The 72089-nt window shown below is 46.1% G+C and overlaps 3 protein-coding genes and 1 pseudogene across 6 annotated transcripts; all 4 read right to left on the reverse strand.

The window, feature by feature from the left end:
* Positions 1 to 13777: 13777 nt before the first annotated feature.
* Positions 13778 to 18364, reverse strand: LOC123161352 (uncharacterized). Of its 4 annotated transcripts, none has more exons than XM_044579192.1 (4): positions 17782 to 18362; positions 17089 to 17203; positions 14426 to 16422; positions 13778 to 14267 (listed from the first exon to the last, which is right to left on the reverse strand). In XM_044579192.1, the coding sequence occupies exons 2-3, from the start codon at positions 17115 to 17117 to the stop codon at positions 14451 to 14453; spliced, it is 2001 nt and encodes a 666-aa protein (XP_044435127.1). In that variant the 5' UTR covers positions 17118 to 17203; positions 17782 to 18362; the 3' UTR covers positions 13778 to 14267; positions 14426 to 14450. The 4 variants fall into 4 exon arrangements, with proteins under 4 accessions (XP_044435127.1, XP_044435129.1, XP_044435128.1 ...); XM_044579194.1 differs by having other exon boundaries at positions 17102 to 17203; positions 17782 to 18361; XM_044579195.1 differs by lacking the exon at positions 13778 to 14267 and having other exon boundaries at positions 15464 to 15749; positions 15829 to 16422; positions 17782 to 18364.
* A 9558-nt stretch (positions 18365 to 27922) lies between these two features.
* Positions 27923 to 32649, reverse strand: LOC123158647 (wall-associated receptor kinase 3-like). Its single transcript, XM_044576557.1, has 4 exons — positions 32490 to 32649; positions 29714 to 30623; positions 29287 to 29306; positions 27923 to 29127 (listed from the first exon to the last, which is right to left on the reverse strand). The coding sequence occupies exons 1-4, from the start codon at positions 32647 to 32649 to the stop codon at positions 27923 to 27925; spliced, it is 2295 nt and encodes a 764-aa protein (XP_044432492.1).
* A 47-nt stretch (positions 32650 to 32696) lies between these two features.
* LOC123160538 (wall-associated receptor kinase 2-like) lies at positions 32697 to 35962 on the reverse strand. The gene is made up of 2 exons (XM_044578346.1): positions 35015 to 35962; positions 32697 to 34751 (listed from the first exon to the last, which is right to left on the reverse strand). The coding sequence occupies exons 1-2, from the start codon at positions 35949 to 35951 to the stop codon at positions 34729 to 34731; spliced, it is 960 nt and encodes a 319-aa protein (XP_044434281.1). The 5' UTR covers positions 35952 to 35962; the 3' UTR covers positions 32697 to 34728.
* Positions 35963 to 52331: 16369 nt separating this feature from the next.
* Positions 52332 to 60838, reverse strand: LOC123158648 (probable disease resistance protein At1g58602; annotated as a pseudogene).
* Positions 60839 to 72089: the final 11251 nt, after the last annotated feature.

The following is a 72089-nucleotide window of genomic DNA, read 5'->3' on the forward strand; positions in this document are numbered from 1 at the left end:
ACCAACGGGAGGAGCTACTGCAGTGTATTGCATTGCACTCCCCCAACCTCGATCAGGACATTGTCTCTTGGCATCTAGAACCAAGTGGCCAATTCTCGACCAAGTCCTTATATCAAGCCATTTTGCCTTCCCACGGCCCGACGGAACTTACTCTACTTTGGGAGATTAAGTTGCCAATGAAGATTAGGATCTTCCTGTGGCAATGGGTGTGTGGTCACGTACCTTCGGGTACTGAGGTGCAAAAATGTAATGGCCCTAGCAATGGGCTTTGCCTGCTATATGGGGTTCCGGAAGACTGCAACCACATTTCCTTCTCGTGCCTGCAGCGATTTTCCTTTGGAGTTGCTTCGAGGAGGTTGTGGGAGGACAGTGGTGTCACGGTAATCCCCTGGACATGTTTCAGGAGATTCTTAGCTTCCCCACTAGGATGCGGCCGTCCATATGGGTCGCTATGGGGACCCTAGCATGGACTCTTTGGAATGTGCGAAACAAATTAGTGATCGAGCATGTGATCCCTAACCGTGCGACTAATGCCATTTATAAAATGTGTCGCTTCTTGCAGCTCTGGAGACCGCTTAGCAAGCGGCCCGATTGGGAGAACAACCACATGATCATCGCAAGTCTTCGCTCCACCGCCAGTTCGCTTGCTCCACCGACCCCATCGCCACCACCGGAGCCTGGTTAGCTTCTAGCCTTTCTTCTTGTTGGGGTTTGTTATGCTGTGTGCCCCCCAGCGGAATTTACTTTAGTTTTCTTTTGACTACTCGTTATCAGATTCTTGAACCTTGAACTTTCTTGTTGTCGGATGTTGTGGGCGGTTGCTTTATTTATAAAGCAAGGGGGAAACCCTTTTTCGTAAATAAGGGTCCAATATATCTACATACTTACATAATTTATAAAAAATTGATTTGTAGAACAAAAAATCAACATGGATAGGGGGCATATGCCCCCCCCCCCCTGTTCCTCTACAAAATATGGTACAACTCCAGCTTGTGCACCAAAGGTTCGGCTGGCACGCTCGCACCATCTGAACTCGGCACTGCTTATCCCATTAGTATGTTGGTACTCACTGCTAGCCGACCTCTTTTGTTGGTTTCCCGCACTCACAGCCGTGCATTGACTTGACATCAATTGCGTCAAACATAGAACTATAGAATCCACATGCACATCAGGAGGCATTTCTCTATGAAAGGTACTTGGCTTTTGTACGACTAAGTCAATCTTTTTATCTTCCGGGAAGAATGCTAATTCACTCTTCTTCTTCCTCGACCTCCAAAATAAAAGTTCACCACTACTGTTGGTGGAGCAACTGTCTTAATACACCATAGATACTCAAAAGTTTGCGAGATGGATAAAAACCACTCATCATCAAATCATTGACTTATTCAGATGAAGCATCATGGGATAACTTGGTTCAACTCCTGGGAATATCATCAAGTGTTAGCATAATATTAACTAAACAAATCAATAAATTCACTTGTAAAACCAACAAAAGGGGGAAAAGCAAAGTACCATACTTTCATTGAGGAGCCATCCACAATCCATTATTCATTTTTCCCCGACAACTCTAATCTAGATGATCTATTCCAGCATTTGCATATAAGAGTAATATTATACACAGTCAATAATGCAGATTTTGTCACTAAAACATGCATGTGCGTTGCAACGGGAGGAAAAAAATCCTTCCATGTCTCTAGCTTATGGCCCCATGTGTTGCAACATTGTAAAAGAAAAAAAAAGCTTGATTATACAGTTCATATATTCTTTGTTTAGTTCTATGAAATATATCATAAGGGATATCGACAAATAGCAAATACAATAATCAATCAGGTTTAATTGGGGTGTTGCTGCATTAGATTCATCAATTTTGAATATGCAACCCAACATGTGTACATATTCCCGTAATGAAAGATAAACGGGAGAGAAAACTCTAAATACACTTTGTCATAATATGTAAGAACCATTGTAGCAATAAGATTAATAAAATAGTAGCATTTTAGAAGGAAATAAAACTACACACAAGTATTCTTTCTTCTTGATGGATATATAACGTAATGCATCTTATTTTCTAATTCATGAACTTTATGCTCGCACTGAATCATATATAAGCTATTAGATATATATTGTTTTATTCCTATATCAATCGTGAATGTCCATAATCTGATCAAAAGACATTGCCCTACCATAATTGCTTTTATTAGACATTACCTCAAACACATGGCGCGCAACTTTAAAAGGTAACAAAACACTGATGTTAAACTCATGGTCTACTCTCAAAACTTGATTCCACGAGGTTTCAAACAGAAGGCAAACAACCCGACGGCCAGCCACACGCACTCGTAGCACCCCGGCAGCCAACATGCACGCACAACCTGTCGGCAGCCGCACGCCACGCACGCCGGTCGGCTGAGCATCCTCTCGCAGCAACACTCAAGCACATCCGGCAGGCGACATCACACACACACGCACAACACCGCAGCCAACATGACGCACCCACAACACGCTGGCCAGCTGTCTGTCTCGCCTAAAACGACGCAGCCCGAGCTGCGCGCGAGCTAGTCCGCTCCGCCCACGTACGTCCTAGCTGGCCTTGCCACGGCACACCCTTGTTGTCGCTGATGCATGCACCGGACCATAGACATCATCTTGAGCCTTAGTCTCACGCTTCCTCTGGTTGGCTGCCGCATGCCTCCTTTGGCCAGGTGCCGCGAGCACTATCTGCTGCATTCGATTTATGTCGGGGTCGATGCCCACCTCCCTCGTTCATTTCATTGTACAGAGAGAAGGAAGGATAAGGTGCAGCGAGAGAGAGGAGAAAAAAAAAATCCTTGCCGCATCGGGACCCAGCCTGCTTCAGCGCACTTAGCCTCACCATCTCCTTGCCACATTGGCGAGGAGTCCTCCGTGCTCGACCTCGCAGGAGTGTATGTCGTACGATGGACGCCGGTGCATCGTTCGGTTTTCCCTTACATGTGTGTAGATCTAATTTTTAATCTCAGCCGTCAATCTTTATCATTAACATGAAACTAACGGATATTTATAGATGACAGATGAAGAACTACGAAAGCCTCCGCCCTTTATTATTAGGTAAAGATTTATAATTGAGTACATTATAATCATTATTTGCATCATCCACGGTAGACCACGAGCGGCAAAAAAATATTATATACCACTTATGTAATTTCAAGCAATTACTTGAATGTTAAATTGTTTTTACAGTTCTTGTTGAACAATTGAACTCATCCATGATGTAAATTACTATAATTCTACTTTATATGTTAAAAAATTACACTGTAATTTTACTATAAATTACACTATAACGCAGTAGTCTACGCTGTAATCCTCATCTTTGCTTACACTATGACTCTACTATAACATGTAGTAATTCACACTGAGATGCACTGTCATACACCTACAGTACTAAACAGTAATTACTTGTATACTTGCTGTAATATACAATTCTTTGTTCAACTGTAATATACAATGTTGTAACTTTTGTAACTTCAGTAATGTGTAACTTACATGGATTTACTCTGTATTTCCAACTATTCTAGCAAAATACATTAAATTGAATATCAGTCTACTTTCAGTCTAAATTAATACACTAACCATGTAACTTACGATACTAGTGCTGAAATTCCCAGTTTAAATTGCAGTGTAATTACACTGTAAATTCACATTGCTATTCTCATTTAGTTTTCGTACTATGTAATTACACTAGAATGTCAGTGTACTTACACTGTAAAATCCTGTGTAATTTCAGTGAATTACATTTGTAATAGTGGTGTTTATATTTGTAATAGTAGTGTTTTTACCATGTAATTATATTGGATTGTCAGAGGGGATTTAATGTGTAAATACACTGTTAATCCACTATTTGATTTTTTACCATGTAATTATATTGGATTGTCAGTGTATTTACACATTAAATCCCTCGGTATTTTCAGTGGATTAAATTTGTAAGGTGTTCATTCAGCCTCTCCTTGCTTCTTCATAATCATTGTTTACCAAGGTTGGTGATACAGACGGGCAGATTGCGGAATGGTTGTGGGCAGGAGCCCCATGATATTTCTCCTTATTACAGTGAAGATTCTTTAGAGAAGTCTTTTGTTCCTGACGATTTTGCTGATTCCTTCAAAATGTCGCAGGTTACTCTTGCTTTTAATAGCTGGTCCTGCTTTTGTTCCTGACGATTGTTCAGAGAAGCCTCATGCTCTTCTGTCTTTTGTTTCTTTTTGGGTTGGAAACAGGGGCGGAAGCATTTAGAGCATCTCTAGAAGACCCGTATAATGCACGAACCCACATATTTCCGGTGAGCATACGGGCTCGGCCCAATTTTCGGTTTAGAACAGAGCCCGTATACTCATCCGGCCCGTAATTTTTTTACCGCGGCCCGCAAACCTTACCCCCGAAGCCGTATAACTATGGGTTTGCGGGGCAGATGCGGGTCGAAACCCTCTCCCCCAGCTGCCACCCGCCGCCGCGTTTCCCCAGAATTCCCCACTCCCTCCGTCCCATTTTTCTCGCCGCCGGTGAGCCCAGTTCCGCCCCCAGCAGCCATGTGAGGCCGTATGTGGGAGCTCCGGCCGCAGCTCCGGCTGGGGCAACGACCCCGAGAGCCAGCGGTGTGTCTGTGCGGGCGGCGCGAGGAAGCATGTAACCAAGAAGTACACCAACCAAGGCCTCTAGCCGCCGGCGTCACTCCTCAGTCGCGAGACGGAGGAGTACGACCGCCGGCACGGGCGGACGCTCTCCTCGGCCGTGGGCTCTTCCTTTGCCGCGGGATCTTCCTCAACCCCGGGCTCTACCTCTGCTGCGTGGCTCACCTCCGGCGCGGGGGGGGGGGGGGCTTACGGCGTGGCGCTTCTCCCCGTGAAGAGGGAGCCGGCGGAGCTCGTCGCCGTCAAGCAGGAGCCGGAGGAGGGCAAGCTTGTCCCCATCAAGCAGGAGCCGGAGGAGATCCCGCGCCGACACGTCATCGGTCCTGAAGATTACGTCGGCGATGATGTCGAGGCGGTCGCGGAGCTTGCGAGAGGAGGAGGAGCACCGCCGCTGCGACGAGGATATTGAAGAGCTCCTTTTCAAGCAGGCGGTCGCGGCCAACTTCGCCACGAAGGACAATGACGATGAGTGGTGGCACGTCCGCGAGGAGCAGAAAAAGAAGTACATCGACCTCGTCAGCTCCGACGAGGAGGACTGACCGACGACTGAGCTCCTCCACCGCGTCGGCCTTGCCGCCGCAAGCTCGTCCATTTTGGTAGCCGCCGCTAGCCCGCAGCCCCCCCCCCCTCTAGTAGTAGAATGTAGTATATATGTAGTATGTATGATCTCTGTAGTATCTTGTGATGAACTATGGATGATCAATGTGGTTGCAATTTCTCTCGCAAAAGTTTTTTTAAAATTATATAGTTTCATATATGGGGTCTATTCTGCAGCGCACGATTTCACCCCGCAAAACAGATCTTCCTTCAAGTGTAAACGCGTTATGCGGATCGACATTATACCGGGTCTGCTAGAGTTACTTTTAATTTCTTTTTAGGGTCCTTTTTTGTTTGCAATTGGGCCTATTAGAAGGACAGAGAGGCACGTGGGACAAGTGCAGCGGCATTCAGAGGACAAGAACAAAACAGGGACATGTGACACTTGTGAAACTGTATGGCTGAAAAATCTGACTGAAAGCGAATTTGATTCCAGTCAAATGTAAAACACAGTCCTTTTATTTATCTGTTCAGCTGTGTCTACGCACTAGAAACAATACATTGATGTTATCGAAATTACTCCCTTTTCCAAAAAATAGTTTTCCTATGCCCTTCGAATAAGCACTAGACTTAACAAGCAAATCAAGCAAACTGAAAAGGTTGTGCAGCTCCAGAGTCTACATGAAAGAAAGAACAAGGATCTAGGCATGCACATGGGCCGTGGAAGGATAAAATTCAACTCTTTGTGGCTTGAACACAACCTAAATTACATGTAGGTATGTACAAAGTCGAGCTATAGAAGGTATGTGTCACCTTCATGAAGTGAACTGGAAAAAAACATCAACATTGAAGGCTAGGGTTGCAGAAACCACACTTCTATAGTTTTGTACCAAAAAAATTTGAGGCTTTTTTTTACAGAAAATGCTGGTTGGCGGCATTGGCCGTTTTGATGACGATTATGACAGGTGGGTTCCGTTGGACAGGGTGATGTGGCAAACATTTTTGCCACATGGGCATTTTGACTGGTCAATCCCCTTCACTCCCCTCCTTCTTCCTCTCTCTCTACAATGGTCGCCGCGTTGGCGCCGAGGCCTCCCAGCGTGAGTTCGATGGAGGCAATGAAGTGGTTGCGGGCAGGCGTGGCCGCCGGTGTGGAAGGGGATAGGAGTGATGTGCCGTCGCGCTGCCTTACCAGTGCCCCCCAACACTGGCTACAATGACGAGCAGCAGCAGCTCGATTCCTGGGCGGATCCCACTGGATAAGGTGCGGTTCGACGCGAGAAGGCTTGTGGGCAGCATGTTTGGGCGCAAAGGGGAATGGATTTGCGGCGCCGGCTCCTGGCTCCAGTCGACGACGGTGGAGGAGGAGCACGGTGGCGGGACTTCGCAGCCGGCGCGGTTACTGCTTGAGCCCGGGTGATGCCGGCGCGGTTGCTGCTTGCTCCGGTGCACGGCCGGCGCCCTTGCTGACCGGGATAGAGAGTAGAGGTAGGAATGGGAGAAGAAGTGGAGCTGTATCCTGAGTGGCGGGGGTGTGAATTTTAGAGAGAGGGGGGGGGGGGGGCGGGAGAGTTGGAGAAGAAAGGAAGACTAGTCAACACGCCTAGGTGGCATTTTTTTGGCCAAACTAGCTCCTGGCGAGTGGGACCCACCTGGCATAATCGGTGTTAAAACGAGCGAACCGGGCGACTAGTGTTTTCTGCAAAAAGAAAAATTAGCCTCAGAATTAGTGTTTTTTGGCACAAAACTTAATAAGTGCTGTTCCTGCAACCGTAACCTTCAATGTCGATGTTCTGTGCAATTCACTCCAACTTCATGTGATGTCTCTATCATGGTAGGTAGTGCCGTTGGAAACCTTCTATAGTATCTCTCTGTTTCATTGAACTGGTGGTTGTAAAATCGAATATTTGCCATTGGAACAAGAGGTAGATTGTTTTACCGCAGAGGATGTTCTTGGGGGGTGCCAATGTATATGGTATACTTGACACTAATTCTGCAATAGCCAAATGCTATTTTTTTTCGAGTATTTGTTGCATACTATATGATGATGTTTAAGTCGATGTTTTGGTATTTGGCACCCCCAGTACTTAGTTCTTAGGCCCGCCACTATTTTACGGGATGTCCATCACTCATCTAGCGAATGTCGGAAATCCTTTGAGGTTGTTCACATTTGCTCATGTATATGATCTAGATTTCTATACGGGATATTTTTATTTTTTATATTTTGCTACATACTTATAATTATTTCTTCAAGATAGATGGATCCAGCAACATGCGCTTCTACAATCTAGTAAGACATGTAAATTCGCTACCGCTGCCGATTTTTCTAGCGAACCAATGCATTTTTTTGCGCAGATCGGACTGAATGCTACAATAATACATCAGTCAACAAATTAAGAAGAATAAAAAGATAACCACAGATGATACTCTGGGAAAAAAGAAGTAAGGTTCAAGAAAAGAAGGAATGTATATGGTATACTTAACACTAATTTTGCAACATCCTAATGCTATTTTTTGACTATTTGTTGCATATATGATGATGTTTAAGCGTATGGTTTGGAATTTGGCACCCGCGTACTTACTTCTTAGGTCCGCCACTATTTTGCCAGATATCCATCACTCATCTGGCCAATGTGGGAAATCCTTTAAGGTTGACAATCTGGGGAAAAAGCAAGAAAAGTTCAAGAAAAGACTCATGAAGTCACGATGCATACTGTCACGAACTCACGGTTGATGGTGACCTTTCCATGTGGCAGATTAGCCCGGGAACAGATAATTTTAATTTGCTATTGCAGTCGGTAGTTGGCCGGATGCGCGCCGTGTCATGCCGTCTCTGCCGAGGACAAGGGCCCGGCAGACGACACAACGGCGGGCAGATCTGGCGGCCGTGCAAGGCGTCGTCGGCTGGTCGGAGGGATGCAGCAGCGGTCGAGATGCAAGACGGTGCGGGAGACGAGACGAGAGGAACTGGCGGAGAGAACGGAAGCGATGGTAATGAAAGGGTTGTCGACGACTGTTGGGCGGGTGCAGAAGGGGAGGACAGACACCTACCACATCAAACTTTTTCAAATTTAGATTATTTGGGGTGCTTGCCAAAATATAGTTGTGACTGCTTACCCATAAGCCAGTGGCGGGCACTAACTAGGTGCCCGCCACTATAGTTTCCATCCAGCGGGCATATTTCGAAAAGCCTAGCTGTGGCAGGTGCTTACTGTCATAGGTTGGAAAAGTAGCAATGGCGGGAGACCTGTCCTACCCACCACTATTTATAGTTCACCTATAGGGCTTTTCCCAGTAGTGGTACCTGCACACACATAAAGCAAATACCCGTACCCAACGAATGCAAGGGGGTTGTCAATTACCTCGTTCTCGTTAACTATAAGCATTAAATAATTTGGTGATAGATAGATAAATTGCAAACAAAATAAAATATAATAAAATTGTTGCAAGGTATTTTTAGGGTTTTAGTAAATATGCAGTGAATTTTGGACACAGGGGCATAGCATGACTAGAGACATCTCTCTCGTAAGCATAATGACATGGTAGGTAAACAAAATACTGTTAGGCAATTGATAGAAAATGCATAGTTATGACATTATTCATGGCATGATCAATTCAATATGACCCTTTTAACGGCCCAGGAGCACAGTAGTTGCCGATAGTAGAAGTAAACAACCAGAGTGCAATTAGTTAACGAGCACTCCTTCGGGAACCTCACAACGGTCAACGCCACTTGGCACGCTCTCAGCCGCCACGTATCGCGCTCTGGGCACTCCCTCCTGATTTTTTTATTTTTTTCATACACATTTTCGGCTTTTTAAACTGTTTTTTTTGTCTTTTTCGACTTTTTTGGTTTTTCACCAGTCTTCCTTACCTTTTGGGCAAAAATACATTAAACAAAAATCCACGAAAAAACGTGTTTTCTGTTTTTTTCGTGAGAGGCACAATTTTGCTTCCGCGAGAGTCACGGTTTTGCTTTCGTGAGAGGCACAGTTTTGCTTTCGCGAGAGGCACGACCGTGCCTCTCAGAAACGAAAATAAATGTTTCCTGTTTTTTTTCTTCCGCGAGAGGCACGGTTGTGCTGTCACGAAGGCAAGACCGTGCCTCTCGAAAACGGGAAAACGCGTTTTCATTTTCTTCCTTCCGCGAGAGGCACGGTTTTGCATCCGCGAGAGGCACGGGTGTGCTTTCGCAAGAGGCATGGCCATGCCTCTCGGAAACAAAAAACGTGTTTTCTATTCTTTTTTCCTTTTGCGAGAGGCACGATTTTGCTTCCAGAAGAGGCATGATTGTGATTTCGCAAGAGGCACGACCGTGCCTCTTTCGGAAATGGAAAAATTTGTGCTCCTAATAGTTTTTTTGTCCGGTTTTTTTTCAACCGGTTTTTTTCGTGATTTTTTTAGTAAAAACCTATCAACCGGGATCTAGTTCAGAAGAACTCGACGCGGAGAATTCAATGGTGAAAACAGTTGGAGATTTGGACGCACGCTTTAAGAGATAAAACGTTTTGAATCAACGGATCTACGAAAAAAGGAAAACTCGTTAGTTGCGACAAGTGGCACAAATACAGTGCGCCACTTGCCAAAATTAGTGGTGTGGGAATGATCTTTGCAAGGAGTACTCATCAGTTAGTGATTTCGAAACAACCGTGACCAGGCTTTACCGAAAGCACATTCTAGGGTTACTTTTTTTTATGAAAAGGATCAGAACCATTATAAAGATTCACCGGAACTAAAAAACACCTCAAACATAATAAAAATTACATCGAGGTCCATGGTCCCTCGAACGACCACTGCCATCCCTAAGAACCAATGCCGTGAGCCACATTCATCACCATTGAAATCCTTGAATCGATCTGAAGAATCTAACAACAAATATCATCGTTGCGTATGCACAATGAGAAACCCTAACCTCGCCGCCCTGAGGAGCTCGCAACACACCAGTGCTCCGTCTAATCCATCCCAATGGACGAACTTGAGGAGGAACAGTGCCTGCAAGACAGAATCGAAAAAGAAGCGCGACCATCTGTCCAAACGTTGCCCCTGTAAGGACTAAAACCCTACCTATCTACTAACCGAATCCAAGGCACCAAAAATCCCCTCCCCGTCACCAGCCGCCAGAGCAGCGGGCGGAGTGGAGGTGAATCCACGGGCTCGCCGGTGAAGAACAAGGGGAGGAAGGCTCTCCCTGATCCCTTGCAAGAGGGGAAAGAAAAGCTCTCATGTTCGCTTGTACATCCAAAGGGTATATCGTGGGAGGGAACTTCCTATTCCACAACAAGCACACCGGGAATCGGGCGTGCGCTGATTGCTTATATCTGCGTTGGTAATTCCACGAAGAGAAGAGGATGGTGCAGCACAGCAATGATAACTATTTTTCTCAGTTATGAAACCAAGGTTATTAATCCAGTAGGAGAACCAAAATAACACTATGTAAATAGCACCTGCACACCAATAATAAATAATTGCAACCCAACGCGTAAGAGGGGTTATCAATCCCTCCTCGGTATTGAGATGGATTAAATTATATGAGATTGATAAATAAATCTAGCAAATACACAAAATAAAAAATAAAGAAAAATTACAGCAAGGTATTTTTGGATTTTAATATGATAGGAAATAGCCCTGGGGCCGTAGATTTCACTAGAGGCTTCTCTCGAGAAAATAGCATACGGTGGGTAAACAAATTACTGTTTGACAATTGACAGAAAAGAAAAATAATTATGTCAATATCCAAGACAATGATTATGTATATAGGCATCACGTTCAAGATTAGTAGATCAACTATTGCCTGTATCTACTACTATTACTCCACACATATCCAACGTGCATCTAGTGTATTAAGTTCATGGAAAAACGGAGTAATGCAATAAGAACGATAACATGATGTAAACAAGATCTATTCATGTAGGAATAGACTCCATCTTTTTATTCTTAATGGCAATAATACATGTGTGTCATGTCTCCTTCTGTCACTGAGATTGAGCACCACAAGATTGAACCCATCACAAAACACATTTTCCCATTACACAAAAAATCAATCTAGTTGGCCAAACCAAACCAAAGTTTCGGAGAAGAAATACGAGGCTATAACAGTCATGCATAAGAGAGTTCAGCAAAGACTCAAATAATATTCATGGATGGATCTGATCATAAACTCACAATTCATCGGATCCTAACAAACACACCGCAAAAAAGTCATTATATCGAATAGATCTCCTAGAACATCGAGGAGAATATTGTATTGGAGATCAAAAATAGAGAAGAAGCCATTCTACTACCTCCGACAAAATTGTGATAAATTGCTCACGCATCATCAGAGGTGCACGAGTGATGATGAAGAACCCGTCCGTGATCGTTGACCCCTCCGACAGAATGCCGGAGAAGGCCTCTAAATTGGATCTCGTGGCTCTGGAACTTGCGGTGGCTAGAACTGTGTTTCGTCGACTCCCCTAGTGTTTTTGGGATTTTAGAGTATTTATAGAGGCACGGTCCGATGGAGGGGGTGCTTGTGGGCTCCACAAGGCCCCTCTGGTGCACTTCTTGGGCCACTTGGGTGTCTTCTATGCAGAAAAAATCTGTAAAAAAATTCATTGCATTTGGACTTCATTTGGTATTGATTTTCCTCGAAGTTAAAAACAAGCAGAAAAAAACAATTGACACTGGGCAATATGTCAATAGGTTAGTCCCGAAAAATGTTATGAAGTTGCTAGTAAATGAATATAAAATATCCAAGGTTGATAATATAACGGCATGGAACAATAAAAAATTATAGATACGTTGGAGACGTATCACGCGCATACCCCCCGATCCCCTGCGTGCCCTTCTGTGCCGGCCAATGTGGTGCGCGAGGTGCCCCCTGATTTTTTTACATTTCAAGAAAAGTTCTGATTTTCAAAGAACATTAAGTGATTCAAAAAATGTTCACTAAATTCAAAAAAGTCGTTGAACTCAAAAAATGTCCACAATTTCAAAAAATGAACACTTTTTTGACTTCAATGAACATTTTCTTATTCTGATGAAAAACATTGTCTGCGTATTTTTTCAATAATGACTAACGTTTTCTTTTATTTGGTCAATAAAATTTATAATTCCATGAACATATATTAAACTTGTTGAAGAAATTTTGAATGCGATGAAAATATTTTGAACCTTCTAAACAAAATTTGTATTCAAAAACATTTTTTGAAAAAATGGATGAACAAGTTTCTAGTTCTATGAATATTTTTCTAGATGATGAACAAGTTTTGAATCTGAAGAATAGATTTTTAATTTGATAAATAAATTTTGAATTTGATGAACATTTTCTAAACCTGATGAACAAAAATTGAATTGATGAATGTTTTTTAAATCCAATGAAAAAATGTTCGTAGATTTGAAAACTAAATTCGCAAAAAATATGAAAAGTTAAAGAAGAAAAATGAGAAAATAGAAAGGAAACCAGCAAAGAAAAAGAAAAAAAGGGAAAAGGATAAAAACAAGGAAAACCGTAAGAAAATAAAATGAAAAACGGCAGCATATCAAACGGCGCCCGTTTCTTCACTTTGCACAAATGGGTGCATACTCCCGTGCCGCGCTGGGCCGGCCCTCCTACTTTTTATTTTGGAAGATATGGTAGGCCATAGACTAGAGGGCTAATCCTAAACGGCGCTCGCTGCGTCCGTCTCTTCACTTTGCGCACACCGGCGCATACCCCATGGCAAGCTGGGCCAGCCCATTTCTTTTTTTCTTGTTTTTAAACTACATCCACAAAAGGTGTGCGCAAGCAAGGGTTCGAACTCCGGATCTCTCGATTGAGAAAGCAGCACACTAACCATAAGATAACGAACCACTTGTACCTTTAAACTTCTTTCCCTTCTTTTATTCTTTTTTACTTTTCCATTTTTCTTTTCTTAAATGTGCGAACTTTTATTCAAATTCGATGAACTTTTTCCAAATTCAATGAACTTTTTTAATTCAATGAACTTTTATTCTAATTCGATGAACTTTTTCAAAATTGATGAACTTTTTTTCAAAACCGGTGAATTTTATTTCAAATTCGGTGAAGGCTTTTCAAATTCAATGATGTTTTATAAAAATAGGTGAACTTTTTCCAAAAATTGATGAACTTCTTTTCAAAATAAATTATCTTTTTGTCAAAATCGATGAACTTTTTGCCAAATCCGATGATTTTTTTCAAATTGAATGATTTTTTTTTCAAAATGGACGAAATGTTTTCAATACGGATGAACTTTAAAATTTCGTGAACTTTTTTTTTTCAAATTTGATCAACTCTTTTCAAGTTTAATATTTTTTAAATCAATGAACTCTTTCAAATTTGATTATCATATTTCAAAATAGATGACCTTTTTTCAAATTACATTTTTTAAGTTTGTGGACTTTCTTTCAATTTTCATGAAGATGTTTTGAATTCTCAATTTTTTGATTTTTTTGGGGGATTTCTTTTCAAAAGTTGACCAGTCAACTAGCCAACTGTTCGATCTGTCAACCAATATCGAGTGAGCGAATGAGACAACAATCCATCTCCATGTTAATGATACTTATAATCGTTTCGCATCCGGCAATTATTGTAAGACATATTGTCAATCAAGCATTTCTCTTTATGTCTTCTTTAATGAGTAAGTCTTGAGCTCCAAGTCAGGTGATCCCTCTACAACAACAGCTTCGCCTCTACAACAACTATGACTACCTCATTTGCAAACTATCACTAGGTACCACATGACCCGACCTATTTTTAGTTATGATTGATGCATGTGTGATGTTGTTGTTCATGGTGTTTAAATAATCTATCATGCCGGAGATACACATGCTAATAATTTGCTTTAATCATGATTTACATTATGGAATTAACCATGAATGGCCTAATTATCCAACAAGTACTTTGAGTAAGTAGCCGTATTAACAACTACGTAGCCATGATTAACTAAGGCATGATTGAATATCATCCAAAATCATCAAGCTTAGTAGCAGCAAGATTGCAGGGAAGTGTGAACATAAGATAATAAATGAAGTTGGGTCATGCGGCACAGGTCGCCCCCGAGCTCTCACTATGTGCCATGAGGAACCGATCTAAGGAAAGAAACAGTAGATAAAATAAATAACATTAGACAAGCAGATATATGTGGTTGATGATAAAAGCAAAATTAATTGGATAATATGCAACATAATACTATAAGTTGATAAATATATGAGAAAGGGTTTTTATATGTAGTTATATGTTTGTTTACCTCAGATGATGGCATCTATATGCTGTCAATTTTGGCGAAAATCAAAGGCGTAACTTCGTACACCACTGTAAGGCCCAAAATTAGGAGGTGGGCTAATAAGTTCGATTGGAAAGGACGTGGAAGACCCAAGATTTTTGTGTGCCATGAGCAGCCAGATGAAGGTAAGGAATTCCCGTCCTCTGGCCAGCTGTTTGGCATGCGTCTCTGGCCGCGACCTGCCAGCGGCATACATGATGATCCTCACCCACATATCTCTCATCTCCTCCAGTGTTTCTTTGCATGGTTCAGGCAAAGACAACTTGGAATCCTCCTTCGATATCAACTCTTTGAGATTTTGTAGAACCACGGGCTTGCTGATGCTGCCAGTCATCATCATCATAAACTTCTTACGAAAGCCTTGTAGTACTGATTTGGCACTGGTTGCAGTGACCTGCAACATAACAGGGTGTGTAGCAAGGAGGTACATCATATAATTGGATAGTTTCCGGCAGACACCAACCAAGGCAACTATTTCCACATCCACACTTGAAACTTCACTGAGGTGTATTATTGTTGATATATGCAAATTGATTATGACTGCAGTAAAATCTCTAGAAAATTCCCTTGCCATGTTATTCACACTGAGATGTTGCCACAGCCTACTCGGTCCTCCTCCGAAAGGGGATTGGAGAATGACTTCAATCTCCCTCAGAAAGCTATCTGTGATATCCGCATCCACCTCCTCGTACTTCGTATCTAATGTCTTGCTTAACCAAAACAACTTGTCCTCTCCAGCACCAACTGCTTTTGTCATCTTCCTGATCCTGCTCATCACTCGTTCCGACGTGGACGGAGTACTTGGCTTTTCCTCGCAGCCCACATAGATCAGAAAATTGTACTGCCCCATGTTGTTTGACCACAACATCTTCTCCTCTGGCCACCCAATAGTATTACTGGAGAAAAGCGTCCAGGATATGCGAGTGAGCCGAACCCACTTCTTAGCCATAAGCCAAGCCCACGTCCAAGGTGATACAATGACCATCATAAACATTGCACAAACTTCCAGAAAAAAGTATCCCATAAATAACATGTACGTGATTGCAATGTCGACTCTATTGTACCTCTGTTTGTTGCCAACTGTGAAGAAGAGCACAAGGGCAAGGAAAGCTGATACTTGAGAGGTGCACCGAAGTACGATGCCGCTCCTTGTCCGAAGCACTGCAGCCTTTGTATAGACATCACAATACATGATTCCTACATCAACCAACTTGGCCAACTTGGCCTGTTGGACTTGATGTGATCGAGCATAGCTTGTCCAAGTTGTTGCATGGAAGCCTTCTGGTATCTGGAAGAGTGTAAATCCAGCAAATAAGTGTCGAACTATCGGAGTTGAATCCAAGGAAAAACTAATAATGCTAGAGTACCTAGCATCCTCCTCCAGTTCTGGATGAGTCAACCTATTTTCTTCTTCATTACTATTGTAGCCACTGATGTTTTGTAGGTTACTGTACATGAGAGCCATCGTTCTCTCCCCGTACTTAATGATGCCAGCAACAAACATAAAGATGCCCGGAACAAGAATCTGCACATTTCGCCAAGCAGTAGACTTCCAGAAGACATACAAGGCTAGGACCACTTGGACTATCAAATTTAACAAATGCCTCAACCACAAACTGTTGTCCTCCAAGGAAAAAGCAGTGATGGTGTCCTGTCCACCAAGATGAAGCAGCAGGAAGGGTGCCCAAAAGAAAGCTAGTGGGTGGTTTGCTGTCAGCTGGGTGGTGTTTTCCGCTTGTTTTGAGAGTAAACCAAGGGTGTAAACTGCTACCATGTCTGCCACTAAATAAGCTATCCAAATGATGCCACTAAGAAACTTAGCGCCGCGTTGTCGAAGGCTACCAGTAAAAAAGAGGAATATTTGTAGCATGAAGCTGAGAAGCACAAGCAGTTGGATCTCCCATTCATTCAATAGTTGCAACAAGCTCCCCATTGTTAATTGGATTTCCAATGCAACAAACCTGCAGCAGGTATATCAATGAAAACGACATTTAGGTGTGATCTTCATCAAATCGAAGAATTTATTTTATTTGGGTGTTGACATTTCTTCATTTATAGTAAGTGCTCAACTAGTTTGCATGCAGATTGAACTCATGGTCCAAAATAAATTGGTGTATGTAAATTTTAAGTTAATGCTAGTTATTAACATAAACATATTGAATTGTGGTGGTAAATGCTTCCTGAACAGCTGCATATAACTACATTAGTCATACATGTGGTGACATGGGCACTATATTGGTGTATGTTCGCTAGACATTGTGGCAATGTCATTACCAAGATGGTGGTGGACCACTGGTAGCTGTTTGTTGAACACTCAGGTAACTAAACAACTAAGATTTTGGTAACTGCTTATCATGTTTGGAACTTAATTATCCTACCACTTAAAGAATCAGATAACTGGTTATTATAGAAAAGAACCACCGTTGTTCCGACCAACGAACAAATAATAATACACAAGAATGTAGCCATCTGCTTTTCAAAAAAAAAAAGAATGTAGCCATCTAGGAAACGAAGCCTAGACTACTAACTGGCATATTTGTCTGTAAGTATCATATATATCACATATCAAATCATGTAACACATATTATGAACAGCACTAAAATCACTGAACCAAATTAGTACTTTACCAATGCCACTCACTTGGGGGAAGCCTCATTTGCACATGCAACTATCAACCAACATGGCAACCACCAATTGGCATGACAACCAAACAAAAGCAACCTTAGCTTCTTTCGATTCACTCTGCCAATGAAGCAAACCAATGAATTGCAAAGCTAGCCTAACTAAAAACTACTCCCCGCATTCCCGTTTATAGGTCTCACACTTATATCTAAGTGGTCTATATTACCAATGTAATACATACTCCCTCCGTCCGAAAATACTTGTCATCAAAATGGATAAAAGAGATGTATCTAGAACTAAAATACGTCTAGATGCATCTCCTTTTATCCATTTTGATGACAAGTATTTCCGGACGGAGGGAGTATTATAAAAACGGAAATGCTAAAAATCTGATGTCAAATTTTTAAGCATGGTAAAATGAACGGGTTTTATGGCAATAACAAAATTTGCCATCTCGGGCATTTAATTTCCATGCTAAAAAATCTCACATTCGATTTAGAACAGTCAATTTTTTAATGATATATTTTTTGTGATATAAAAATCATGTTGAGTTTGTTAATTTGTGGACCTAGGGATTACACGCTGAGCCTTCTAAACGGGAAAAGAGGTGGTAGTCCAAAAGTTGGGCCACACAATCTTCCTAGAGGAGCAGCCATAATGCAATGATCAACGCAGTTAATGCATGGGATAGTAAGTACCTCGTTGTTGTTCATCCGGTTGATATTGGTACCAACACCAAGCTACCACATGATAATGGTTGCTGATTTGACAGTGCAGTTGCAGAGCAAGCTGCTATGACTCCTCCCGGTCGACAAAGGGCATTCTAAGCCTTGACTATGGTGGAGTGGAGCTTGGTTGGAGTGGGACACTAGATGCGTGCCGGGCACTTGGCAAGGAACGGCAACACCCAAACAGCCGACCACTTCCTTCCTGCGCATTGGGGGTTGAGAACATGAGATCAAGGAGGACAGGGATGTTGTCGTCGGAGCTCGGGCGACGGCATCACGGCATGCCTCGCCATGTGGGGTAAGTCAGCGAGGAGGGGTCCGGCGAAGGTGGAGAGCGGGGGAGTGGGGAGGTTGGAGTGAGGCCGGCGCGCCCTACAGTGAGAAACAGGGGTGGCGATGGATCGCGTGGGGTGCAGAAGGCTCGCTGCTGGTGCAAATGGAGATGGTGGCGGATCGCCGTGGTTGAGAAAGAAAGTGGCAGCCGGCAGCCACATCCACGTTGGAGACACGGTGCCAGTGATGGATGAGAAATCAGCTTGAAGAAACGGGGAAGAAGACGTGGCTGTGCTGTGTTGGCGAGAGATAAGGTCGGGAGATCGGGCGGCGCCCCACCACTCGTCCCCTCCGTAGCGTAGAAGCCGACCACCTCCAGCAGGGCTTCCCCGTCGCTGCCCGACTAGAATCCGTTTCCTTTCATTATACGGTTTTTTTCCAACAAAAGAACATTTTATTCAATTGATACTACCACATTGGAAGAATATCCGGCCTCTGCATAGCACGATGCACGCAACCAACAAGGCCAATAAACCTATAAAAAATTATTACAAAATAAATCAGTCCAGCCTAGGTTGAGGCAAATCCTATCTAGAGATTACACCGACATCTATGCCATGTAGATGCCTGCATAAAAATGTCTCTGTCACCCGGCCTCTGTACGATAGGTCAAATACGAAACCATCGCGTACACGCATGAATAACCTGCACAGAAGATGAAATACATTTATTGTTAAAAATCACATCATTTCTGGTAAGCTACAATGCCCAACATAATGCAGCCGCTCTAACAAGTTGATGTGTAGAAAATTATTTATCAATAACCCGCAACCAATTACCGAACATGTTACACGCACTACATGGGGATATATATTAGAATCTAGTTAAACTATGGTCCAGACTGCACGAGCAAAGTTACACTCAAAAAATAAGTGTTTAACAGACTCATCATGTTGGCAAAAGACACACGTTTATGAAGGCAGGTCTGCAAAACACAATCCATATCCGTGGTTGTGTAGACACATTCATGTCAAGCAACACATAAATACTCACCCATCGCCGGTTTCCTACGGAATCGGCTACTGTGTCATGTTATCATCACGGTCCTGCTTTAGGTGGTGAACACATTGCGATTCCATGGGATGGCACAGGGCCTTCATACGTGGTTCTAATGTGAAAACGGTTTTCCTTTGCTAATTTAAATTGCCTTGAAATTGCTGAAATCATGAGTACTAGCGTGTAATGTCAAAAAATGCTCTTATATCATGGGATGGAGGGATTACCTCCCTAACTTAATATAAGACGTTTTCTGAAGTTACTGAGGGAGAGTACATTGAAACGTTTCTTGAGGCAAGATAAATATAAGTGCATAGAGCGCATGAGTCCACTAGAAAGGAGGCAGTGAATTATGGGCCTATACCTGCGGTGTGCTTGAATTACTACATGCACATATGAACGCGGCAGCTGTAAGCTCATCGACCTCTTCATGAATGTGCTTGCTTATTTGAAATGCACTTCTAGACAGTATACGAGTTGTATGGGGAAAACAGACTATCACGCACCATGTCGACATTGTTGAACATGTGTACATGTACGTAGGTCTGAATTTCGTATGCAATACCTGTAGTATCTGGTTTTCTCTGTATGTACGTGTATCTTAAGAGACAAGACACCGGTCGCACCGCTTATACCTATATATATATATATATATATATATATATATATATATATATATATATATATATATATATATATATATATATATATATATATATATATATATGCCTAGTGCACGATCAATCAATTATCGATGCACCTAATCATTCTTCACATGATATCTATCGCAAGTCGATCCCCTACCTTCCGCCTAACCCTTGCCGCCGCTGCCGCCGCGCCGCCTCCGCACCGCCGTCGCCGCCGCCGCTACCTCCTCTTAGCCGCCGCTGTGCATCCCGTGCCGGCCGCCGCTACTCGTCTTCGCCCGCTGCTAGCCGCTTCCCCGCACACCTGTTCGCCGCTTTTCCCGATCCCGCACGCCCGCTAGCCGCCCACCCGCCCTGCGTACGTACCCTGCACTACTTGCCTCGCTACGCATCGCCGCTTGCCTCGCTACGCCTCGCTCGGGCCGCCCGCTACACCGCTTGCCTCGCCAGCCGCCAAGCCGCTCGACCAACCCCGCGCACGCATCGCCCACACGTCGCGCCCGCTGCCAAACAGTTGCTGCCCTCCCGCGCGTCGCCAGCCCCGTCTGCTGCCAAGTCGCTGCCCTGCTCCCGCCGTGCCGCACCGCCGCGCCGCCATGACTTCCTCCGGCTCCTCCTCCTACAACCCCTTCGCCGGACCGGACCCCGCTGACATCCGCGACATCAACATCCACGACCGCGTCCCCGTCGTCCTCGATGCCACTGATGCCACGTACTTCGCGTGGAAGACGTATTTCTCGCTGCTCTTTCACGAGAACAACCTCGTGGATCACGCCGACGGCTCTGTCGACTCCTGCGCCATGGTGGGCGACTCCGAGTGGACCGCGATCGACGCCACGCTCGTCCGGTGGTTCTTCACCACCATCTCAAAGGACCTGTTTCACACGGTTGTGAGCGATGGTGATGACGCCCGCGCCGTGTGGGTCAAGCTCAACGGCCTCTTCACCGACAACAAGCTTCAGCGCCGCTTTTTTTGCAGAAGGAATTTTTTGACTGTCATCAGGATGATCGGTCTATCGATGACTATTGCCGCCGCCTGAAGACGTTGGCAGACGAGCTCCATGATATCGGCACCAAGGTTGATGACGACCTCCTCCTCAGCACGCTCACCGTCAGCCTCAACGAGGACTTCGATAACGCCGCCTCCAACCTCTCCCTCATCACGGAGCCCTCCTTTCCCAAGTTTGTGGCATACTTGCGGTTGGAGGAGGGCCGGATGAAGGGGGTCAAGAAGCGCATGCAGCACCACGAGCTCGCCGTCGGCACCTCGCGTGGTGCCCCACCACCGGCCGCCCCGCCCGCGCCTGCGCCCCGCCACCAGCCGGCACCCCCCGCACCTCTCGGGTTCTACCCCCTCCTGCCCGCAGCCCCCGCTGCCCCCAGCAGCCGCAGCAGGCTGGCGGGTGCCGCGGCAACCGCCGCAAGGGCGGTCGCAAACAGGCGCAAGGGGGGCTCCTCGTCAGCAGCAGCAGCAGTAGGCCACCCCGCCTTGGACTTACGGAACCAACCCTTGGATGGACGTCGTACACGCGTACTCGAAGCCGGTTCCACGGGCTCCCGCTCTGGGCATCCTCGGGCCTCGTCTGGCGAGCCACCAGGCGCTCTTCACCGCGCAGAACACCGCCCCTACGGTGCCCGCGCCTTCCTACGGTGCCGCGCCGGCCTACAGCGCCTACGGCGCCGCTCCCGCACCGGCCTACGAAGGGTCTCTTCCTCCCCAGGTGCCGCCTCCGTGGGATCCGGTCCTCCTCGCTGCTCTACACTTGGCTCCGTCACCAAGTAACTACGGTGGCGGAGGTGACTGGTACATGGACTCGGGCGCCACCGCTCACATGACTGCTCATCCCGGTAACCTCACGTCTTCCACTCCCGTTCATACTCCCACTCGCATCACCGTTGGTAACGGTTCCTCCCTACCCATTACACATGTCGGTTATATGTTATTTCCCTCTATTTCTAATCCTGTCAATATGTCTAATGTTTTTGTGTCTCCGGACTTAGTCACTAATCTCGTTTCTGTTCGTCGCCTTGCTCGTGAGAATCCTATCACTGTTGAATTTCACGATATCGGTTTTTCTATGAAGGATGCCCGTACACGGATGGTACTCCACTGATGTGATAGCCCGGACGACCTTTACCCGGTGCATCCCTCCGGCGCCACCACCACACGTCGTCCCGCCGCCTTTGCCGCTAGTGTCGATCTTTGGCATGCCCGCCTTGGTCATCCCACCGTTATGTGTCAGATTCTTCAAAGTTTTTCTTTCTCATGTAATAAGGTTGACAACCACACTTGTGAGGCTTGCCGCCTTGGCAGGCACGTTCGTCTTCCCTTTAGCGAGTCTACAAACATTTCCACCTTACCGTTTCAGTTATTGCATAGTGATGTTTGGACGTCCCCGGTTACAAGCAACACGGGCTACTTATACTATTTGATGATATTGGATGATTTTTCTCATTATGTGTGGACATTCCCTCTCCGTCGCAAGTCCGACGCTCTCGCCACACTCACAGCTTTTTATTCATATGTCACCACACAGTTCGGTCGTCCTATTCTCGCCTTGCAAACTGACAACGGCAAGGAGTTTGACAACGTCGCCGCAATCTTCTTGCATCCCACGACACCATCTTTCACCTCACCTGTCCCTACATGTCACTGTAGAATGGTCGCGCCGAGCGCGTCATTCGCACTCTTAATGACTGTGTCCGCACGTTGCTTTTCCACTCCTACATGCCTCCCCGGTTCTGGCTGGACGCGCTCGCGACCGCCAGCCTCCTTATTAACATTTGCCCGTGTCGTTCCCACTGGAACTACACTCCTCACCAGCTCCTCTTCGGTGCGGTTCCGTCTTATTATGCTCTTCGCATCTTTGGGTGTCTCTGTTATCCTAGCTCCGCGTCCACTGCTCCTCACAAACTCGCTCCCCGGTCCCTTCCTTGCATCTTCCTTGGTTATCCTCCCAACACCAAAGGTTACCGGTGCTATGATCCATTGTCCCACCACGTTTTCACTTTGTGGCATGTGTACTTTGATGAGATGGTGTTCCGGTTTCAGCAGGTACCGTCACCTTCAGCGACTCCTGTGGCGCGGTTCGCCCCTGCTTCCACCTTGGGTGGACCGCCCAGCCGTGCATTGGGCTCGGCCTTGCCAGCGATCCCTGCGTCGGCGGCCCCTGTCGCTGCGGCCCCCGTCACGGCCCCGGTCCCCATAGCCCGTCGCCGCGGCCCCGGTCCCCGCGGCCCCTACCGTGGCCCCCGTCAGTGCGGCCCCTGCCGCGGCCCCCATCGCCGCAGCCCCCGCCGCGGCCCCTGTCGCTGCGGCCGCACCCCTCACCGGTGCGGTCACTCGGGCTCGGACTGGGACACTTCGTCCCAGCACGCGTTACCCGTCGGACGAGTACGCGTGTGCCACATCCACCTCGGCGCCGTCTCCGCTCCCCACCTCCGCTTGCGTAGTCCTTCGGGATCTGAACTGGCTAGCTGCAATGAGTGAGGAGTTTGACGCCCTGCAGCGCAACCGTACGTGGCAGCTTGTCCCGCGGCCTCCCCGTGCCAATGTCATCACTGGCAAGTGGGTATTCCGCCACAAGATTCGCCCCGACGGCTCTCTCGAGCGCTACAAGGCATGTTGGGTGGTGTGCGGCTTCGGCCAGCGCGCCGGCGTGTACTTCACCGACACCTTCGCCACGGTTGTCAAACCAGGCACGATTCGCGCTGTCCTCCAGCTTGTTGTTTCTCGCGCCTGGCCAGTCCACCAGCTCGATGTGTCTAATGCTTTCTTGCATGGCCATCTCAACGAGCAGGTGTTCTTTCAGTAGCCTACTGGTTTCGTCGACACCGACTATCCGGACCACGTGTGCTTGCTCTCCCCTTCTCTCTACGGGTTGAAGCAGGCACCTCGAGCCTGGTACCAGCGGATCACGGCCTTCCTTCAGCAGCAGGGGTTCCGGTCCACACGGAGATACCTCCCTGTTTGTTTATCATTAGTGCCTCGCCACCGCGTACCTCCTCCTGTATGTCGACAACATCATCCTGACTGCATCCTCGCCAGCGCTTCTTCAGCAGATCACAGCTCGCCTCGGCACCGAGTTCGCCCACAAAGACTTGGGGGCTCTCCACTACTTCCTCGGCATCGAGGTCGTGCGCCAGGCCACTGGCTTCTTCCTGCACCAGCAGAAGTACGCCTACGAGCTTCTGGAGCGAGCGGGCATGCTTAACTGCAAGCCTGCTCCCACGCCTGTCGACACGAAGGCTAAGGTGTCCGCCGTCGAGGGTTCTCTGGCGTCCGATGCTCCCTTCTACCACTCCATAGTCGGTGCGCTTCAGTACCTCACGCTGACACGTCCGGACATTCAGTACGCTGTCTAGCAGGTGTGCCTTCATACGCATGCTCCTCGTGACACCCATTGGGCTCTGGTAAAACGTATTCTTCGATACATACGTGGCACCACAGCCATGGGTCTCACCCTGACGACATCACCTGACACCAGCCTTGTTGCCTACTCCAACGTCGACTGGGCTGGGTGTCCTGACATTCGACGCTCCACTTCCGGCTACTGCATCTACCTTGGGTCCTCTCTGATTTCGTGATTGTCTAAATGACAACCCACAGTCTCGCGGTCGAGCGCCGAGGCTGAGTACCGGGCTGTGGCCAACGCCGTCACGGAGTGCTCTTGGCTACGGCAGCTACTTCAGGAGTTGCTATGTGAGGTTACGAAGGCGACACTTGTCTACTGTGACAACGTTTCCGCGGTGTACCTTGCTGCCAACCCTGTCCATCACCGACGGACGAAGCATATTGAGCTCGACATCCAATTCGTCAGGGACTCGTCGCACTTGGTCGTGTTCGCGTTCTACATGTGCCCACCGATCAGCAGTTCGCAGATGTTATGACGAAGGGACTACCTACCTTGACATTCGAGGGCTTTCGGTCCAGTCTCTGCGTCACCGGCGACGCTTCGACTGCGGGGGCTGTTGAACATGTGTACATGTACGTAGGTTTGGGTTTCGTATGCAGTACATGTAGTGTATGTCTCCCTTTGTATGTACGTCTATCTTAGGAGACAAGACACCGGTCGCACCCCTTGTATCTTATATATATGTGCCTAATGTACAATCAATCAGTTATCGATGCACCAAATTATTCTCCACAGACATGAAACTGAGACCACTTCATCAGCTTCATCAGCGTCAGCACATCAACTAGAGCATTATTGCTCGGCCCCACTTCAACTGCTTTTGCAGTACGTCGGACAACGAATTTCATGCTGCTATACGTCTGGCCTGGACCAGTTGATGACGATCTTAATAATACGTCACACCTACATGAATATGTGTCTCTTGCTTCACCTCAGCTCTTGAGTACCATTTTTTTTCTCTTAATGCGGAAGTGTCATAAGAGCATCTCCAGCCGTCCCCCCACGAGCCCCCTCCCCCGGACAACTTTTTAGGCGCAGGCAGTAAAAAATTGCCCCAGTCGCACTACCAGACTCACGTTTTGCGCCGGATTTGGCCGAAATTATGTCCGGCTATCCTAGGCCAAACCCAGGATCCTGGGGGCAGCTGGGGGCACCAGCGTTATGTTTTGCATGCATAAACCCCACAAGTCAGCCTCTCTCCTCGCTCTCTCTCCTATTTTCGCCCACCACGTGCATGCACACCCGCCTCTATCTCCGCTATTATTGCGAGCTCGACCATGTCACGGCGGGCGTGGTGGCCGATCAGGCCCCAGCCAAGCACGGCGAAATCCACGGCGCCCTGTAGCAGGGCGGAGCGCGGCGGCCAGGCGGAGCACGTGGCCGGGCGGGCGGAGCATGGTACCGACCTCCTCCTCCCGAACGGTACCGGCACCGGCACCACCAGGGCCGTGTCCAAGGCATTTGGCCGGTCCGCGGTGACGGCGTCGAGCGCGGCCAGGTCGCCGTCGTCCATGAGCTCTTCCGTGGAGAGCATACGCGGGTCCGGCGACCGGGACGTGAGCAGCAGCGGCAACCCGAGCGCGAGTCTGGCATGGTGGGCACACGCACGGTAGAGCTGAGCCGACGTGTGGCAAAGGAGGCATCGCCGGCCGACGACGCGCCAACGAGGTCGCCCTCGCGCCCATGTACGTGGAGGGGGAGCGGGAGTTGCTGGCGCGCGCGGACGAGCTCCTCGGGCCGCCCCCGCGAGCGAGCAGGGGGGAGCGGTGCCCGAGCCGCCCGTCGGAGTTTCCAGCGCAGATGGGGTGGCCACCGTGCTCGCAGACGGACGACGCAGACGGGATGGCGTGCAGGTCCTCGGGAGTGCGCGGCCGGCGAGCGGGCGCGGCCTGGACGTGGACGGACGAGGAGGACGGCGGGATGGAAGGAGGACGGTGGCCTAGGCGCGGACAGGCGAGCGCGGCCGCGGGAGGGCGCAGCCTGCGAGCGGGAGCGCGCCGACGAGCGGGCACGTCCGGCGGCGACGTCGGGTGGAGAGTAGGAGGAGCAGAAGTAGGTGGCCATGGAGGTGTAGGTGGCATGGCCGAGCAGATGAGAGACGAGCCATCTGGGGGCGCAACTAGTGGAAATTTCTTCACCTGCAGGCTAAATTTTTCGCCCGCAGCGCTCCAAACTGCGAAAAAAACGCCTCGTGAAGGGCTCAATGGCGGGAGATGCTCTAAGTGGGAGCGCAGCACAACTTACCCGTCGCTCCATACACAGCTGTGCTGATGCTGACCACCTTAAAATCACCTACGTCCAACATGGATTCCTTCTTAAACTTTACATGCTTTGGTGTGGTCGCATGATTATTCTTTCATCAAACTTTGGATGCTTTGGTTTAGGATAAAATGAAATACTCCCTCCGTTTCAAAATATAGCGCACTCATGCTTTCCAAGGTTCAACTTTGACCATAAATCTAACCAACAAGACCGACTGCGGCCACCTACCTTAGAGACAAACAAATATAGACGACTAATATTTTTGAAGAATTCAACGGCGTTCCAGTCTTGAATAGCCCATTGAGTGTCAACCTAAACAGGTCTGGATAACCCAATTGAGGAGAAATAAATCTAGAGAGGTGCCAGTTGATCCGAGACGCCATGGATTTCAAGAACACCACAACGTTGGTCCATCGCTTGGGCAGCACCGAACCTCGTCTTATCCCCGTAGAAATTCTGGTCCTCTTCGGCAGCTTGGTGTGGGTCGTCCTCGAGCTATTTGACTCATTCCGCCGGCGGTACAGCCACCGAGCCACGGGTTCCTCCGCCTCCTCGTTTGGAAAATGTACACTGTCCACTGTTCTGGCGCCCTACACCATCGGACTGCTGCAGGCTGGTCCATTCCGCGAGCTGACATTCGTCCTCTGGGGCACCATCCTCCTCCTGATCCAAGTAAACTCCGACTCCCTCACCGTCTACAGTATCCAGGATATTGAACAGAGGAAAAGGATGCTTGTGCAGCAAGCGTTGCAGATCTTTCTGGTGCTATGGCCGATTGTCAATGGTAGTGGTGGCAACAAGAGTTACAACACTACCACATTTTTTTTAAAGGGAGGTTTGGTATCCCATTCTAGTGTGATTGCAGATTACATGGTGGTTGAGGATCAGTTAGCTGAAGACGTCGCTGATCCAAGCATGCTGGAGGGGTACAGCTACATATTTGACGGGGAATTGGAACTGGCTTCCATGCTTCCAACCGCATCTGAGAACAGAGTTGGATTAAAAGAGGTGACCAATGACTAAAACACCACCATCGATGCTGTTTAGTGATGGATCGAGGCTTACAACTTCGAGCACAATGAAACTGGAAAAAATTACAATACTATTGCACATTTGCGCTCTCCTTCATATTATACAACTGTTGAAACGGAGATTCTGCGGCTATCGGCTCAATGAAGCTGGCATTGGAAAGACGCCGCGTCTCATTCTTCATGGCATCTTCTCTGAGAATGGCTGGTATGTTCGTGCTTGTATCATCTTAATACAATATTCGAATCAATAAAATCTTCATTTATTGTGAAAAAATCCACATGCATTGAATTTACATGAGATTCTAAGCACACCAACACAAGAAACAAAGTTCAAGATGAGAAAATCAAGGGTTTTAGAGTCAGTAATCGAATGGCAATAAGTCCCCTACTGAAAAAGACTATAAGTTGAACTCATGTGTCAACAGTACTACCTAGGATACCTCGAAGACATGGCCAGCTCTTCTTCCATACTGTATTGTCTAGTCGATCCATCAGTGCTTCTTCCATCTACGGTTGATGGAGCATTAATCGTGACACCTTTGTTCTCAAGTCTGTTGGTGCCAAATTCATCTGAAATATACTCCTTGGATGGTCGAAGACCTTCAAGTGTCAACTCCACTTGCCTCATGGTTGGACGCTCCTCTCCTCTTAATTTTATACATGCCACTGCAAGTGCAACGGCTTCTTCAACTTCTTTGCCTCCCTCATCTGTAATTTGTGGATCTAATATCTGTGACAGATTACCCTCCTCAAACAATGCAACAAAATGTGTAACAAGGCCTTCACCTTCAGAAGACAAATATGAAAATGGCTTTTGTCGAGTAAGCAGTTCTATGAGCATGACACCATAGCTATAGACATCACTTTTGTCTGTGAGCCGCCCTGTGTAGAAATACATTGGGTCCAAATATCCTATTGTACCTTGAACCATTGTTGTTAACCCCGACTTTTCCACCGAAATATATCTTGAAGCTCCAAAGTCTGCTACCTTTGCTGTTAGAGTGTCATCCAACAGTATGTTAACCGACTTCACATCTCTATGAATGATGGGCATTGAAGCTGTAGAGTGAAGATAGGCCAGTGATTTGGCTGTTTCAACTGCAATCCGAAGCCTGTCTTCCCATGACAATGATCTTGGTCCATTGATGTGAAGATGATCATAAAGGGTTCCATTGGATATGAACTCGTAGACCAACATTGGAACTTCTGTTTCAAGGCAACAACCGTAAAGTTTTACCACATTTCGGTGATTGATCTGTGATAGTATAGCAACCTCGTTAATAAACTCATCAATCTCCCTTTGAATAATCTTCTTTGGCTTCTTGATGGCTACCACATGGAGGTCTGACAAAATCCCTTTGTATACTGTACCATGCCCTCCACCACCAAGCTCACGAGCTTTATCAAAATTGTTGGTTGCCTTCTCTATCTCTTCTAAGGGTATGATCATCCTTTCAGCAATATCAGCCCTCTGTGATACCAATTGTTGCAACAGCTGTCCTCGATTTTGGTCAAAGAACTTTCGCTTTGAAATTTGTGCATTTCTCTGTTTAACTTTGCTGGAAATGAACCATCCAGCAAGAACTGAAACTATGAGGCCCCCAGCACTCGCAAGCCCAGCTCCAACGCTAACTGAAAAATACAGAGACATAGACACGCGTTAGTACGTGGTCATCCGGTCCCCTGGAGTATTGTGTGTGTTTGTGTCTATACATAAACAATAAATGACTTGTACTCTGTCTGAATTGAATAGAATACGCTTCATCGGATCTCAAAATAATCTAGACTCACGTCCACTAAGAAATAACGGACTGAATCAACATAGAAATGTGAAGATTATGTCATTGTGTGTTGATAGTTCTCTTCTGAAAAATCAAATAATATAGGTATCCCCCACCAAAATAAGTAAACCTGCGGTGGACTCACCTATAATCATGGACCTCTGGCGGCCAGCATCCGGAGCTGGAGAAAAACAAGATAGGAGGGAAAATAAGTTAAAATTTACTTAATTGCTAGCTAGGCTATGGATGCATGCATACTAGAGATAATTATTCAGTTGAGAACTTGTTAATTAAATCAAGCTAGCCATATATATGCTCCTTCCGTCCCATATAACATAAGATTTTGTTGCATAAAATATTATATTATGCGACAGAGGAAGTATGTGCTAACCTTTGCGGGATGTAATAAAATCTTATATTATGGGATAAGTATGTGCTAACCTTTGCATCCCTGGCCATCGTCGTCGGAGTAGGGGTTGCCGTCGTAGCCAACCTCGCAGTGGCATGTATAGCCTCTGTTCCCCTGCTTGCAGTGGCTGTGCTTGCTCTTGCACTTGTTGGATGTAGTACAGTTGGGTTTATCAGATAAGATCTCCCACTGTAGAATAATAGGGACCTCCTGCACGGCTCTGGCTGACTGTTGCTTATCGGGTTGCTTATCGGGGCCCAGCACGCCGGAGAAAGCCAGGTTATCGTACCACCCTTCTGCTGCAACAAACACCAGCGCACGTGACATCGTATTTCCGGCGAACGCACTCTGCTTGCCTAGCCAGCCCACACTCAACTGCTTGGGCATCCCCCCCGTGGAGTCCTGGGAGATGTGTGTCTGACAGCAGCCCATGCCGTGGCAGTACTTGTCATTTGGGTTCCGGCGCCGGCTATGCCCTTCTCGGTCTCGCCCTCGGTGGTCGACGTGGCCAACGTCGGTGTCTTCGTCCGAGGCAAAGCTGCAGAAGGAGACGCATCCACTGAGGATGTCTGGGCCATTGTCGTTGCTGGTGCGGTGCCCGAGCATCGACGCCCACGCATCGCACCCCATGAGGACAAGCTCGTTGCTGGCCGAGAGCGAGTAGGGCGCGATGCCATGGTTCGGGAAAGGAAAAAGATTGTCATCCACATAGGTGCTGTTTAGTAATGCCCCGGCGTGGACAGCGCGCACGGTGGCATTATCGACGTGGATCTTCTCGACTCGGAAGTTGCCACTGTCGTCAAGGAGCAGCCGTGGTGGGTCGTGGGTCTTGTCGCAGGTGAGGTTGAACCCTGGATGGAAGCAACCAGCGGGGCCCATGCCTTGGATGCCGAATGGGTACGGCACTTCCACATCGCCGCAGAGCCTCGTGCAGTTTTCTGCATGCGTGTAATGTACGTTCAATTCATAATCAGAGGAGCACAAGTAACATTTAAACTCTTGAAGGAGAAATGATGTATCTGTTGTTTGCTAACACTAGCAGGACAGCTGAGAACTTGAGACTACCATTTTCCTTTTCGGATATGCTGTGAGTCTGTTCAAGCGTTTTGCTTTCTTTTTAACACATACTTCCTCCTGTCCTCTTTGCTCCGGAAAATTTTGTTTTTGCCACCCTAGGTTTTGCCAAATTTTCTTATTCCACTCTAGATTTTGACATTTCACTTTTGCCACTCTTAGCTTTTGATAATTATCACAATTATCATTCTGTGGCAAAAGCAAAATAATTTTATTTCATTTTTGCTACTCTTAGCCTTTGACAATTATCAGTTCTGAATTTTTTTTTCTCTTGCCACGGGAATGGCAATTGTGATAATTGTCAATAACTAAAAGTGGCAAAAGTGAAATGTCAAAAATCTAGATTGGCATAAGGAAAATTGGCGAATTCTAGAGTGGCAAAAACAAAAAATTTCCCTTACTTTACTCTGCGTATTAGATTTTTGTCAAGTCAAACTTTATAAAGTTTGACTAAATTTATATTTAAAATTATCAACATCTACAATACAAATTATATATATATATATATATATATATATATATATATATATATATATATAGGACAAATTTTATCTACAAGCAGTGGTAGTTACCACCTAATTATTTAGCCTCCACGTGTCCCTGCTTAGCACCAAGCCAAACGGGTTAATGGGAGTCACCGGTGGAGGTCCTAAACCCGCTAACACTTGCCTTGCCCCACGGGAAGTTAATTGCATGGGCTGATTTTTAGGGGCGTTAGATACTCCTTGATATCTGGAAGCATTAAATTAAGTCATGCAGTTTGTTTTTCTTAGTTCGATAATTATCTGGTCTGATGCTAGTTCAACTTTCTCCTTCATTCTTGGCTGGATGGAACAACTCTATTTCAAAAAATCACATGACCGTGACACTAATTGTTTGAACCCAAAGAAAAGTAGTATGGTCACTCAGAATTTTATAGTGTATATGCCTTTTGTCTTGAAAGGTATGCGCATGTCTACACATTGCCTGCTAGTTATGTTTCACGCCATGCAGAAAAGTAGTACGCAAGTATGTAGTATATCATTTTAAAAGGAAGTATGGAGTATGCTTCAAAAAAAAAGGAAGTATGGAGTATGTGGAATTGATGTATATTTATGTCAAAAAAAAAGTATGTGGCCTATCTTTTTACGAGAGTATGGAGTATGTAGTACATATACTTCTTATTTAGTCATGGAGTATATATACTTCTTAATTGTAGGAAGGCATATGCCTATACACATTGTACTACTAGGTACATAGTGGCAGTATATACATATTTTGTAAAAGCTATTAACATCCAAAAAAATTGTACATACAAGTACTTATTATGTACAGCATATTTTGCTTTAGGTGAGGTGCACGTGAGTATATATGTAGAATATGCAATTTCGTTAGGAAGGTAGTATATACAAGTAGAATATACAGTTTTGTTAGGATGGGAGTATGGAGTATATACACAAGTGTACACGGAGTATAAACATGGTATCCTATGAGTTCATGCATTCTATTTGTACTATATACACATCGTAGAGACATGGTGTCTTGCATGCATCAAAGGGAAGTATGCAGGCAACAAAGATCTACGACTTTGACTTAATAGCTTGTTAGTTTTGGTTCGGGTGCACAGTCGGCAGTAGCAGATACAACATGATGAACGACGCCAGCGATGTGCCTCAGTTGATCCATTCATCAATAATACGTCCGTGTAGCGCCGGCTGTACATGCCTCGTCCTCCTCAACTAGACATGCACCACAAAAGCAATGTGTGGAGCCGTAATCGTAGCTCCGAGTTGCACTGGTGCAGATCGTATCTGGTGGTGTTGTGTGCGCCTGGGCGGCTCGACATACCAAGAAGCCACCGTGCGACCCAAAACCTAAGTTCGGCTTGTCGTCGTGCATGCCGGCGGCCATGCGCCCGTCGTCACACCTGGACCATGGGAATCACGCTGCAGATGAGAAAAAATCAGATATGGATATAGGCACCAAAGAGGAGCCATATGTGCGTATTTAACACAAGATTGGTCAAAGATATAGATTGAATTCACCTTGTTGATCTCCCGTATGAGCTGCCATGGAACATGACGTGTGTGTGCGTGGATGAGATCTGATAACTTTGAACGGTGAATAACAGAACACCATGATGTCCGGTTATGGTTTGAAAGCTAGCTAGCTATCGTTTGACCTGAGGTTGTTATTATATACTAATATATCCTGGCAAACAAATCGGATAGGTACGGTGCGAGTGGATATTTTTATTGGGTAGAGAAAGTCTGACTATTTTGAGAAAGGGAACCCGTTAATCAACGGGCGCACCTGATGAGATCGGACGGAAGTAAGGATGGAGGTAGTTACCCCCTAGTGGTAGGATCTATTTTCCCTATAGACACACACACACACTATAAACAATTTCACAATGAATCTAACAATATTGATTTGGCATTGTGCACGTTGATACATTTTTCTATAAATTTGGTCAAAGTGGAGCTATTTCGACTTGCGACAAAACTTATATGCAGACTTAAAAGGACCGGAGGGAGTATATGGAACTTGGAGAACGCTATCTTCTGCTTTCATTTCAACAGATATATGGAACGGGGAGAACACTATCTTCTAAAAAAAGGTCTAGATGCTCGCAAAGAACAAATAATAATAAAGTTGCAGCTATGGCCGGTCAAGTTTATTTTTTAGGGAACTAGCATAGTGGTCTTGGTAAATTTGAGAGAATCATATGTTTTAGTTTGTCGAACGTGTTAATTATTTTTAATCTTATACAATACTTTTTAAACTTCTATTTATCATTTCACTGTATGATGGGCAACATTTTAGAATCGGTACATGTCTGGTGTAACATTAACCTTTATTTTGTACGTGAGCAGATTTTTTGGTGCTAATACATAAAAACAAAAAAAATGTCAAATGATAATTTTCTATAAAGTGAATGATATGTATTTTTTCCAACAATAGTTTTATATAACGAGGCGTGGAGCCGCGAGTAAACCAACAAAACTAACCCACAATAGTCTTGTTCGGTATATCGGTTGTCACATGCTTTAGCGTATGTCTTCATCAGAGAGTAGCGGCGAGCATCAAGCACCGATTTTTTTACGCAGTGCTACAGTGAGTAATCCGATTACTCCAATTATCTTCCCGTTCAGTCTACTCATTATTCTTGCTCGCATATATGATTGAATCTATCTTTTATAAGAGAACTTTTAAAAAATGACCATCACACCCTCAAGCATCAGGTTCTATTAATCAATGCTTATTTATGTACTGGTTCGTCAATGCACATGCTGATGCCTACTCATCCTTCCGTCTTTTTTACGATGACTCCTAAATTGTTTTTGTAAATTGTCAATAATGTTTTAATTGAAATTATAGATTATTTTTAATACATGTAGTTCAAAATTAGATATTATTTGATAAATATCTAGAGATGCAATTCATGTTTCTAAATTGGAAAAATGCTAAAAAATGCAAAAAAAAATTGCATTAATAACACAACGTAACTAGATGATATCCCTTGTGTTGCAACGAAAATTAGTTGCAATATATTTCAATGAGATTTGATTGAGTCGAATATAAACATTTAAATTAATAACATACGAATCAAAATTGAACATACATGACTTATTAAATTCGATTTGTATAGTTGTAAAATATTGTTAATTGTAAGTAGAATAATATAATGAAAAATATTTTCCCATAAGTGGTTGCCCGTGGTGGTTGGTATTTTACAATGCATGGTTGCATGTAGAGACGGACCTTATCACATCCATAATTGTATAATGGTGTGACATGCTTGTATGTAGATAACTAAGTTAGTCGGGTGACTATCTTATGGATAAATAAGATATGTTCCATGTGGCTGGTCGAGTTTGCTTACCACTGCTAGCGAGAGTAGAATCGACGCATCCACCGGGTACAGCATGATTTCCCTGAGTTCCTGGCGGGCACCGGCACACTATTGATCCGCCTACGTAGCTACACTCACCGTAGCACTTGGTGATGTCCTGTGGCAGCTCGCACCCGTCAACAACAACTACAAATCAAACACTAATCACTAATAGATTCACTGACTCAATCGGCTCGTAAATACTGTGCCATCCCAAATCAGCCAAGTCGATAAGGAAATAAATGCTCATACACACGGCATCAAATTTATACCATATAATAGTAAATATATTTTCTAAGAAATCTAATAAAACTAATTCGATGTTGTAGACGTTGATATATATCGCATCCGAATTTTGAGTGAAGTGAAGTGCATGCGTACCTTGGCAGCCGCCGGGGACGTAGGCGTTGCCTGTGTAACCCTCATCAGATCGGCAGTGGCATGCATATGATCCTGTGGTGAGGGTGTCGACGCAGGTGCTGTGGTTGCTTTTGCATGGGTTGTTCGCGCAGCTGCCACTGATGTCATACCTTAGATAAACGGGAACATCCAGTAGTGTTGCGCTACTGTGTTGGGACTTGGAGTTGGAGTAATTGGAGAGCCAGTAGTCGAACCAGCCTTCCTCCGCGATGAATGCGCGCGCGGGTGCTCGCGCCTGGTCCGCGCTCACATTCCTGCCGAACCAGCTGAACTCCAGGCTGTACAGCCCTACCGGAGCTAGTAATATTTCGTCGATGAGGATGGGAGCACGGCAGCAGCCATCGGCACCGGAGCATCCGCGGTCGAACTGGGGGCCGTCGCCTCGCTCAGGGGCGCTGCAGAAGGAGTAGCAGCCGCTTATTGTCATGGGCTTCACGGTGGCAGTAGTGGAGTTGCCCTTGTTCCTGCTCCTCCGCAGCAGCGCCGACCGCACGTTGCAGCCGGTGAGGATGAGCTCGTTGCCATTGGACGGCATGAAGGGCCCCCTCAGGCTTATATCGTCGGACCAGCTCGTGCTTAAGTCGACGTCGCGGACCAACTCCATTAGGGAAAATGAGTCTATGTGCTTGATCTGGAGACGCTGGTCTTTGCCATCGGCGCCGGGGAGGAGGAGGAGCAGCCGTGGGGGGTGGTGGCTCTGGTCGCAGGTGAGGTTAAACCCCGGCTGGTGCAGGAAGCAGCTGGGGTCCGGGCCAATGCCGAACGGGTATGGCACCTCCACGCCGCCGCACGTCGTGACACAGCCGGGCATCCCAATCGGCGGACTGGCTGCTGCTCCGGCTCCGGCTCCGGCAGACACCACTAGGAGTAATACTATTACTGTTACTACCGACGCCATCTCTTGCGCTAGCTACCTCTCTGATCTCTAGCTATCAGTGTGACTACACCCATGGCCGGTGCTTATAAGGTCGCCTGCTAGCCCCAAAGCTAGAGTTGCAGGTCGGCATCGATCTCATCTCATTCCCACCTACCACACGCTCCATCGCTTAATTAAAACCTTGATCTCATTGCTTGGGCAGCTTTACATCACATGCATGAGCTTAAACTATGATCGATTACAGCCATCTCACGAGTAGCTTTGAACACTGGACCGGACTGGACTGGACTGGAGTAGCTGACTGTGCAGTGACACTCACTAGCTCCGTCCCTATCGATATGAGATAAAACAAACTTCTACCGCGTCGCGGCCAGCTCAAGATTCCCTACTGACACCCACCGCACTCCGGCCGAAGCCACCGTAGAAAATCAGATATCACACACGCAAAGGGTAATTAAACAAAGGGAAACGTTTAAAATCGGCGTGCCGGCCGAAGCTTCGGCCGGTCACACCGCTCTCTGGCGCAGCCACTCGTTCTTTTCTCCTCCACGCGTCACGGGCCCCATCCACCGCCTGTGCCATGCCTTATCTCTTCACCCCTGAGCTCCACCACTCATTCCACCTCATTTCCATGAACGCGTCCTTCCTCTGTCACTCTTTTCTCCCCAAAATAACAGTAGCGTGGATCCTCTCTCTCAGGATTTCCTCTCCAATATCCACTCCTCACCTAATCTTGCTTCTCCGCTCATCTCTAACGCAACCAAATCCACTGCTCCAGTGGCTGCAGATCGCACCTTGTGTTGCTCCGACGAGCGTAAGGCCCTCACATGCCCCGCTCTATTCTAGCGAGCAGCCGCCTCCACCTGCCCGCGCACTGCTCCGGCGTGCGCCGTCCTCCACCGGGTGATGGGCCGGCGGTTACGTCTTGCATGAGCAAACGAGATGCTGGAATCGGCCTCGGCGGGTGCTGCAATTAGCAATTTTCTTGCTACAACCGGTTTTTGTTTTTGCTGGAATCAGCAACGTTTTTTGCTAGGATCCACATTTTTGGAAGTGCTTTTTTGCTACAACGATTCAAATTTTTTTCTACCATCGTTTTGTTTTTTGCTGCCACCGTCCTTTTCTCATTTTTGGCACCCATCTCTGAATTTTTTTGCTGGATCCATCTTTCTACTAGAACCACTTCATTTTTTTTGTTACCAGAGTCTTTGATTTGTGCTACCACCATCTCCGTTTTTGCTACTGCCCCGTCTTCCGAATTTTTTTTGCCGGATGCATCCTTTTTACCTTTGAACCACCTCAAATTTGCTACCACTGTCTTTGTTTTTTGCTACTAGTGTATTTGAGTTTTGCTACCATCCCTTTTTTTTGTTTTTTCTGCTGGTTACATTTTTTTGCTGGAACCAGCAATTTTTTTTGTTGAAACTGGTGTTTTTGTTAGCTACTACCTCATCTACAAACGGCGACAGCGATGAACTTTCACTGAATGGCTGCAACTGGAGGCCGATTTTGGTGGAACCGACATCACATTTTTGCTGCATCGGTGTTTTTTTTTGCGGCAACCGGTTAGTTGTTTTGCTACATGGCGATGGCTCGGTGCAGCGATGTTGTCCTGCCAGATCCAGCGAGGATCCGTGCTGCGGGGACGACGAGCCGATGGTGCCTCGAATCAGCGGCACGCGCGGCCATGGCGGGCTGCGTGAGCGGGGCGGGTGCGCCGGAGATTCCCTTTTTTTGGTTCTGGCATGATGTGCGGGATGAGGAAGAAAAAAAATGCCCAGATCCAACGGCAGATGAAACTGCAATCGTACGGGTGCGCTCTGACCGGCCGAAATTCGGCCGGCGCACGGGCGCCTAGTAGTCGCCTTAAACAAAGCAGGAAAGCTAGCCGCGTGATTTAGATCATACACGCAAAAAAGATTTAACAGATTAATTCTATCAGACCCGGTCGGCCGGAGGCAGGTATGTACCACTGGAATTTGAGCAGTCTGGAATGTTTAGGAGTTTCTCCAAAATGGGTTGATTTGTAGAATAATTTAGTGGTTTGGGAAATTTAGGAATTTCTTCGAAGTAGGATGATTGATCTGGAGAAATGAATCATTTATGAATTTTCCTATACATTTCTCAGCACTAAGTTTCAAAGTATTTTTTCATCCATTCAAATTTCTTGTAAAGAACTATTTGCTTTTCCTGTGACGCAACCAAACAACCCAAAATCATGTACGTAGGAATAAATGAGCATACCACTGTAATACTATTTTTTTCTTTCTGTTTTTGCATTTTGAGAGAAGGATGGCTGGGCTGATCATCAAGATGGCTACTGTTACTACTGACGCCATCTCATGCGCTAGCCACCTCTCTGATCTCTAGCTATCAGTGTGACTCCACCCATGGCCCGAGCTTACAAGGTTGCCCACTAGCTCCAAGCTAGAGTTGCATGTCGACATCGATCTCATCTCATTCCCACCTACCACACGCTCCATCGCTTAATTAAAACCTTGATCTCAATCTTTGGGCAGCTTTACATCACATGCATGAGCTTAAACTATGATCGATTACAGCTTTCTCACGACTAACTTTGAACACTGGGCTGGACTGGAGTAGATGAGTGCGTGCAGTGACACTCACTAGCACCGTCCCTATCGATACGAGCAAAATAAAACTTATCACCGTTGCAGCCTGCTCAAGTTTCCTCACTGGTAGTGGTACCCTGCGGCCAGCACACGCCGCATGCCGGTTGGAGCCACCGCCCACCAGTAATCCCCATAGAAATATAAAATGGTTCGTTCTGTTCAGATCAAAGATAACACACGCAAAGGTAAATTAAACAAATCAGGCCAGCTAACCCCGTGATATAGATGTGAATATAATGTATAAATGTGTATTTTGGTTAGACCTGGACAAGGAAGCTCTCCATTGAGCAACATAAGCTATTACTAGCAAAAAGGCCCGTGCGTTGCAACGGGAGAAAAAAATACCACACGCTCTTAATTTACAAAAAATGTTCTATAATCTGAGAATTTGTAGCTATTTCTTAAATACATGAAGAGTTAAAAAAGTTGTTAAAAGATACATGATTTTTTAATCTAAAAAAAGAATATTTCTTTTGGTCTGGAAAAGAACATTTTTTTTATGGTCTCATGTCGGCGCAGGTACTTGCGCCCCTATTTCATCACTATTTCTTGCCATACATGTCATAAGTATTGGTCCCTGTTTCATCACTATTTATTTCTTATCAAACTTGTCTTTTATTTTAGTTTTGTCATGCATGCCTCCATTTTACCTTTTTCATGCATGTCCTCTCTTTCCTCTTCTTATATATAGGAGAATAGCGCAACATCTCATCTTTATTTGATCTCCTCTACATTTTCTCTTTTATTTATTTTATAGCGGACATCCCATCTTTGTTTGGTCCTTTTATTTCTTGTCATGCATGTTCTTATTTATGGGTGTCTCTAACAAATTTATCTTCAATTTGATGACCAATCCTGATTTTGTTGAGGTGTTCATCCCCAAACTGAATCAGTACCGGTATGAAAAAAATATCGATAATGCATTGTTGATTAACATTGCAGCCTAGAGTACTTTTTAAATTGTTAACAGGTAAAATAACATCATATTTAGATTCTACATATTTTCTAATCAAATTTCATATATGATATGTTAAATTTGGAGTTACGGTTTAAAAGATATAAGTATTTTAAAAAACATTTGATATATACTGCGGGTTTAATGTCAGAAACATCAGGGTTTTTTCTACAAAATAGCATGACGGACTAAAAATACCTATTTCTTTTATTAGTAGGTATAGACAAGAAGAGCACTGAAGGCGAAGTTATTCCTAGATATTACAAGTTAGATGGAGATAGAGGTATATACAATCGACTCGTCTCATGGGTGGAATCTCTGTTGGAGGGACTTACACTACTAGGGAAAAGCCTAGCAGCAGCGCGGGTTTTAGGCCTATCAGTAGCGCGGCCTGGAGCGCTACAGCTAAAGCTTAGCAGTAGCGCGCATGTACACGCGCTACTGCTAAAATGATCTAGTAGTAGCGCTTCTCCTGAGCGGCGCTGCTGGTAATTAATAGTAGCGCTCCTCCTTGCCCGCGCTACTACTATTATTTAGTATTTTATTTCTTTTTTATTTCATGTTGTATTTCATACACCTTTACACAAGTTTTCATACAACAGGAATTTAGAGACTGTTTTTACATCATAATGAGTAGGTGAAAGAACCGTGGACTAGTTTCAAGTGGATGGACATCCACTTGAAACTAATCCGCGGTTCTTTCACCCAATGATATAATAAATTTCATCATCATTATCATATCATTAACAACTTATCATCATAATACATCATTATCATATAACACCTCCTCAAGATCATCGCTTTCATCAATGAGACATCACATAGCAAATTGGTCACTAGTCGTAATCACAAGTACTCCTCATCATCAACTCTAACACATTGTATCACATAATAAACATATTGTACCTCATAGGACCTACATTCTCTTAGGACCTACTACATTCTCTAAGGTAAAATAGCAAAAAACAAGATAGCCCCTGACTCTCCATTATGGAGAATGGAGATTATCCTATCTCCAATTCTTGCCTTTCGCTTAATGTTACTTCCAAAAACCTCCTTGCGAATGTCCAAATATTTTTCCATTCTTTGATTAGCATGTGTTCACCGGTTTTAGAAATCCAATATGCACAGGTGAGATCCGTAGGATGACCTGGCTGTATGTTCAGAACTTCAAGGCGACCATTGTAATACATCAGATGAGGCACATAATCCATCGGGATTTTCTGTTGAAAAATATAGTAATAACTTCGTAGTTAGCAATGATGTACTAGTTTTGGAAGTATGCAAAAGATGCACGGATGTCGTAATAGTAAAAATTCTTACCAGGGTATCTCCATAAAAGTTATCGTGGTTCAACACGTGCACTAGTGTCACGTATTCACCATAATTTGGAGGAGTTCGATAATAGGTATTGTAATTCTCAAAGAAAGTACAAAATGCGATCAGATGATTTTTCTCCTTATAAGTTAATTCGGAGCCACCACTGTAGTGGGTTTTGTCTACCATCTTCTGCACATTCTTTGAAGATTCAAAATAAGCTGTCAATGGAAATAAGCTGTCAACTATTTTGAAATAAACAATATAAATTAGTTAATTACTATGTTTGAGAAACTCACATTGCGGTAGAATCGGAAGCGTATCAACAAGGACCCAAATGTCCATATTGTCTTGCTCGATGTCAGGATCACCAAGATCCATGGTGACAATCGTACCCTCATAAAAACCATACATTTTGCAAAGTGCTTCCCAATTTTGGCAACCAAAATGGGTTACGCTCTGAGCATTGTACAGATTTACTTCAAAACCATATCATGATGGGTCCTTAGGTGTATTTTCTTTGTTTCAAAATTTTCATGGTCTTCAAAACCCATCCTCTCCAAGACATAGCGTCTTGCATGGCATGGGATAAGCTAGTCGAATTGTAAAATATGAAAATTAGACGTTGAAATAGTTGAAGTCATGCTTAATTACGGAAAAAAAACTCTTGTCGTTGTTGCATACCGTTTCAACATCGAAGGTCTCCTCGAGCTTAATGCTGAAGCGCCGATCTTCGTCCAGCTCAATGAACCTGTCGCACATACCTCGATCGTCGTGGCACCAGCTGCACTCCCTCGGGAGACTGTCATCGTCCGAGTACGACATTTCCTACGTTCATAATTCAAAGATTAAACTTGTACAATTAAATATATGTACTAAAACCTAAATTAGATCATTATTTTTCGAGAAAATCCAGGCCACTCGATATTTCCTACATATTCTAGCACAAGTCATGCCAGAATTCACGGAAAAATCCGGCGTGATCTTTGCTAAAAAAGGACATATCGAGCGCCTGAAATTTGCCGGAACAGAAAGTAATCAAAACTCCGGCAAAACATAGGCCACTCGGAGGTGTAAACTGAACATGAACGGCCACTTGGCAACCACATACCCTATTTGAGCAACAAAAGATATACATGGATATTTGGCTGGTCTCACCTCAATGTCGGAGGGGGTCGGTGACGGGGACAACGGCGGGGTTGATGGAGGGGCTCCTTGATTTCTGCATAAGCAAAAAACGTATAAATTATCACTAATACATCCCGAATAATTGCTTAAACTAAAAAATAACAACAAATATGACATGTTCAACTAGTTTTATTAATTCAACTAGTTCTTACTAAATATAAACTTACTATAAATAGAATATGTGGTTCAACTAGTTATATTAATTATCTTACTAAAAAACTAGTTCTTTCTAAAAAATAAAGTAGTTCAACTAGTTATATTAATTATCTTACTAAAAATACATTAGTTCTATTAATTCAACTAGTTTATTAATTTACTTACTAAACTAGTTCAACTACAACTAAAGTAGTTCAACTATAACTACTATTAATCATATTGCCCTAATTTTTCTTACTTCTATTTTATTCAAAACACCTACGATTTGCAACAACAGAGACAAGGGAGGGAGGGAGGAGAGAGGAGGGGAGCGGGTGGCCGGAGGAGGAGGAGGGAGGGAGGGGGCGGCCGCAGGCGGAGGGAGGAGGGCACAATGGTAGGAGGAGGGAGGAGGGCGCGGTGGGAGGAGGAGGCACAGAAGGAGGGAGTACCTCGGTGGCGTCGGACGATGGTGAGGTCGAGAGCGGCGCGGTGAGGTCGAGAGCGGAGGGGGTGGGGAAGGCGGCGACGACGGTGAGGTCGAGAGCGGCGGCGGGCGACAGCGGTGAGGTTGAGGGCGGCCTCGGGCGGCGGCGGTGAGGGCAGGCTCGGGCTCGGGCGGCGGCGATAGAGGAGTAGGGGAACAGGGGAGGAGGACTTAGTGAAATTTTGAGCGGGGTTAAGTCGAACTAGCAGTAGCGCACTTTAGGAACCACGCTATAGCTAAAGTAGCTATAGCGCATTTTACGGGAAAACGCTACTGCTAAGTCTAAGCACGCATAAAAAAATACATTGGTCATCAATGATCTTTTTGTGTACAATCTGAATTGTCAATATGAGTCCACTCCGGTAGGAACTGGAGATGACTCATATTGCGTCACAAATTCTACACATAGAGTTCAGTGAAGACCAACTGGTTGTGATAGTTTCAGAAGTAAAATATTTAAGGTGGTAAACACCCTGTTCGCGGAGCGAGGTGGGACTAAACTTGTGGGCTGATCATAGCAGTAGCGATTTTCCTAGAAGCGCGCTGCTGCTAACTTCTATAGCAGTAGCGCGGTTCACTATAGGGCGCTACTGCTATAACTAGCTGGGTTGCGAGGTCATGGCAATTAGAGCAGTAGCGAGGTTTGGCGTGGAAGCGCTACTGCTATTTTCCTTTCAGCAGCGCGTTTTTAGTTCACGCGCTGCTGCTAAATAGCAGTAGCATAGTATTTTGAGGAGCGCTGCTGGTAAGATTCTGTGTATAGGCTTTTCCCTAGTAGTGTTAGGCCCCCTTTGTTTGGGCTACAGATTCTGGAGAATCAGCTGTGGCTTGGATACCTAAAATCAGCTACAGCTGTAGATTTTGAGAATCCAAATCTGACTCTTTGTTTACCCTGGTTTTGAAAAACCAAAAATATTGTGAAGTGTCTACAACGCCCCTAATGTTGTGGACTGCAGGACGCCGTAGAGGGTCAGTGTACGCAGAAATCTCCCCGGGACTCGCCTGCAGCGTCGGCTCGGAGTGGTGGCCGCCGGCAGCTGAAGGCGTTCGGAAGCACAAGCTCGAGGTCACCGACAGCAACGGCCGAGGCAGGCGACCCCTAGCTCGTCCTCTGTGGCTCCTCGCCAGCATCCCTGTGTCCCGGCAAGCCCCTACTGTCGGCCATGGTCACACTTCTTCACCGACGGCGAGCTCGCCCGTGCAGCAGCAGCACCAGCAGCAGTTCGATCTGTGGCCGTGGAGGCCGGCCTGAAGACGGGGTGGAGGAGGACAGCCGGCCGGAACTGGGGAAGGTGGAGGAGGAGCGGTCGTAGATGGGGCTGGAGGGAGCCAAGCGGCAGCGCTGACTTGCCGGGATCTTGGGCGTCTAGGGTTCGCTGTGGGGTCTGCGGGTTGGGGGTTCCACGCGCATGGGATTTGCGTGCGGGGAGGACTGGCATTCCTGGTGTAATAACGGGGACAACTTGGTCTGGACTTTAACTTGGGTAAGTGGCCGCTCGAGAATCGGCCGAATCACCAGATTCGCAGCTTCTGGCTTGGACGTGCCTGGTATGTAATTTCCAGAAGCGATTCTAGGAAGCTGGGGTGAGAATCTGTGTGTTTGTTTTAGTTTCTGATTTTGTGACACCTAGAATCTGGAATCTGTAGCTGCAGCTCAAACAAAGGCCACCTTAATCTAGGTCATTCTTGCTTCTTCGTCATGGGCTATGTAACAGAGATAAGTTGCTTTCCTAACAGAATTCAAAACCTATTGTTAGAATATTAGGCAAATTCATGATTAAAACAAAGACTAGCATGCAACAATCTGGCAAACTAGATGAATAGCTAGACATGAATAGAACACGTGGAACGTACTGTACGTTAGTTGCTGAAGGAGCGACGGTGTTGATGACTATGTTGTGGTGATCTGTTGTAGATGGCGATGAAGACGACGATGAGTAGATGAGGTAAAACCCTAGGTGTTCTAGATGTGTCTTTGTCCATAGCCGGTGCGCGTGTGGTCTTCCTTTTCTCTTCTCAACACACCACTTCAGTGGCGGAGCTTCATTGGATTAGTTGGGCGGGCCAACCCAAAGAAAAAGGCATAGAAAAGAGACGGGCCATGTCAGTTGGCAGGCTAATTAGGCAGTGTTACACCTGAGATGGGCGGACCAGAGCACGAGTTGGCCCCAACGTAGCTCCACCACTACACCATTTAGAGTGATGGAGATAACCCACTATATAAAGAGGTCCAACTCTTCCTCAAGTTCTGGGATGGGACTAAACTTAAAGCCACGACTTGCTATTTTATTCATGGGCCACTATTTTAGATTTCAGAGTTTGTTAATGGGCCAGGCCCATTACTTCTAACACCTAGCCAATGAGTGAGGGGCTTTCACAAGATATTGTCCATCCTTCTCCATCAGTTTAATCTTTTGGATGAACTGGTTAGATATACTATGTTCAATAGTCTATCTGCCACGGTACATTGTTTTTCTTTCATAACGCAAAAGCATAGCTTGCTCCTCTTAGGTTCATAGAGAAAAAGTTCAGTGAATAAATAAAGCTAGCTAGCTATAACTAGTCATCAACCCGTGCAACAGCACGGGCTAGCACTTCTAGTAAGCACATCGGCTCGGTAATTCTTATTTCATGGGACAATTATGAAAGGGACAATATAGTCTACTGTTTTATTATAATACACTTGTGATATATTTGAGAGAAATAATTAAATTTATCGAAATGGTTTGCCTTTGTTATGTCTTTCAATTTTGTTTTTGCATGTGACTTTTATCGCACTTTAAGAAAAGAACTTGTGCATGTATTTATATTTGCATCAAGAACACATGACTATAGAAAAATTGTTTAAAACACTTATATAGACATTAGCACATGAGAAAAGAGAACATTTTGAAGGAAAAGAACATATATAGGAGTAGGATCTCATTTTTATAGGCATCTAGTACTTACTAATTGGAATCAATTTGATCTTTATTTCCGTAGATCAAAACCGCTGAGCAATTGTCCCGGAGTACATTTTCTTGTTGAATCATCATGGCTAACTCAACTGATTATTAATTTTGCAAATCATGATTATATATGCTAAGAAGGAATAGACTGCAAAAAATTGCAGGTCATGTGCAATGGTGATAGAAATTGTATGATTTTATTTTATTTGTTGTTGCATATGATCTTTTTTAAATGTCATGGTTTGTTTTGGGGTAGTTATAACTGCCAAAGTTTTCCTTGTTGCTGAAAAAAAAAAATTAGGCCCAGAGTTTGCTTCAATCCTGGCTCCCTACTGGACGACGAGCTCCTTCGTGAAGGCCATGGAGGAAGTACATGTTGTTGGGCCATGCCGTCAAGGCCCTTCGGTGTGGCCGCCATCCACGCAAGCCAGAATAACAAAATCCTAACCAGAGGTACCTAGCATGATGAAGTACGTCGTTTTCGAATCAGGAATAGGTGATTGGAATTGAGAATTGACGGCAAGTGGGAATGGGATGCTTTGAGATTGTCGCCGCCACGTGTCGCACATCCAAATGGGTCTCACGTCCTCGCTTGTGAGACCTGATCTCATAGGCTTCTCTGGTCAACGTTGGTCCATGGTTTCCCCCATCCTGGGCGACTCGGGGGCCCCGCCACCCTCCCACCTCCCCACCCCGCGCCACCGCAGGGTGACGGCGGCAGCGGGGGGTCTTCATCTCCCGGCTCCCCTCCCTCCCCGGGTGGCGGATCTAGGCGGCAGGCGGCGGTGTTCGCGCCCTATTGGGTCTCGATGCTAGGGGCCGCTCGGGTGGATGGAGGAGCTTCTTTGCTTTGCATGCATCTTATCGCTACTGAAATTTACAACTTTACCGAGTGCCGTAAATACTCGGCGAAAACAGTTTCACACTCAGCGATGCCTTTGTTGAGTATTGTTCTCGGCCCAGGGTATTCGACCTGAATCCTGCCGGCAAAGCTGAGTTTGCCGAGAACCATAACACTTTAAGACATGGCACTTGTTTGCCGTGTGCAATAGAAAAGGTTCTCGGCATACATCAAATAAACCGAGTGTTATTTATTTGCCGAGCCCTTTGCGGTAGTCGCTCGGCAAACACATGCGTGTGTCGTGTGCTGCTCTTTGCCGAGAGCCGCACTCGACTTACTTACCTTTTGCCGTGATCCCGTGTTTTCATGCTCGGCAAATACTAAAGAACTCGGAAACGACGAATTTTCCAGTAGTGTATATCGCCGTGATGGTACTGCTGGAATTTTTGTCTATTTGGGCCTAGCCCAATAGCAGTTTCAGAAATTCCTAATAAATCCTAGAGGCCCACGCAGCTCATTCGTGCAAGGCAAGAGGTGGAACTAATGTTTAGTCCCACATTGCTAGTTTAGGGGGAGTTGGACCTCTTTATAAGGGAGGCTCCTTCCCCACTTATATGAGCATAAGAACAAGAAGGACATCCACGCGCGCTCCTCCTCCGCCGCCCGCCGCGCCGCGCCGCGCCGCGCCGCGCCGCGCCGCGCCGCGGGTTGCGGGAATGAGCTGATGTCTAAATTTTTGCCACGCACTACGTGTATATGAAAGGTCACACGGAAGCTGAAAAGTTTTTGTGATAGTGGAGTTTGAATGCGAACGGTGCAGCCCTTGGGCTGCTGGCTGTTCGCTTCGTCTTCGTCTCTTCGTTTCACCTTCCGTTGCTGCCCTCTCGCCTCCTTCTCTTGCACCTATAAAAGGGAGGTCGCTCCTCTCAGAGAGATGCACCAGAACTTCTCCTTCCTCTCGTCACTGGTTCCAATCTCTGAGCTGCTGCTGTCTTCCTCATCCCGGCTTGCGGCGTGCACCGCGAGTCGGGACAATAGGCCTCCGAAACCGCACCTCTTTGAGTCCTGCGCGACTACTGACTTCTTCGTCACGGACGCCCCGGACTCCGACGACTACTTCCCCGACGACGACTACTTCCCCGACGTCGACAACCTCCTCGACGACATGGAGGACACCGACCCCAAGTCCAGTGCCTCTGCTCCGCCTGCTGTCCAGTACGTGTTCTTGTTTTTCTTGTTAGAGCTCCTGCCACAGTTCCTTGTTCTAGTGTTTGCCCTACACATGTTACGGTCTATCTCTTACATGCATCTTGATCTACTGTTTGCTCGTGAGATGATCGTTTCTAGCTCATATATGAAGATGTTATTTACCTTTACTTTGTCAAATCGCATGACTTGTTTCATCACTGCTATACTAGTCATGCTTTATCTAGTATTTCTGTTAATAAAATCATTCGGTAAATTGCTCATATTTCCAACAGGTACAGCAAAGGGAGATGCTCTAGTCCTCCTGGGGAGCAGCAGACATTCTTTGCCGTAGCAGTATTATTCCACCCACTCACCCCTCGTTCCATCTTCGAGAACCCACCCTGCACAACGGACAAACGGACATAGACAAAATTTGAAGACTTGAAAAGCCTGCCTTGTGAGTGTCAGCCAAAACAAGTTTGGATAACCCAACTGGAGAGAAACATATCTAGGGCGGTGCCTGCGAGTTGATCAGAGAAGCCATGGACCTCAAGAACACCACCACAACCGTTGGATAATATGGACTTGGAAAGGTCTGTTCGGATTCGACGTTGTCGGATCTGAGTCGAGATAAGGTCCGAGTCAGACAGACCCAACTATGAGACGCAGCGATATGTCATCTGTGAGTCTCTAGTACAACATACGTTCTATGTCCTAAGACCTGAGCTGACGCATGTACTCAGGATGGTGACAGACTTGCTTTGGGCCGACCAAACGCTACTCCGTGACTGGGTAGTTACAAAGGTAGGTTTCGGGTTTGTCCAGTCCCATACTGCGAGACATGGTCGAGCAAGATGGGATTTTCCCCTCCGATCAGGAGAGATATACTCTGGGGCCCTCGTGTGATCCGACCAGGATAAGTATGGCCATGCGACAAGGATTATGACATAATTCGGTTTGTGGTCGGTATCACTGGAACAAGAAAGAGGTTGGGCTAGCACAAGGATGATAGTCTCGCCTTGAGTCCGACAACATATATCGTGTGGCAAAGGGAACAGTAGTGTGACGCGTTGTACAGGTTCGCCTAACCAGCTTTATAGTCTGTTTGGTGGTCGGCACGCCTTGCTAGAGGCCGCTACCAACCGTACAGGTCGGAGGTGATCTGAACTGTGACCAAGACGACTTGAACCTAAGGGGTCGCGCGCTTAAGGGAAGGAACCTACGAGGTCGGTTCGTAGGACACTGGTCGGATGTGATCCGAACTGGACTAGGAACGTGACCGAGTAGACTTTGGGCTTTAGGGTCCGTGCAAGGCCCAAGTGTTGAGCCTGCGATGGACGCCTATATAAAGTGGAGGTGCGGCACACTCATGCAGTTGATCGCTTCGGCGCTGCGACTAGAGTTTGCATGTGTTGCGAATAGCCACCTCCACTCGCCGCCGACTGTGTGATTGGACCTAGCAGTCCGCCGCACGGTGTTCCTCCTGCACGCGCGGATACCGTTAGAGGCGGTGCACTTGCATCGCTCCGGCGAACTCGTACGTGGGATCGGACGACCGGATGTTCGAGGGAGATCGAACGAGGAGGAGACGATCCACACGGACGCGCTGCCCCAACTCTTCTTCCGCTGCACGGCACTGCCCGTCTAGTGGTAACGAACTGTGATCCATCTCCCGTAGCATGTTCCTGGATGTTCTGCGCGTAGGAAAATTTTAATTTTACAGTCGACGCACCCTACCGTAGAACCCAACATAACGCTGCGTACGGACCGACCCTACTGCTAAGCCCACCAGCTGTATCATTGGTGGACAGGCCACGCTACTGCTAAGTGGGCTTCCGTTTTGGCCATGCGGCCCACGTAACAACAGTGTTGCCCATGCTAACCAATGCTACTGCTAAGCCGTACCAGTAGCGCGCATTGCAACAAGCGCTACTGCAAATTACTAGTAGCCTGGGGGCTCAAAAGAATGCTACTGCTAAACTTCTACATGTAAGTATTTTCCTAGTAGTGCTACCTTCATCGGAGGGTTGGCCCTCTACTAGCGGCGCCCACCGCCCGTCTTGCAGCCGTCTGTGGATCAGAGCTCGTCCCGTGCCCGGCAGCTGGACTGGTCTCATCTCGCGCCCGACAGCAAGACCAAGCTCGTCTCGCGCCCGTCAGCAACAGAGGCCATCCCCTCCTTCGCCGCTCCTCCTCGCCTTGCCACGCGTCCGGGCCGACGAGGCATGCAGCGCCACGCTGGCCAACCAGCTACTGTGTTGGCGAAATGGCAGCTTCCATGAAGATCTGCATGCCGCCACGCAGGCGCCTGCTTAGTTGGCACGCCTATCGTCGCACTGAAGTGGTGGTGAGGTGGAGAAACCTTGCCGGGCGCGGGTCCGGCCGCGGCCCAGCGATCGTCCCCGGCAGGCCTTGGAGTCGTCCCCGGCAAGTCGTCTTCTGATCCCGCGTGGATTCGTGGACTGCCAATCTTCATGAGGGGCTTCATGCTATCAGGCATGTGCTCTCCAGATCTTCGTCTTAACGTTGTCGATGGTGTCTGAGCTCTCAGCCCCAAAGGTGGTGGCCCTGCTGGCCTCTTCGCAAGCTGCCCCGGCAAGGTTCTTGCCGGGGGCCTCGCAGGTCGCCTCGGCGAGGCTTGTCGCCGGGCGTGGCCCTGCCAGCCTTCTGCTTCTCGTTACTTTGAGCATCTGTTCTGATATTCTTTATACCTGTCTTGCTTCCTGTCGTCCTCCTCTGCTTTGCCAAGCCCTGCTGTAGGCGTGGCTGCGACCGTCCATGCACAACTAAGGGATACAGAAGTACCCCCACTTTTGTACACCGACACATGGTATCTCCTTTCCCCGGGATCCTTTTATCGAGGATAGGTAACAAAGACAGCAAATACAATGTGAAAGTCCTGAGAATTGAGAATAACCGGAACAGTATATACCACATTTCCCTTCAAAACTGTGAAGAGTTCAATGGCATGCCGCCACCGTAACATACAAATCCTGAAACAAGTTCTTCTGAAAACCAGAGCATTTGCTGGATGGGTTTTATTGGTTCACCGCCGGATTTGGGAAGCTATGAGCTCCCAGGATAAATGACAAGTGTTTACAATGGACAATGCACAGCCAGAACAGCCCAAGATTGAATGTACATGATGTAGGTTAGAAATAATTCCTTCGACATTTAGAAAGAAAGAAATGCACATTTATGTTTCAAGAAAGAAAGCAGGAAAATAGAGGAGCTGAAACTGTGGTTTACTATGTCCTTACAGATCAACTTATGGTCCGTCTTAAAGCAACACACTAACACATCCACCTATGAGCAGTAGAAGATACTCAACTTTGAACAGTATGAACAAACATAACCAGTGAATCAGTAGCGCGGGGCACACCAGGAACAAACATAACCAATGAACCAGTACCAGATGGGTATCCTGAGAATGAGAAAAAATCACCACCAAAAACTAATCAATAGATGAAGGACTCGAGGAGCATCCCCACGAGCATGACCAACGAGTAGAGGATATAGTGTGCCAGTCACTGCTCCTCGTCAAGCTTCGATATTACAAACTGAAATGACAAAGAGTCTACGGTGCTGGCTATTACAGACCAACTTGTGGAGATACATTCATCGCCTGCACCGACACATACTCCCTCCGTCTAGAAGATATTACAAACTGAAATGAAGAAGAGTCTACGGTGCCGTCTAGAAGATAGCATAAGCTAAACAACAAAACTGAATTATTAAACAGAACGAACACACAAACACCTCGAAAGCTCCACACTTCACAAAACTGAATTATTAAACAGGACGAACAAACATAAACAGTGAATCAATTACTCGAGCAGAAGAAGATATTATGAGCTTCACAACGTAACTCAAACTTCGAAATGCCATACAAGGATGGTTGTGGCGATATGCCATACAAGGATTGTGTGGATGTCTGATAGCAAGGTGGAGGCCCATGAGAACTGGCTTCCCAGCCGATTTTTAGCAAGTGCTGATTGTCCATTTTCTAGCTTGCCGTCGTTCTTTTTGAACTGAGAGAGGACACGTATACAATACAATATCTTCAAGTTTTATCTTTTTCCTAGACTTCTGTCCTTTTCTTGTAGCCTTGATCAAGCCAACTGACAGAAAAGATAGTGTATTCCACGGATCATAGTCGAAGTTGAGTAGCAGAGAGTACTGCCCGAGCTTTCTCTCCCAGGTGCAACTTGATGATACAACCCGATTTATAGTTTTTGTTTGTGGTTTGGTAATTTCATCCTTAACGAATTGAGAGAGGGTATTCACTAGTACCAGCCTCTCAGGAGCAATATGTAATCTTGTGGAGTGTACCAAAACTAATTTGGCAAGCAAAACAATGGTAACCCAACGAATAACATCTGCTCCATTGACTCTCTGTTCCAAATTGCTACGATGGTAGTGCTTGCTAAATGCTCCGGAAATGCAGTTGCAAATAATAACAGTCGATATAACAACTGTTGCTAATAACCAACTCGCTGCGGCTAATTCCATCCTTGTGTAAAAGAAATCATACAGGAATGACAACTCCTCCTGGATGACTCGAAAAGCACGAGCATAGCTGCCATTGTTGGCCAGGAGCCCATGAAGAACGAGATCCAGTGTCTTCTCAAGGCCAGCTTCACTGGGCCGATAGCCACAGAATCTCCGCTTCAGTAGTTTGAATAATGTGAAGGAGAGTGCAGTGTCCTTCAAAATATCAGCAGTTTTATTGGACATCGCCAAACAGAATCAATGGTGATCAATATGTCATTGGGCACCTCTTTTAATTCAACTCTGTACTCAGGTGCGGTTGGAAGAATGTTAGCCAGTTCCATTTCCCCGTCAAATATGTACCTGTAGCCCTCCATCGTTCTTGGATTAACGACATCCTGAGCTAGCTGATGCTCAACTAGCATGTAATCAGCAATCACTTTAGAGTGCAGCACCAAACCTCCCTTTTTTCTCGCCTTACTTAATTTCCCAAACTTTGTGAACGTCAGAATGATGCTGTAAATATAGAAAATCCATATGGAAGCGCTGTAACTCTTGTTACCACCTTTACCATTGACAATCAGCCATAGCACCAGAAAGATCTGCAACACTTGCTGCACAAGCATCCTTTTCCTCTGGTCAATATCCTGAATACTGTAGACGGAGAGGGAGGCGGAGTTTACTTGAATCAGGAGGAGGATGGTACCCCAGAGGGCAAATGTCTGGTCGTGGAATGGACCAGCCTGTAGCAGGCCGATGGTGTAGGGCGCCAGCACAGTGGACAGTGTGTACACTGTCCAGACGAGTAGTCGGAAGAACCCGTGGCTGTACCGCCGGCGGTATGAGCCGAACAGCTCCAGCAGGACCCATGCCAAGGTGTTGAAGAGGACCAGAATTTCTACGCGGACCAGCTGAGCTTCGGTGCTGCCCAAGCAATGGACCAACGTTGCGGTGGTGCTCCATGGCTTCTCTGATCAACTGGCAGGCACCACCCTAGATATGTTTCTCTCCGGTTGGGTTATCCAAACTTGTTTTGGCTGACACTTACAAGACAGGCTTCTCAAGTGTTAAAAAATTGTCTATGTCCGTTCGTCTGTGGTGCAGGGTAGGTTCTCGAAGATGGAATGAGGGGTGAGTGGGTGGAAGAATATAGCTATGGCAAAGAATGTCTGCTGCCCCCGAGGAGGGCTAGAGCTTCTCCCTTTGCTGTACCATCACGGCAAGATATTAATATAAGATGCATGCAAAGCAAAGAAGCTCCTCCATCTATGCATGGCTTGCATATATACCGTGCTTGAGTTGGGGTTTTAGCATCATTGCTCGATCTATCGACCGGAGTAGATTCTTTGTTGAGCACAACTTATGACTCCCATTGCAAGCGGCGGCTTTGGATCGAGTCGGACTCTGCATCTGGCGTCCGGACCTATGTGGAGATGGGCCTCTATATGTACTCCCTCCGTTTCCAAATATAACTCTTTTTGAAGATTTCAATACAAATTACATACGAAGGTACATAGACATATTTTAGATCATAAATTCACTCATCTTGCTTCGTATGTAGTCTTTATTGGAATTTCTAAAAAGGCTTGTAGTATTTAAGAACGGAGGGAGTGCTTTGCATTGAAATGCTTTCATTAATCTGTGCATGACTTTTTCACAGAAACAGGCCTTGTTTGATCCGCGTGCGCACTGCAGGTTCTCAGTGCTACTTAAACTGCTTGTGCTATGCTAGAAAGAAGAAAAAAAAACTTGAATTGCTTGTGGTCAATTTTGAGTTGTCTAGTCGCGACGACTCTTTGTTGTCATCATGGCCTTCGTATATGGCTGGATGGAAGAAAGGCATGGTGGAAAAGCAGAGCATGGCGATTGCTTTTGTTTCAAGCTTGGTGACAAAGCAGAGCAATGTACATGTAGGCTCCAAAATATAAACCCAATAAAAGAAGATTCCCAAGAAAATTTTCTAAGTAGAGGTGTGTTGATTGTGATTTCTGCTGTTGTTACTGGACAAGATTTTGTTCTTCAAATATTCTACTTTATATATGGTATTCTGAATCCTCAGATTTCAAGATAAATAGCGCTTTCCCAAGTATTCTACTTGAACAAAACAGGTACTGATAAATAATTTCCTCTGGTTTGCAGAAGAAAATGCCATGGCTCTAGTCCTCCATGATTGCTCAGGTAAGTACAGTCAAAACTAATGAAGGTGGAATAGAAAACAAAATCTGTGACATTGCGGAGAAATCCATTCGTCTCTTGCTGAACGACAAGTCCGGGACGGAAAAAAAAAAGAATGGTTGAACAAGTTTGCTGCACGCAAATGTACTGTCAGAGCATGTTCTAAATGCAGCAGACCATTACGGGATTCAGTTAATCAGTGTTTGCACTTTCATCTTTTAATAACAGCAGGTTATCTGACTTCATGGAATCACATCTCTTGTCCTCAAAGCACGAAAAGTGCCATCAACTGTGCTACACATATACTGATATACAGCTTTGCCGACCGGGGTTTTTCCGGGCTAATCATTCGGGGAGAGGCAGCTAGATCAGACTATCAGAGTGCAGTTATTCGTAGGGAGCCAACTGAAAAGCAGAGTTGACTTAATTTGTGCCATCATTCCTCAAGAACCTGAGGCTCTCAGTTGAAAAAAATCTTGGTACCTACTCATGAATTCAAATGTACTGTAGGAATGACAACTGTGAAGGCATCAATGGGGGCAAATTAACGTGTCCGTTGTTTGGGTGTGTGGTTCTTCTTGTGATCCTGAATAAGATGGCTTTTGTTCTTCAGCTATGTACTGACACAACATCCAACAGTTTCAGTAATATTTTCAGCAACCTGAATCCAATGCAAAACTCTCAGGAAATCAATCTGTACCGATTCAGATTGTCTGCAGTAACAAAGGGGTGTTGCACTTGAGTAAAGTTGTCAGTTTGTAAGCATCGGACCAGCTCTTCAGGCAACCACAAAATAAATGAATCAGGGTACGTACCCTGATTCATAGCATTTCACTTGCTTCTTGCTAATATCTTTCCATTTACCCCCAGTTTCCAAGGTAGAAAATAATTAATTAAACAAAGGGGGAGACTCCAAAGAGAAATCTGCAACATCTGAGTGTAGAAACTCTATTGAGTGACCATATTGAGTCTAGAAGTTCGTGATAGCGAGTTCTCACCATGAAAAGAGAGATCTGAGAATAATACATGAGTGAACTTAACAGAAAAATAACTGTCTGATTTGTTTGCCGTAACCGAAATGCATACATAATGTGCAGTCCAAGCAACTGCACAAATCCAAGAAGATGGATAAATCGTCAGAATGCATACATACATGCATCATCCACCTGGAAAAGTAAGACACAAAAATATATATAACTTGGTGTGAAACTATCGATCACTCAAAACTACACCAAGCAAGGAAGGATTGGCAGCAAGCTAGTCAGACGAATATATCCACAGTAGACTCTTAAGTCGTGAACGCAAATAGAAGTAAAATCACAGAAAATAAAAGTAGGACAAGAGGGGCATAGTCACGCTACCTTGCATCTTTTCTGCTTCAACTCATTTAATGTCGTGTCATCTTCAGAAATCAGTGGCACACATTCTAGTACTAGCTGATTGAGTGTCAAAAGGTTCAGCAAACCCTCAGGGAGCCTGCTTAACTTCCCACACACACACAGTGTTAGGCGGTAAAGCTTTGGCATTGTCCCTTCTTCCATCCCCCACTTCTCCATAGAAAACTTAACAAGTTGCAACTCTTGCAGCCGAGGAAACCCTTGGGCAGAGCAGGACATGGTTTGGCCTTCATAACCGCCCAACATGAGCACCACAAGACATGGAAGCTTCTCAAGGACTGGCATTGGATCTTGTTTCATGACAACGACAACTAGATAAAGACATCGTAGGCTTCTTGGGAACTCAGCGGGCAGCTTTTCCAGCACACCAAATTTGCCAAGATAAATATCAACTAGGTGAGGCATATTTGCAAATATGGTAATCATCTCTGCAGGTATGGTGGTCATTGACAAGGAGAAGGTTGTTAGCTGACTCATGAGACCCAGGTACATCACCATGTCATCATAATGATATTCTTTGCCAACAATTCTGAGGTTTAAGGTCTGAAGCTATTTCTGCTGCTGTCGCACACAATTTGCAGCTGGTGGTGGAGGAAAGCCATTCCAAAGGTAAACATGCCTTAGAGTAGGGATATCCCATAGTGTGTTAGGTACTTGTGAGTCCAATTCTGTGTACCTAAGATCTATAGTGTGCAGGTAAAGAAGCCGTCCAATTGTAGAAGGTAGGGTCACATCTTCACATCCTCTCAACCTAAGATATCTTAGGTGAATGCACCCAGCAAGTACTCCAGAAAAATCTTTCAGCCTTGAGTTTTCAATGTGGAGAACTCTTAGCAACCTCAACTTAGGCAGAGACGCCGAAAAGAGCCCAAAGGCATGCAGAGTCCGGATATTAGGTGTTGCATGTAAAACCTGATCACTCAAAGCTTGAAAAGAAGAACGATAAAATATCATTGTATCCGATGCATTTGTTTGGCCTGCAAATTTTAAGGTACATCCACACATCAGCAGAAAGCAACTCCACCGCATCTATTGAAACAAAAAATATAACTATATACATACGTATTGAAAGGAGCCTAACCTGTTCCTCTGTCGAAGATATCGAGAAAACCATCTTGTCTTGCTTCTTCTTTGCACCAGTCATGTAAGATATCGTGAATCCTTATTGTTTCTATCCATCCATGCGCCTTGCTTCTTTCAACAACTTGGACCAAGCTTCTCTGAGCCAACTCAGTTACATACATATGTGCTGTTTCTTCTAATTTATGCTTTGATGTATGTGGAATGAAGCTTTCTGCTATCCGCAATTGAATAAGATCCGACACATCAATGTCAGAATACTCGGGAAAAGCAGCAAGATAGAGAAAACAAGATCTTAAACAATGATTTGGCAGGTCTTTGTAACTGCGAGCTAGTATATCTTGCATCACTTGTGTGTCTTTGGTTGATGTCCAGTCCAGTAGTATATTGGACCATGTTTGTGTATTTAGATTCTTTGACAGATAACCCCCGAGAACTGCAAGTGCAAGTGGCAATCCATCACACTTCCTTGCAAGCTTTCTACCTAGTTCTTCAAACACATCCATGTGGGCGACGGCCGTTGCGGGCAGTCCTGGACCTGGCCGGAGGTGCTGGTTGGCTGCGGACCCTCGTGCAGGCTGGGAGTGGATGTGTGGCCGCGGTTTCCCTGCCGGGTGGTCGGTCGTTGGTCCTCGGCTATGCAGCTACTTCGGCAAGTGCTGCGGTGGCGGCGGTGTGAGGCTTCTTGGCAGTGCTACCAATCCCATGGAGGCGTGGCGATGGGCGAAGCGCGGATGAAAATTTTGCACGGCTTCTGCCGGGCCGGCGGTGATGGCATCTGTGGATGTCATTCCCCTCCTTGGAGGCATCGTCGAGCGTGTTCGCCTCATCCCTCGCGCTCTCGGTGTTGGTGGATGTCTCCGGGTGAAAGCCTAGATTCGATGTTCGGATCGGCACGATGGCGGTGTCCTCGACGCCGCTCCTCTGTTGGGAGCATTGTGTTTGGAGACACGACTGGTTCCTCGTTGCTCTCCTCCGGTGTTCGCCGCTATCCTTTTCTGATCTTCAGTGGCGCTATGTACGTTGGTCGTCGGTGAATCCAAGGCGGCGTCTTCCCGGATTGGATCGAGTCCTGCCATTCATCTGCCACTTTCTCTTAGGCGCTCAAGGTGGATGGTGCGTCGACAAGAGAAGTTCTGTGGAAGTGTGGTCTTCGGAGGTGTCCGGCGTCGATCGAGACTTGGTGCTGTGTATCAGTTTAGGATAGGCTTTTTGCATAGTAGCTTGCCTAGCGGTGGTGTTTGTTTGTGGTCTTGTCGGTGTGGTGTTCATGCTGCCCTCGTTGCTCGCATCGAGCGGTAACTTTCTTGTAACTAAATTCTGCCTTCTATAAAGCTATGGTACGCCTAGGCGTACTCTCGAAAAAAAAACACATCCATGTCACGTGTGATAGATCTTCTGTATGATGGTAAAGCTTTGGTACTAAATAGCCCCGCGGCCGACCCGAGGGGGAAAACCCTAGCCGACGCCCCTCGAGTCTCATCCTCCTCTCCCCCTCCTCGCCGCCGTCCATAGCACCGCCGGGCGAAGCCTGGCCGGCTGGACGGCGGCGGGGCTTCTCCCCATCCTCTCCGTCCTGGCTGGCGCGGGACAGCGGGATCCAGAGGAACGCCGGGCAAACGTGGGGTCCGACGGCGCGGCGGACGGGTCTTCCATCGGCGTCGTGCGCGACGCGGCGGTGGCGACCTATGTGTCGTGAGGTGGTGGCTGCGTTGGCCTGACCGGTGGTCGCGGGTGCCGCCGGATTCAGATCGGATCCATCTGGACCCTTTCTTGGACTCCGTCGGCCGCCGCGGGGTGGTGATGATCGTCGCTGGCCACGTCGGATCGTTGGATTCGGCGTCTGAAGATCTACAAGGAGTTCTTCTAGATCCTCCTTTCTGGTGGGTTGAGCCCCATGGCTCTTTCATCTTCGCGGGTTTCGGATCGTGGCTTGCCGGATCCGGAGTACACGGAGGTTTGGTGGCATAGGATGGGGACCGGAGGAAACTTTGGTCGGCGTGTTCGGCCCGGCATCGGCGACGTCACTTGACGCCGTTACCCTTCCTGGAGGCGAAGCCGAGGTCCCCCCTATCCACCCCCGAACCCCTCCCGGAGGAAAGTCCAAAATTCAGTCTGGATTGGGCGACGGCGACGTCCTGCGCGTCGTATCCTCCATGGAGGCGCCATCTTGGGAGGAACTGCTGTTCTGGGGAGAGATGTTGTGGATGGTGGGCTCCGAGTAGCTCCAGCAGTGGCGATGGTGTGGAGGTTGCCAGGTGGTGCGGCGTTGTATCTACCGCGTCATTGATGACGAGTGGTGGCGGCATGGTGCAGCTGCATATCGACGACGGATGCGGCTGGATGGACGAGCGCAGGGTGGTCGAGCTGTCTGGCGCCATGGTGGCGTCGACGGCAGGCTGGCAAGGTCTGTGCGTCAGTACCTGCTCTGGAGATGGATCGGTGGAAGAAGGCGGCGGCAGCCTCCGTGAGTGCGCCGGACCAGCATGTGACCCAGTCCCGGTATGTGGCTAGGATGGGGCATCCGGCATTAGATGTTAGGATTTGGTGCGATGTCTGTTTGGTATTAGGCTCGGACATTCGGCACCACTGCATCAAGGGGGTAGGAGTAGCGACAGATGTTGCCTAGATGGTGGCTTCAGGCTTACTGATGTACTACTTTGTAAGGTTTTTTGTGCTTAATAATTAATAAAATGGCTGTATGCATCGTCCAGATGCAGAGGCCGGGGGTGCTTCCTCCTTTTCTAAAAAAAAACAAAAAAAAAACTAAATAGCTCCCAACTTTTCAAGTCATCCAAGTGCTTAAGAGCATGAACATGCGTCGGCATTGGAATATGATTTGCAACATCTTCCTTTCGTGTGGTTAGTAGTATTCTACTGCCTTTAGCTTCATCTGGAAAGACCTTAACCATTCTATTTATTTGCTCCCATGTATCTGTTTCCCACACATCATCGAGGACTACCAAGTATCTTTTATGTAATAGGAAATCCCGGATCTTTTTCCCCACCTTATACTCTGAAGCTTGATCGATTTCTCTGGTGTCATCTCCGCCCCTGACTATTTGTCGCATGATGTCCTTTAGTAAATCAATGCCGGTGAACTTCTGAGATATAGTCACCCAAGCAACCGTGTCAAAGTGCTCTTTGACCCTAGATGAAGTGTAGACTTTTCTTGCAAGTGTTGTTTTTCCGGCCCCGCCCATAGCAACTATGGAGACAGCGCTAAGCATGCTCTGCTTTTCAACTAACTTGTCGACTATTTCTTTGTGCTCATCCTCGAAACCAACCATGACAAAATCCTCTTCAAAGCATTGGTGCATAAGACCAAAATCTTGTGGATACACATCTTCAACTACAGCAGTACTATCCAAATCAATGTTCATATTTTCTGCGCTTGCAAAGATCTCACCGAGCTTCCTTCTTACGCGTCGAATTTCAACGCCGATTTTATGACGGGTGCTCAGGTCACCAGGTAAGCGAGCATACCTTGGAATGAGACCCATGAATCCATGATTGAGCCGGTTTCTGCTCTCCAAGTAAGCTGCGGCTTCGATGACATTCTGAGCCTCGTATGCTGCAGCCCTGATCTGGGTGACCAAGATAGCAGCCCTAGCGTCTCCTGATCTCCATTTGTTGCCGACGTCTTTCAGGTAGGCCTGGACCCGCATCAGCTCATCTTTCAGGAATTCCACTACAAAGGCCACCCCACACAAAAATGTACTCTCCTGAACCGTGAGATTGCCCACGCTCCCAAGCACCGTGCCAACAGCTGAGAGGGGACCAACAGCTGAGTATTTTGGTCAGACCCACATCAGCAAGAACTAGAAGTGGAAGAGACTGGGAACGGGTAAGGGGAAGGGACGGACAGACTCACCGATGAGATCCACTTGAGTGCAGACTTGGGGCGACGGGAGTGGCGGTGGCTGCAGAGATGGATCGACGGAGGCGAGTGTGATGCTGACCGGGGTCACGTACGGCGATTGCGATTTGCAAGTCAAAGCTTGAGGAGTGTTCGTTCCCCTTTCTAAGTTGACTTTCTGTGCCTTTCTTTGCAGAGTTGGTACTCCCTCCATTACCTTATATAAGGCCATTATGAAAAATACAATTTGTATTTATACAAGGCCACTAACGGTAATCGAGACAAAAAATAATGATGTTTTGTCGTAGTACCAACTTATTTAATATTTGTATGCGTGTAGTCATAATGACACTGAAGCCATGCTTGGATCCAAGGGACTATTTTTAGTCTGACTAAAACTAGTCTCTTTTAGAGGCTAAAGTTCCAATCACCCCTGACTAAAGAGAGGCTAGAACTAGTCTTGAGACTAAAAATTTTTAGTCAGGGGAACCCTACTAAAATGTGGATTAGTCCTCTCTCTCCTCATTTAACTCCTCTCCTTTAACACATGCGAATTCGGGATTGGAGGGTTTGGAGGATAATAAATGCTCATTAACACATTTTAGTCTATTTAGTATTTGTATCCAAGCATGGATGAGGCTAGCAAGTTTTAGTCCCACTACTTTTAGTCATGGGACTAAAACGTATCCAAGCACCCTTTGAGCTACTTCCTTCCTATTCCTTCCTTGCATGCATGCGGAGTATTAATGATCCCGGTTAATGAAAAGAAAAGTTGGTTTGCAAAGCACTCATTAAATTTTACCTTACTACCTGCAATTTGATTTTGTGGCCTTGCACAAGGGAATGGAGGGAGTATGTTTTTTTCTTTGGTAGCTCAGCTCAACAATGTACCACACTGCCCTCCTCTGTCCTCTCTCTATCCGGGGTATAAGGGCCAAACGGCCCGTTTTTCATGGGCCGCCCACCAACACTCGTGGCCAGCACCTAACAAGCCTCGGCCCAAAACGAGCCCTACTATTTTCATACCCATTGTATATTTTTGCATACATGTAAAACATTTTTGTGCGTGTCTAACATTTTTCGAATATATGATTATAAATTTTTTAAACACATGTTTTGATACATTTCTTCGAATACATGTTAAACATTTTTCAAATGCAAGTTGAAACATTTTTTTTCATGATCTAAAATTGTTTTTTCAACTATGCAACATTTTTTTACATTGTATATATGTTTGCCAAAAATGTCAAAACATATTTTGGAAACACCTGACATTTTTTTAATGTGTTGTATGTTTTTTCAATGGTATAAAACTTTTTTTTCATCACACAAACATTTTTTAAAATTGTATAACACTTTTAGAAAATATCACATACTCCCACCGTTCGAAAATACTTCCAGGAGAAATGGACGTATCTAGACATATAGTAGTTCTAGATACATGCATTTTTTATTTGTTTATCCGACAAGTATTTTCGGATGGAAGGAGTGCACTTTTGCAAACGCATGAACATTTCTAAATGTCACATGCATTATTTCAAATGGTATGAACATTTTCTGAGAATCGAGTGCATATTTGTTTGCACTGCATCAACATTTTATAATCTGCAATGAAAACTTTTAAAAAATATCTGAATTAATTTTTTGTAATATATGTATTTAGTATTTTTAAATATAAACACAAATACAAAAAAAAACGTGTGATATCAGCGTTACGACCCCACGGGGCTATTGGGCCGGCACAGTCCCTACTCCATGTAGGCCAGCCGAGCTACTGTCTTGTATGAAGCGAGGCATAGTGACACCCGGCGAAATGTTCGTATAGCGCATACATGGTCATGGGACATGGGCCGGCCGACTGACTCAACATTATCATCCAATGCGGTGCTCGTTTCTTTTTTCCGCTCATTCACTGGGAAGCTACTGGTCCAGGGTGAAAAAACTGGGTCGCTTTTTAGTTATCATGAAAATTTGGTGAAATGCAAAATGTCCGTTGCTTGGAAAAACGTTCATGAATTTGAACAAGGATCATGAACTTTCTAAAATGGAAAAAGGTTTTGGATTTGAAAAAGTTGATGAATTTGTAAATTAAAAAAACACAAATTTGAAAAACTTCATGCTTTTGGAAATGTTTACGAAATTCATAAAAAAATTGTGTATCCAGATTAGCTCGCTCTTGGTCCCGTACGACGAGCGGATTTTGCGAAGCCTTGCTAGCTTCCATGCATCCCGGCCCGCAATCGGCACCATCCTCTCCTCTTCCGCTGCCATCACAATCGATCAAACGTCGGGGAACTGCCGGGAGAAGCACCGGATCTAACAGGGAAATGAGGGGAGAACCAAAGACTGTGAATTTAAGAAGGTAGATGCCAGTCGCGGTCGCGGCGGATGGGGAATTAATGCCGGCTTGTCTTCAATCCCCAATCCAGCAGCTAGCTCGGAGAACGAGGCATGTACCGCACCGGACCCGAAGGCCTCCTTGACCTGCGCCAGGTGCATGCATCGACCATTTGTGTTAAATTTATTTGTCTCCTCTTGTAATTATGAAAGGGAGCCATTCTACACATTGTTTTGATTTTTTGCAGAAAACAATTGTGGAAGCTTGTGAGTGTCTATTTTAGTTGTAGTTATTGTTCCTGATCTGACCTCAAATCACGGTTGCTCCTTGGCAAGTGCCCAGCAAGCCATATGTGAGATGTCCAATAAAGACTTGATGCCAGCACTCTCGGAATTTGGATGACTCAGTAGCTAATGGGTACCCAGCAACATTCATCAACATCTGCAGAATGAGACAGATCCAGGAGACAAATTCGTGAGACAAATCATGACTAGATTGCTCCGAATTACAGAGATCGAACATGTTTAATTCGACCACAAACCATCACCAGAACTCAAAATTCTGGATACTTACGGAAAAAAATTTCTCCAAGGATCATGAGAGCAGAGCTCTACAGTTCCCCTGCATTACTGCACGTTCAGTCCTCAGGCATTACAAACACACCAAGAGTTGACTTTTGCTGCTTCATCTGTTCTATTCTAGTACTCAAATACTAGGACTGCCACGGGTACCACTTTACTCTTGGGCTGTACCGGTTCCCTCCAACAGTGCCACTTTTTTTTTACGGCTGCACTGCTCGGGGACAGAGTGTTAGAAGTATAATGCATTTGATTTAGAGATAGAATTAGTAATGTCTTGTCTTTTACTCCAAGTCTTTACCCCACCATGTACTCTATATAATTCCTCACGAGGGTCAGATCAATACAACACAATATTCTATGCATCCTATAAGAGCGGTTAGTCTCACAGATTTTTTGTCCAAAAGGACCCCCTGTCGAGATGAATTGACAAAAAAGATTACCTCTGGATCATTTTGACAAAAAGGACCCCCTCAGCGGTGGCGGCAAGCGCGGCAGGTGACACGTGGCACCTGCCGCCACGCCAGGAGGCGGCGGGCCCTGCCACCACCGCCGGAGGTGGCCACCCAGCCAGAACGGATTCCCACAGTGCGTCGCGGCGCGACGGAACAGGGCGGGCCAGGTGGGCCCTGCCGCCACCGGGCGAGGCGGCTAGCCCTGGCGCGGTCGCTGCCTGGCCGACAGCCTCTGCTGCGCCCGGGCCCCGCCAGTGGGCCTCGTCGCCACAGTTGGAGGCGGCATCCTCCTGGCGCGCTGGCTGGCCGACAGCCTCTGCTGCGCGCGGGCCGAGGCGCGGGCCAGGCCGCCACTGTTGCTGGCGGCATCTTTTCTTCTGCATGCGCGGCGACACTGATTCCGTGACTGACGGTGCTGATTTCGATACAAACTTCGCTCATTCCGATGATTCGAAAATTGATGCGGATAGCCTGCTTTTGCTTGTTTTGCTTGAGTCATGCGCGGCTACAGGTTCCCTGTTGCAGACTTAGCTAATTCCCTCGCGCGTGCTGGCTATTGCTTGAGAGGACGCGACGGCACTGCAGAAATACACTCACTCGTTGCGGGAATCCGAGGTTTCCTGTTGTGCCGACACTACAGAGATCCTAAAATATCCTATAAAAGAAGACACTGAGGCTCTCGTCCAGCCATCCTAGAAATCGTCTGAGCCTATAAAAGAAGACACTGAGGCTCTCGTCCAGCCATCCTAGAATTCGCCAGTGCGCAAAGTGTGTAACACATTTTTTCAGTCGATATGAGTTTGCCTTGTTCGGATCAAAGCATTAGGCCGAGGAAAATGAAGAATGCTAGTTTGCCTTCTGGGGTGGCAGTCCTGCAGTGTTGGTGTGGCGATCTTTGCAAGGTGAAGGAGGTGACGGATTTTTCAGATTGGTTGGGCATGAAGTTTTTCATGTGCGCCAATTATGAGGAAGATCCTGCCGTAGCTATTTCAGAGTACGACAAGCCTCCGGTATGCTTTAACCATCACGAATAGATATTGTTGGTATTTTCATTGATTCTTTAGTAACATTCTTGTTTCTTGTTGTAGTCTCCTCCGCCTCTGTGCATGTACTATCGTTGGATTGACACGGAGAAGCCGGCTTGGGCAGTGACTGAGATTCGTGAAAGAAGTCGCCGTGCGTGGAATAGTTTATTTGCGGAAGAGCGACGCGAGAAGGCGGAAGCTGAGGAGAAAGCAGAGCAAGAGAGAGAGTTAAAAGAATACTATGCGGAGCAACACCGTTTTTTTCAGGAAATGGGAAAGAAAAACAGGGAAGAGGCTCGTCGCATGGAGGAGCAGGAACGACAGCGAAAGGAGGCTCGTGAGGCGGAGAGGCAGAGAAAGAAAGAAAGGGCTCGTGAGGCCAAGGCAGCAGAAGAAGCTGGCGATGGAAAAGGAAAATATCCACGCTGGACTCAGTAGATTCCTGTGGTAGTATTTTAAATTTCGCAATCATTTGTATCTTTATTTCTGCACTTTAATGTAGCTTTATTTCAGGAGTTAAATGTAGGTTTATTCCTACAATGTATCTTATTTTCAGTTGTGCCGTGTCGTAATGGAAAAAAATATAGTTTTAGAATAAAGTAGTGGCATTTTCTTTCCCTCCACTAATATCGAACATCGTGCAACAACTACAAAATAAAATTAAGATAGAACATAATGCCCTATAATAAGAGAGTACAAACTAATAATGCAAGTACATCCGAATTAAACGGTAGAACTGGAATACATCTTAAAAACTACATGAAGGCATCATCGTCATCCTCCATCGATGCAGAACTCTTGCCCTTCGAGGATGTAGAACTCTTACCCTTGGACGATGCAGAACTCTTGCTCTTCGAGGATGCAGTACTCTTGCCCTTAGACGATGCAGAACTCTTGCCCTTTGATGATGCAGCACCCGGAAGCGGCGGCATGAAGATATCATCTTCATCCTCGCTCTCCTCAGTCCATAAAAATGGATGATTTTCTGCAGTCCTTCTGAAAGTTTTACTCTTCGGCTCCACTACATTCTTCCATCTTGCACGCAACCTAAGAAGTTCTTTACGTACCTCCTCATAGGTCCTTTCAGGCCACCCAGACCTACGTAATTGGTGAGCCAACTCATTCATTATGGTGTCACTACCGGTGAGTTCGTCCCATGGAACTATCCTATTGTCCATCCTGAAATCGGTAGCTAGCCTCAGAAGAGTCCTGCTCATCCCAGGGTGAAAACTACGATCGAAAGGATAATGGGACATCTCGACTACACTACACTCGAATGCTTATCCACCTCCGTCTGAAGGGGGTTTTATAGGTAGAGAGGAGAAAATGGCGGGAAAGAACGAGTGCAGTATGGCGGGAAAGGGTTGGCGGGAACATATGGCGGGAAACGAGTGGCGGGGACATATGGAGGGAAAGCATTGGCGGGAAACGGGTGGCAGGAACATATGGAGGGAAAGCGTTGGCGGGAAAATATTGAGGGGAAAGGGTTGTGCGAAAACATAAGCGGAAGAGTGGAGCGGGATAGTATGGCGGGAGATATAGGCGGGAAAAATTGTTCCTAACTGGTGCATTTTTATTTCAGCATACATAGATGTTCAAATCGAAAAGTCTGATACAGACATATGTAGATACAATGGGTCGCTCATAGATGAATCATTGTAGTCGACGACGGCCAGCTGGCCTTCCCTTCGGGCCAGAAAGCTCCAAGCGATTAGGTGGTCGAGGTACACGAAGACCGCAACCGTACTCCAGTTAGTCTTCCTGTGTCTGCGACTCTTGCATAGGTGGTGGAGTCTGTAATCCTTGTTGCGAACCTGATGCGTAATTGTAGGCGTATGGTTGTTATGACTCCTCGGGGATAAAAGATGGGCCAATAACGTCCTCTCTGAAGAAATCCGTATCTACAACGTAAACATTGTCGCCAGGTTGGGTGTACTCATCGTTCCAATGTACATCAGGTATGTCCTGCACATAGAAACATTGTAAACAAAATCTGTTAGAGGATAATATGTAATATCACTGTAAATGCATTAAAATGTAAACATGCCTACCTGATCAGATCCCTCGCCTGTACTGTCTGGACATTCTACCTGGTACTGGTTTAAATCTGGGACACGAGTCTCCTCGGGCATGGAGATCCCTCGCATGGAGAGATACGGCTGAGATCCCTTACCTTAAGTGTATGTGCCATATCCTGTGTATGCATATGGGTTTGGGGAAAGATACAGCTCGGGCATCGAATCCAAGCCCTTGCCATGGTCCTGCGATGTCTGCCCCTGACGAAGCAGCACCGAAGAAGAGCGATGTAGTGGCAGAGAAGAGTCATGTCGTGGCAATGTCGTTGTAGTACTCGGACCCTCCCCCCGCTGCCCATGGCTTGTACGCGCCTCGCTCGGTCTAGACGACGGCGCCGCACTTGGTCTGGCTGACCTCGGTACTGGCATGTTGTACATCGTCGCCTCTACCACATCTCAACTTTGTTACGATGTATTCTTTAACACGTTTATTGAATGACTTGACAGCCCTAGGGGGCATGCTTTCCGTCGCCATCTGCCCTATATCGTGGGCAGTTTGAAGCTGGAAAAAATATTTTGTTGTTATTTGGTTGAAATGATTATGAAATGATGGACATGAAAAAATTACTAGTGATTACCATCCGGTCATGAAAGTAAGCTGCATGCAGCTCGACAGGTCTCTGCATCTGCTCCTCGTGCGAGAGATTTGTTGGTATTGTAGCTGGTTGACCGGCCAGGCTTGTACGCGTGCTGATGCAGTACCACTGCTTGTACCTTTGAGCTGTACTTCCATCGTACGGTCTGCAAATTATATAATAACATCAACCGTTGTGATGAAAGCAAAGCATCTTCACGCATCGTATGGTCATCGTAATAAATAATGTAAATAAAATGTACCTAAGTTGATACACTATATCTGCTAGCGCGTCATTTTCCCACTTCTGTACCCATTGAATGTTGCGCTCCCTCCAATCGTAAAGACTCCAACCGTGGCCCATATTAGTTAGCCTGCAAATTATGTAACAAAGTGTGAGTTTAGTAAATTAAAAAGGACACTAACTATTTAGGGAGGTCGCATCTTACTTATGGGTTTCCTCGTCAGTACATCTTGGAAAAGGTGGTGGAATCTCCTGATACAGACCGAACTGTCTCATGACACGCTCTGGGTTGTAAGGCTCAACACACCACAGGAACAATAAGTAGCAGCGAGTCAGCCAGAATGCACTATCGGTCAACATGCCTGGTGTGATCGGTCGTATATTAAAGACCATCTGTACATGCTCCTGAGCCCATGGGTTCCATGTGACTAAAGACTCATCAAGTGCCTCAAACTGCTGGTGGTATATAGGGTAACAATTTTTCGCAATACTTGGAGACCAATGTTTCCGTGCCCTTGTCCACCTGCTGGCCATAGTTACACAGCTACCCTCGCCATAGTCGTATGGGTGTATGGGATTTGTTATACGAGGTCGTCCTACAGGGAGGTATTCCCAGGACCACAACTGTAGAAACTCGTAGGGGACACAAAGTAACGGAGCTTTTTTTGCGAAGGATGTTTTTTGTGTGACATCACACAAGCCTCTATATGTATGAGATAGAATGGCAGAACCAAAGTTGTATTTTGGATGCTCGGGTAAAGGTTCATCTACCATCTTCTCCACAATGTAGATGAGACCAGGGAGAAGTACGTCCCCGTGTGAATTTGGAAACATAACCCCGAGGAGCCACAACAAATACGCAAACATATGTCTTTTCCTCGTCTCAGAATCAGCGAAGCTAGAAATATTAAGAAAGTTATCATGAAGCCAAGTGAGTGGGATGCCACGAGGGCTACCAGTACCTTTCGCAGTGTGGATGCATATGACCTTCAACTCTTCTTTATCAGACTGCTTCACTTTTTGCTGGCGGTGGAGGACGATTTCATACCTATTAATTGCTTGGTAAGCAGACTTCTTGTTTGGGAAAACCTGCCCAACCTCCAGACTCCCCGCTTCTAGGCCAGAAACAGAGTGAAATTCATTTGTGATGCTCATATCCTGTAAAAAACCAGGTTGTAGTGACGTCGCGACCGCCCTCTGGGGAGGAACATCTTCTTCTTCGCTTGACTCGGAAGACGCGGGAGAGTGATCGTCATCATCCAGCGCCTCCGGCAATCCCTCCACGTGTTCACTCATGTCAACGGCCGCAGACCAATATCCTGGATCATACACAGGCTGGTCGCCCGTCGGTTCCGATGGGCCGATGCTAGGGGCTGATGTGATGGCCAACTCGACCTCACCGCCCCTGCTACTGCATCCGGCAACATTAGTGACTGAAATGAACTCCACATACACCATCGGCTGACCAAACACTGGGTTATTGGGATTGCTTGCAAACCTCATGTACGAACCCCACGACTGATCACCTGTGACAGGCCGCAAACCCCAACGGGCAGCTGTACCATCTTTTGCTCCGTCAGCGACGAAGGCCTTCATTGTCATTTTTTCCCCTGCATCCCTGGGCCAAACACCGCTCGGATGCACCTTCTGACAGCTGCGTAACCCACGTTCACCATGTCTCTAACTACAACTGTAGTCGACTCGCACAAGGACACATCCACCCCGAAAGGACCGTCCCGTAAGACATTCCCATAGTACACTAATAAATTTTCCATAGTACCTAACCAAAATACATGTTTATATTTCAAACAATTAGTAACTGAACATTTGTTTTTAGAATAATCATATGAGTAAAACATTTGTTTTACATATCAGACGACTAAAAGAATAATCGTATTTTCGTTACAAATATTCATTTTGTTTTTAGAATCATTTGCTTACACTTTTCGGGGTTGTTTGGTTAACAGGTATTTAGAGATTTCTTTTTCTCAAACTCGTCTACAAGCGTCACAAACTAAAACTCTCTTTGCTTTTCTCTAACTACCGCAAAAATATCCTAAATTGATTATCATAACATGCAAAAACTAAGATTTTGAAAATACGACTATAACAACTATTTTTCTTACAACAGGTTATGACAAAACCCATGGTAATTACTCGCTATCCAAACAACCAGTAAACATAATAGTACGATAATAACATTTTAATATCATATGAGTAAAACATTTAATTTCTTTCGGCTTTATATAATTTTTTTTCACATCATACGATAACAATCATTTATCTACAAATAATAATATTTGTAGCATCATGCACATTATTCACAATAGTACATCAATACAAAAAATATTAACAAAATTACAATGTCATTTTTCACCTTAGCTCCAATATGGATGTGCTTGCGAATGCAATTAAGCGTCAAAATAGTTCCAATAAATATCCGTCGCCAGTACTATATGAACCTCATTAACCTATTATCACATTAACAACAATATTACACACGGATTTTTCTTCCTGCTAACAAAAGTATGAAAATAGCACTTCCATGTATGTGTTCATCACCTCAAAATGGGACAGCGAAAATGGAAACACAATTTCTTCAATCACGTCTTCTCCTCCTTGTTTGCTACTAAGATGAATTATTTTACCTAATTACATACATCATTAAGTACATTAGCACCTAATCTTAACATATAAAATTTAGATTATTGCGACATAACAAAGTAGACCTACGGTTTCCTAACTATAGACTTATTAATAAACATACCACATAAAATAACATACCACATGAAATAACATACCGCATGCAATAAACAATTACAGTACAATTTTTTCTTAATTACCGTATTAAGATTTCCCGCATGTCAATACTAATGGACGCACCTAACATTGATGCAACATCTTCAACCTACTATTTCAAAAAATAGTTTAAATGCTACATCTCTCGTCTGAAATTATTTCTAACCTCTAAGCACTACCATCACATAGCTAATAACGAGCTAAAGGACGAAGTAATTACCACCCTGCATGCATAAATAAATAAATGTATTGCAAAGCTCATACCTTAATCTTCAACTTCGTAGTTCACTTTGCACGGCTATTCCTACTACAGAAACTCCAAATGACTCCTCCAAGTGCTGAAATAATGCCTAAAGCAACATAGAATACACACTTAGGAACTAATCAAATAGAATAAAAACATCATGCATGCGAATGAAACCAACAAAAATGGATAGATCTTACCTTAATCTATGTTTTCTTCAACTTCATCATCCTCAAAATCCAACTCTAAATCGCCCTAAATCACTAGTGAAAGTGCTTACTGAGCTTTTTTTCTCTCTATACTTAGAGACTTAGAGAGCAAAGGAGATGAACGAGGTTACAGAGTGCTTGCGCACGGAGCTGAAGCATGGCATATAAAAAGGGAGAGGATCCCTGTAGTGTAGGCAGCCTCGGATTCCCGCGCGTGAAAATCAACATCATCAGCAACAGCATGCAAGGAGCAAAAGCAACAAGTCAGAGTGATTCCCGCCCGTGAAATTCGTCGTTTTCCGCGCGTCGGAATCAGCAAAAGCAACAACAATCAACGCCAGAGTGATTCCCGCCCCGCCAGTTTGCGTGCGTGCGAATCAGTGCCAGGAAGACGCCGCCAGCAGCAGTGGTTGCGGGGCCCGCACCTCGCCTTCCGTGCAGCAGTCAGCGTGCACCAGCTGCTGTCGGCAGGGGTGGCCGCCTCAGCCAGTGGCGGCGAGGCCCACTGGCGGGGCCCACACGCAGCAGGGCCTGTCGGCCAGGCAGCGACCGCGCCAGGGCTGGCCGCCTTGCCCGGTGGCGGCAGGGCCCACCTGGCCCGCCCCGTTCCGTCGCAGCGCGACGCACTGTGGGGAATCCGTTCGGCTGGGGTGGCCGCCTCCTGCGGTGGCGGCAGGGCCCGCCGCCTCCTGGCGTGGCGGCAGGTGCCACGTGTCGCCTGCCACGCCTGCCGCCACCGCTGAGGGGTCCTTTTTGTTAAATTGATTCAGAGGTAGTCTTTTTTGTCAATTCATCTCGGCAGGAGGTCCTTTTGGACAAAAAATCTAGTCTCACAACGTGACCCTAGATTTTCCCATCACTTCCACAGCGCGTCGTCCCTGGGGAGATTAATCTCTTCTCCCCGGGGGCGCGGCACCCAATCGA

The sequence above is a fragment of the Triticum aestivum genome, chromosome 7B (assembly GCF_018294505.1).
Source record: "Triticum aestivum cultivar Chinese Spring chromosome 7B, IWGSC CS RefSeq v2.1, whole genome shotgun sequence".
Lineage (NCBI taxonomy): Eukaryota > Viridiplantae > Streptophyta > Magnoliopsida > Poales > Poaceae > Triticum > Triticum aestivum.

Excerpts from the sequence above, each read along its gene's own strand:
- LOC123161352 (XM_044579192.1), bottom strand. The coding sequence starts at position 17,117 with ATGAGGCTTCCCCCAAGTGAGTGGCATTG. Across the intron at positions 16,423-17,088 it reads CCCCCAAGTGAGTGGCATTG|GTTTGTTGCATTGGAAATCC; the intron begins GTAAAGTACTAA and ends TACCTGCTGCAG.
- LOC123158647 (XM_044576557.1), bottom strand. The coding sequence starts at position 32,649 with ATGGCCGCCGGCATGCACGACGACAAGCCGAACTTAGGTTTTGGGTCG. Across the intron at positions 29,307-29,713 it reads GGCCAGGGATGCAAAGGTTA|TCCGTTATTTCTTAGTGGAC; the intron begins GCACATACTTAT and ends ATGTTGATTCAG. Across the intron at positions 29,128-29,286 it reads TCCGTTATTTCTTAGTGGAC|TTAGCGTTGGAGCTGGGCTT; the intron begins GTGAGTCTAGAT and ends TGTATTTTTCAG.
- LOC123160538 (XM_044578346.1), bottom strand. The coding sequence starts at position 35,951 with ATGGCGTCGGTAGTAACAGTAATAGTATTACTCCTAGTGGTGTCTGCC. Across the intron at positions 34,752-35,014 it reads CGTCCCCGGCGGCTGCCAAG|GACATCACCAAGTGCTACGG; the intron begins GTACGCATGCAC and ends GAGCTGCCACAG.